At 38.8% G+C, this 72,089-nt stretch overlaps 3 protein-coding genes across 5 annotated transcripts; all 3 read left to right on the forward strand.

The window, feature by feature from the left end:
- The first annotated feature begins 32,826 nt into the window (after window positions 1–32,826).
- Window positions 32,827–34,324, forward strand: LOC132601579 (uncharacterized). The gene is made up of 3 exons (XM_060314662.1): window positions 32,827–33,059; window positions 33,703–33,840; window positions 33,937–34,324. Exons 1-3 carry the CDS (start codon window positions 32,827–32,829, stop codon window positions 34,322–34,324), a joined length of 759 nt encoding a protein of 252 aa, XP_060170645.1.
- Window positions 34,325–38,269: 3,945 nt separating this feature from the next.
- On the forward strand, window positions 38,270–43,005 carry LOC132603533 (rhamnogalacturonan I rhamnosyltransferase 1-like). Of its 3 annotated transcripts, none has more exons than XM_060316639.1 (8): window positions 38,270–39,145; window positions 40,583–40,650; window positions 40,754–40,842; window positions 40,954–41,119; window positions 41,294–41,493; window positions 41,568–41,772; window positions 41,867–42,024; window positions 42,245–43,005. In XM_060316639.1, exons 1-8 carry the CDS (start codon window positions 38,842–38,844, stop codon window positions 42,513–42,515), a joined length of 1,461 nt encoding a protein of 486 aa, XP_060172622.1. In that variant the 5' UTR covers window positions 38,270–38,841; the 3' UTR covers window positions 42,516–43,005. The 3 variants fall into 3 exon arrangements, with proteins under 3 accessions (XP_060172622.1, XP_060172620.1, XP_060172621.1); XM_060316637.1 differs by having other exon boundaries at window positions 38,271–39,145; window positions 41,204–41,493; XM_060316638.1 differs by having other exon boundaries at window positions 38,274–39,145; window positions 41,204–41,493; window positions 42,263–43,005.
- A 10,383-nt stretch (window positions 43,006–53,388) lies between these two features.
- LOC132601580 (flavonol 3-O-glucosyltransferase UGT89B1-like) lies at window positions 53,389–54,524 on the forward strand. Its single transcript, XM_060314663.1, has 2 exons — window positions 53,389–53,399; window positions 53,497–54,524. The coding sequence occupies exons 1-2, from the start codon at window positions 53,389–53,391 to the stop codon at window positions 54,338–54,340; spliced, it is 855 nt and encodes a 284-aa protein (XP_060170646.1). The 3' UTR covers window positions 54,341–54,524.
- Window positions 54,525–72,089: the final 17,565 nt, after the last annotated feature.

Here is a 72,089-nt window from a genome sequence, read left to right on the forward strand (position 1 = left end):
GATTGGGCTCGGATGGTTGCTATTCATGTGGTCAACCAGTCCATATCATGCGTGATTGCCCCTCAGTACAGGGTAGAGGTAGGACCCAGCCAGCAGGGTCGGCAGCTAGATCATCAGCATCTGTACGCCCTACGGGGCCAGGTTCACATGCGCCAGTCGGCCATGGTAGAGGTAGAGGCAGAGCTCCCAGTACTAGAGGTCCTCAGCACCGTATTTATGCATTGGCTGGACGCCAAGGTCTTGAGTCTTCTCCTGACGTAGTCACAGGTATATTATCGGTATTCTCTCATGATGTATATGCTTTGATTGATATGGGCTCCACATTCTCTTATGTTACTCCATATATTGCGGGTCGATTTATAGTCGAGCCGGAGCCGATCAAACCTTTTGAGGTGTCTACGCCCGTTGGCGAATCGGTGACAACTAGCCGAGTGTATAGGGATTGTGTAGTCGTGATATGTGACCGCCGTACTATAGCTGACTTGCATGAACTAAATATGGTAGATTTTTATGTCATTATGGGCATGGATTGGTTGGCTTCTTGCTACGCCAATGTCGATTGTAGAATGAAAATGGTTCGCTTCCAGTTTCCGGGAGAACCAGTTTTAGAGTGGAAAGGAAATACGGCGTCACCAAAAGGTAGGTTTATTTCCTATCTGAAGGCAAGTAAGATGATCACAAAAGGGTGTATCTATCACTTAGTGCGAGTTCAAGATGTTGAAGCTGAGTCGCCGACTCTTCAGTCAGTTCCAGTAGTGAGTGAATTTCCGGATGTGTTCCCGGAAGAGCTTCCAGGCCTTCCTCCCGAGCGGGAGATTGATTTTGCGATTGATGTGTTGCCAGACACTAAACCCATATCTATTCCTCCCTATAGAATGGCGCCCGCAAAACTGAAAGATTTGAAGGAGCAATTGAAAGACTTGCTTGATAAAGGCTTCATTAGGCCCAGTTCATCCCCGTGGGGAGCCCCTGTATTGTTTGTCCGAAAGAAGGATGGCTCCTTGAGAATGTGCATTGATTATCGACAATTAAATAAGGTGACGATTAAGAACAAATATCCTCTTCCGAGGATTGATGATCTATTTGATCAATTGCAAGGTGCCAAGTGGTTTTCAAAGATCGATTTTAGGTCCGGGTATCACCAAGTAAGAGTTAGGGAGAAAGATATCCCTAAGACAGCTTTCAGAACAAGATACGGTCATTTTGAGTTCCGAGTGATGTCGTTTGGGTTAACTAATGCACCGGCAGTGTTTATGGACTTAATGAACAATGTATTCAGGCCTTTTCTGGATCTATTTGTGATTGTATTCATCAATGATATCCTAGTGTATTCTAGATCCGAGGCAGAACATGCGGATCACTTGCGTATTGTCCTTGGAGTTCTTCGAACTCGAGAGTTATTCGCGAAGTTTTCCAAATGCGAGTTTTGGTTTAACTCAGTGGCATTTCTAAGCCACATAGTTGCAGATGACGGTATTCGAGTGGATAGCCAAAAGATTGAGGCAGTGAAGACTTGGCCAAGGCCCACGACCCCTACGGAGGTTCGTAGCTTTTTGGGCTTAGCAGGTTATTACAGAAGATTTGTTGAGGGTTTCTCTTCTATTTCTGCACCGCTTACAAAGTTGACTCAGAAGTCAGCCAAGTTTTAATGGACAGACGCTTGCGAACGTAGTTTCCAAGAGTTAAAGGGTCGATTGAATTCTGCCCCAGTTCTGACACTTCCAGAGGGATTGGAAGGATCCGTTGTTTATTGCGATGCTTCAGGTGTTGGGATAGGCTGTGTATTGATGCAACATGGCAAGGTGGTTGCGTATGCTTCCAGGCAGTTACGGAAACATGAGCAGAATTATCCTACCCATGACTTAGAATTGGCCGCGGTGGTCCATGCATTAAAGATATGGAGGCATTACTTATATGGTGTCCACGTGGATATTTATACAGATCATAAGAGTCTCCAGTACATCTTCAAGCAGAAAGAGTTGAATTTGCGGCAACGACGATGGCTAGAGTTGCTAAAAGACTATGATGTTGAAATCCTGTACCACCCCGGAAAGGCAAATGTTATGGCTGATGCTCTTAGCCGTAGGTCGATGGGAAGTCTAAGTGATGTACGACCAGAAAAGAAAGAGATGGCCCGTGATCTTCAGCAGTTAGCTAGCCTAGGAGTCCGAGTGGTGGACTCAGGTAGCAACGGAGCTGCTATTCATAATTCAGCAGTTTCATCGCTAGTAGCGGAAGTAAAAGAGCGACAGTATGAGGATCCCATGCTAATGCAGTACAGAGATGCACTCCCTCAGAAAGAGGAGTCATCGTTTGATATTTCAGGAGATGGAGTTCTCCGATGCCGGGGCAGATTATGTGTTCCCAATGTGGCAGGTCTACGCCACCAGATTTTGAGGGAAGCTCATTGTTCCCATTACTCCATTCACCCTGGAGCGACGAAAATGTATCATGATCTTAAGTCCGTATATTGATGGAATGGTATGAAGAAAGATATAGCGGAATTCGTGGCTCAATGTCCTAATTGTCAACAGGTGAAAATCGAGCACCAAAAGCCGAGTGGATTATTGCAAGCTATAGAAATCCCGACGTGGAAGTGGGAAGTGATTAATATGGATTTCATTTCAGGTTTACCCCGTTCTCGACGTAAATATGATTCCATATGGGTGATCGTGGATAGACTCACTAAATCAGCTCATTTCTTACCGGTCAGGACGACCTATGTGGCTGAAGATTACGCAAAGCTTTATCTTAAAGAGATAGTGAGACTCCACGGTGTTCCAGTATCTATTATCTCCGATAGGGGAACTCATTTTACAGCCAAGTTTTGGAGGTCTTTCCAAGAGGGTTTAGGGACCCAAGTGCGCCTTAGCACGGCATTTCACCCCCAGACCGATGGGCAAGCTGAACGTACTATTTAGACTCTTCAAGATATGTTACGGGCATGTATGATAGATTTTGGAGGAAATTGGGATGACCATTTGCCACTCATTGAGTTTGCTTACAATAACAATTATCATTCTAGCATTCAAATGGCACCGTATGAGGCTTTATATGGGCGAAAGTGTAGATCCCCGATTGGGTGGTTTGAAACTGGAGAGGCCAAGTTGATAGGGCCAGATTTGGTCCAGCAAGCTATAGAGAAAGTCAAGCTCATACAAGATCGGTTGTTAGCGGCTCAAAGTCGCCAAAAGTCCTATGCGGATAATCGCCGAAGAGACTTGGAGTTTGAAGTGAAAGATCGAGTATTCTTGAAAGTGTCGCCAATGAAAGGCGTTATGAGATTTGAAAAAAAGGGGAAGCTTAGTCCCCGGTATATAGGGCCTTACGAGATTGTGCGCAAAGTAGGCAAAGTGTCCTATGAGCTAGATCTACCTCCAGATTTGGAGTCAGTTCATCCAGTATTCCATGTCTCGATGCTTCGGAAGTGTGTTGGAGATCCTACGAAGGTCGTCCCAGTGAATGATATTCAAGTGACAGAAAAGTTAACTTATGATGAAATACCCATTGCCATATTAGATAGGCAAGTACGAAGGCTTAGAAACAAAGAAGTGGCCTCAATTAAAGTTCTGTGGAGAAATAACAATCGAGAGGAAATGACATGGGAAGCGGAAGAGAATATGCGATCCAAATACCCACATTTATTTCAGCCATTGGGAGAAGTCCAAGATGAGACGTCGAGATCATGAGGTATGTATGATTCCCTTTTATACATTCAGGTCGTGTGTGGCCAAATTTCTAGTGTTGTTGTATTATTGCCCTGTGAGGCATTGTTATTGTGGGTTGCTGCGACAGGGTGGTAGTGCCACATTACAGAGGAAACTCTGGCGAAATTTTTATAGAATTCCCCAAGCCTTTAACATTCAAGGACGAATGTTCCTAAGGGGGGTAGAATGTTACACCTCGGAAAATTTCCCGTTAATACGCAAGTGACCGAACTAGTGATGTGTGCGAGGGGTGCGAGAGTATAATGTTTCATGAGCAATGTGCGTAAATGGACGAGAATGATTAGAATGAAAAGTCGAGAAATTTGAAAAGTTGAAAGTTGGCAAAACTGCCCAGTTGTCGTAAAGTGCAAAATATGGACCGTAAACTGGTATACGGTCCGTAAACTGGAAGGTCGTAAACTGCCATGCAAGGCTTCGACTTTCTGCCTAGTGGAGAAATGGTAAAATACGACCAGGAGGACGGACCGTAAAGTGATTTACGACCCGTAAACCATGGTCGTAAATCACCATGCATGCAGCCTAAAGTTTCTAGCGCTGCTTAAGGTTAAAGACGACCACGAGGGACGGTCCGTAAACTGAAATACGGACCGTAAACCTCCATAGACGACCACTGTTCACCCCAGTACAGATTTTCAGTTCATTAAATATAAGGACCAAGACTTGTTTTATTTCATTTCTACACTACACCACTTCTCTCTAGAATCATATCTCTACATTTATTTCATAGGTTTTCAAGGACTATAAGCCACCAACAACATAAACAAGTGAATCAAGTGTAAGCAAGCCATTAAATACCATTCAAGTCAAGAAATGTAAATGGAGAAAAACTAGGGTTTTGCTCAAAGTGGAGTATTATTAACCGAAGCTTGTTCCTACAACTTCTAAGGTAGGATTCATGATTTTTACATGATGTTTAAGGTATTGAAGAGTTGAAATACATGGATTGTAGAAAATATGGTCAAGTAGGTCATGAATGATGAATAGTGGCATTTTGAGGAATAGTTTGAATTGAATCATGAATGTTGTTGTGTTGTGATATGAATGCATTATAAATGTTACTGTTATAACCCGTGTTTTCACACGTTTGGAAAGACTTGAATTATATTGGATCCTTGAGATATAAGGTCAAATTTGATATTTTGTTGAACATAGGAGTTATGCATGAAAGAATAGAGTCATGAAAGTGTGATACAAGGCTAAGGGCAATTTTGGAATTTTGGAAATTAGTTTCGGGAATTACAAAACGTGGACTATAAGTCATTGGGCCAAAAATAATGGAATAGAATTTAAGGCCCAATGCACTTGGAGTGGCCGGCCATGGTATGGCCCAAGCCCAAAATGTGTATTAAATTTTCATGGGATTAATTAACTTGAGGCCTTGATCCAAGCCCAATTAATTAGTCATGTGCATGGTCATGTGACAATTAATATAAGATGCCTAAAGTCTTCATTATATGCATTAGAACATTCAAGAAAACTAAGTAAGAAAGAAGTCAAGAACAAGAGCAAAAACCAAGAGGGTTTCGGGTTTGGCTAGGGAAAATAGGTACCAAAAATCTTGTTCCAAAAATTCATGTCTTGTGGTTTTCCTACTAAGATAAGGTTCCTTTGTAACTTGGTATAGTTGGATTGGAGTGGGGAGAATTAGAATCATCAAAGTGACTACATCTCCAAGTGAAGTAGACTTGAAGAAAAGGTAAGAATTTCTACCTTTTTATTGTGTTATGAAGTTTTGATTGTGCTGTAGTATATAGAAATGTGTTGATTGTATGGAAAAATGGAAGTTTGCAATGTGGGTTTGGTATATGGCTTGTAGCCGTGTGTATATACATGTTGTATAGCCAAAAATGTATAGAATTCATGTTGTATTCTAGTTGTGAATGTGATGGAATTTATGTTGAGAATGAAAGTGGAATAAATTTGATTGAATGGATAAAAATAGCATATGGCCGTGTGGTGTATTTGGCTTGGGAATGAAATGGATTAAGTTTGTTTAGAGTATTGGAGTGTTGTTGTAATGCTTGATATGTAAATGAAGTTAGAATGATATAAGTTTGTATTGAATTGGAATGTAGAAACTTATGTCGTTTTAGTATGATTTTCCGACATTAAGGAAATGAAGTCGTTTGGTTGTGAATTATGATGATCATTGATGAATTTGGAAGTTGGAAACTTGTTATGAAATTGTATGCCAAAGATTTGATGTTTTGCATAAGTTAAGACTTTGGCGGAAAGTGGTATATTATGTATATCGAGTGTATATCTTAAGGAAAATGAAATGAAATGTCCCTAAATCTATATTGTGATGATCTTGAGTGATAATGGATGTGAAATTATTGATATTAGTTGAAAGTTTGGGTTGAATTGAAGATTATGTCAACTTGTGAGAAAAATGACTAGTTGAAGGATATTTGTGTTTTTAATGTTTATTGTTGATATTGATGTTGTCGTTTGGGTTGTTGTTGATGAATTATAGCCGAGTTGAATTCTCGGGGTGCTATATGTATAGGAGAAGTGCTGCCGAAATTTCGGTAGCCAAATATGCATTAAGTTGGAACTTTGGTATCCATAGCTTACAATTGGTAAACTTGACCAATTGCAGTTTTTCGATGAAACGGGAAGTGAGTTTGGAAAGGCTTAAGGAGCGTGAAAGGTATGTAAAGCAACCCCAATTCTTCCCTTGGCATGCCCATAGTGTGTTAGGGTCGGATCCGGGCCTCGAAGGACCTCTTGGCCCTCGGAATCCGTAAAACAAAATTTCAGTTTTTCCTTCAGTAGAATTGAACCATTTTGATACGTTTTTTTATGAAATTATGCAATTTTGCTCTAAATTATTCAGAAAGTCATACAATGTCTGTATAACCTTTTTAGGTGATACTATATGCTTAGAGGGCACAATTTGAGCCCGCCGCCTTGTTTGTCCCAAGGCGGGCCCGCTATTTACGGTTTTGCCCCTAATATGCTAAAGCTTCCTTTTTAAGCGATTTTTGAAAGAAATGTTTTAATTACCCTACTAATCGCTTAACGAATATTATTTTAAATATTCTGTTAAATATTATAAATTATTTTGACACTCGGAATGACTTCGGGAAAGTTATACTTCTGTAATTTATTACGATATCCGAAATACATTTATTATGATTCCGTCCGACTCCATTTGATTTGTTTGTCTTTGCTACGCTTCATCGAGTCTTTGAAAACACTTATGATATTTTTAAATTGCATTAGTCTCTCACTACTCCATTCGTGGATGTCCCAATGTTTCCCACACTGAGCCCGGGCCAGGATATGTTGTCAAGCGTAATTCTCTGCATTGTTCGCCGCGTCCCGATGTGAGGGGGCAGGTATACGCGTACATGGGTTTGTGGAGTATGATGTGCCATGTCCGCCTATTCTGATCTGATCTGTTATGGCCATTTTGATATGACATATTATGATACGGGGCCACGCCCCTTTTTCTGATTCCTCTGTATAGTGGCACCAGCGTCGGGAGGGTGGCCACATTCTGTCTGCCGAGTCCCGTGGCAGGGACCGGATATGATATGATATGACATATGTTTCTGTACACATTCTGTCGGTTTTGGAAATATGCATTTGACACTCTGGATTTTGTACTCATTTTTCTGTAATCATTATGATTGCCTTCTGTGATTCCGCTTTGCATATTCAGTACATATTTCGTACTGACCCCTCTTCCTTCGGGGGCTGCGTTTTCATGCCGCGCAGGTACAGACGACAGGTTCGCTGATCCATCTGTTTAGGATCCTACTTCTGCTATTTTGGGGCGCCCTCTTCTACAGAGCCCATCTTTTGGTACAGTCTGTCACTGCTATCTGGATATGTACTTTGTTCAGGGTATGACGGGGCCCTGTCCCGTCTTATGATTATGATATGTTCTGTAGAGGTCTGTGGATACATCTGTGTGGGTTCTGTACATATGTTTGGGATGTTTTGTTTTATGATAGCCTTATCGGCTTCTGTGTGCCAAGTCTGCTCTTCTGCTAAATTCTGTAGCATCCACTAATGTTATTATTATATTATTATTCTGATAATATGCTAATTTGGGTATCGGGTACGTATAGGTGCCCAGCTAGGGTACTGGTCGCGGCCCACGAGGTTGGGTCGTGACAGTTACTAAGATCATGAACTAGACACTTTAGACGAATGGACGAAGTTGGATGTTATGACCATGAATATGGGTGAATTAGAGGCAAATTAAGGAGTCTAAATAATGTGGATAACGTGAATGACTAATGGCCAGTGTTATGATACTAATGAAGGTATAGACGCTAGCATTGGAAGGAAGCGTGCAAGTGTAGAATAGTCCGACGAAAAGGTATGTAAGGATAACCTTTCTTTCATAAGGCATGGCTCCTTGGCCAAACTCTTAAATCCTCTATATGAGTATGTTGTATTCAAGTGATTGACACTCCGAACTCATAAGCTCACGACCCTCGATACGTGCTACGAATGTACTACGCACCCCATTGACGAGTAAGCATAAGATAGAGATGTAGCGAAAACGATGATGATAGTGATGAAGATGATAATAATAATGATGCTAAAGGTGCCTACGGGCTATTATATTCACATGTGCCTATGAAGGGCTATAATGACACCCCGAGCTTATAATGCCGGGTAGAATATATGTATATGGATGTATATATATATATATATGTATGTATATGATTATGTAACGCGCGCATACATCTGCAGATGGTACGGATAACCCTGAAGCCTTGGTAGGGCCAGGTAGAAATAACATTGAGCCTTGGTTGGCCAAGTACGTACGAAACACCGAACCTTATGGTCGGGTACTCTATGTATGTATATAAGTGTATGGCTATGTACATAATATGAATATGAATGTGAAAAGACTATGTATACGAATACGAGCCCTATTATGAAATACGCATGAGAAATGGAAAGTTCCTATGAAAGGCAGGTAAGTGCCATGATGATGATATTATTGTCTTCCCTCCTATGCCACTTCATATATTGTCTATGATGCTTCTACATTGATGTTGATCATGTTTTACATACTCAGTACATTCTTCGTACTGACGTCCTTTTGTTTGTGGACGCTGCGTCATGCCCGCAGGTGCACAGGGAGACAGACTTGATCCATAGCTGCTTATTCAGAGATTACATAGCGGAGCTCCATTTCCTTCGGAGCCATAGCTTTTGGGTACTTATTCTTTTGTGTATATAATTATGGGCATAGCGGGGTCCTGTCCCGCTCATGTGATGTGTTATACTCTTCCTAGAGGCTCGTAGTCATGTGTATATGGCTAGACAGGTCCGGCCTTGTCGGCCTATGTTTTATATATCATTTTGTCGGCCACGTTGGCCTACGTACATTGATGTGGCATAGATGCCTAAGGTGATATAAATGTATTGTTGTCCAATTGGGACTAGTTGACGAATGAATGGAAATGTATGTATAATTATGTGGCTCACCTAGATGTAAGTATAAGAGGGTGCTCGGGTGGGCTAGCACCGGGTGCTCGTCGCGGCCCCGAGTCGGGTCGTGACAACAACATGATAAGGAAATAAAGGAGCATAAGATAAAGAGCAAACCTGTAACTGATTGCCTCTTAAGGCAGAGTCATGCATGCTAACTTTTATAATAAAAATAATATCAGATCATATATATATAAGTTGCCCGACCATATAGGTATATACATATATAAGCTTCCCGACCATATAGGTACAGTGTGATCATCATTAGCCCGCGTCCGGGCCTCCCGCTTCTGGGGCGTAAACTGCCCACTGCAGTGGTGTGTCTGCCCAACCATGTAGGCACGGTGTGATCATACATGAAAATAACATAAAGCATGCACGAGAGCCCAAATGAAAGCTATGACTCTATCAGAGTGACATAAGGTCGGTAACCTCCGATTACATTATGAAATAATCATCGTTGCTACGTCTCACCTTGAAGGAACTAGTGTCATGAGGTAAGGCAGCAATAAGAAACAACATCAATGAAATCATAAAGATAGGATTATCAAGTTCATATTAGCATCATCATCATCATGGAACATATCTCATCTTTATTTCATAAGAAATTCTTGAGAATCATGAACTTTCCACTCTTAGGACGTAATAAGATCATGGAATATATGAAAGAAATCATAGCATAGAAGTCATGCCTTTGAAAGAAGGAGACTAGTCTTACATACCTTTATGTCTCTTTAACTTTATCGGCTAAATGGTTTCCTTCCAAGCTCGTGATTCTACATTCAAGAGAAATCATACCATGGTTAAGCCATTGGAAACACGCCTAAGTTAAAGCTAAAGCGACTAACAAGCTAACGAAAATTGGGCGGTATTTTCTTTGTTTCTACAACTTTCCCCAGATAATAAAACATCTCCCAAACATCATAGCAATAACACCCACAGTATCATAATCAATAAACCTCTTCAAGTTAAGCATCATTCAATTTTCACAATTCCCCTTCAAGGGTATCCATAACCATAATTAAACCACAACGTCATATTCATTCATATATAATGCTTCTTCAACATCTTTAATGTCATTCATAATAATATTATACTCATCTTATGCTAAGAATCACGATTCAAGTGAATTTACTACTCACAATACCTTTACTTTCATATTTTGGGCTTATATCCTACTTTCTTCTCTAATCTAAGTCTTTCAACCACTCAATACCTTTAATAACATGGAATAAGCAAAAAACTCACCTTTGATTATGTAGGAATGGGCTTGGGATGAAAATACTTCACTTGGAGAAAACCCCAACTTCAATTCCAAAGGAATTCATAGCTTTCCTCAACCCTAGTTAGCATCCTTGCACTTGATTCCACTAATTTATGGTATTTGATCTTTGATCTCCCTTGAATTTGTGTTAATAAGATGTATAGAGTGTTCTAAAGGCTTCAAGAGGTGTGGAGGAAATGAGAAATGAAAATAAGAACTTTGGGGTCTTATATTTATAAAATGGACAAAGCTGCCCGCTATGAATTATACTGACACTTATACGGTCCGTATTTTTTATACGGTCCGTATAAGTCTTCCAGTGATGACCCCTCACTGTAACTATTATACGGACCATTATACGGACCGTCTAAATGGTCATATAACCCACATTTTTCCAAAGTTGTTCTCGTCGATTCGTTTGATCTCCAATCTTTATAGAACATTCTTAGCACTTGTCTAACACCTCATCAACAATCTAAAGAACCTTATAACTCAGCCTCAAGATCTTACTAACCAACCGTTAGCTCGAAAATTTCAAAACCTTTTCCCAAACATGACTTATACCTCACTTTCCTTTGATGAACTCTCTTCCCTTGCCTCAAATGTCTTTGGAATCTTAATTATAATTATTAAATATCCCTTCTCGCTTATAGGGACTTCATGCACACCTTAACTTGTGCTAGTTTAATCACCGCACGACAACGCGAAATGCCGAGGTGTAACAATGAATTTGTTGATGCCTTCATTGACGACTTCATGCCAATTGAGGTCAAGGAAGCAAAAGCTATGGAGTTTGAGAGGCTAAGGCAGAGTAACATGACTATTCAGTAATATTATCTCAAATTTGTGTCATTGTCCAGACATGCTCCCCACATGGTACTCGATATGAGAGTCGTGGTTAGAAGGTTTGTGCTCGGGCTTAAACCCAAATTGTACAGGAAAGCTGATACAGCTACTCAAAATGACTATTTCTAAGTTAGTGGCAATTGTGCAAGGTAATGAGGAGAAACTAAAGGAAAAGGAGGCACTGCAAAAGCAGAAGGATAGGGAATTCACCAAGAGGGCTAAGTCTTTAGGTAACTTTAACCAGAGTGGAGGTCAACGGTTCTTTAAGAACAGGTCAGCAGGACCCGCTCCATCCGCAGCAAGTGCCCCAGTACAAAAGTTCAGGAATGATCAGAAGAGACAGAATTTCAGACCAGCAGGTTCCTACTCTCAGGCTAGTGTGGGTCAGCAGACTTATGATAATCTGATTTACGGCAAGTGTGGTAGAAGGCACCCAGGGGAGTGTCGTATGGGTATGGATATATGCTATGGGTGTGGCTAGCTGGCCCATTTCAAAAATATTGCCCATCAGCCTGGTAGGGTACCGGTGGTAAGGTGGCCCAGTCCACAAATTTAGCAGCTCCTCGTAATTCTCAAGCCTAGTCATGGCATGGTACAGTGTTACACCTCGAAAAATTTCCCGTTGATGCTCAGTGAATAGACTAGCGGAGGACACGAAGTATACGATGTTTCAATAAGTAAGAAATAGCATTTGATGACCCTAATCGAGATTTCAAAGACATTCGAGGTAAGACAAGAAAGTTGCCAAGGAAGGCAAGGTATACATTATGTATCGGGAGAGATTTGCGAGTAACAAGTTAATGATGACTTAATGATGTTTTGGAGAAGAGTTATAACGTCCCTTATATTGTTAGTGAGGTGATAAACAAGTGTCAAGAAGGTTCCATAAGGATTGGAGATCGAACGAAATGACGAAAACCATTTCAGGGAAGTGGAGTTATACGACCACTTATACGGTCCGTATAACTTTATGTGGTCCATATAAGGGGTCCGTATAAGTCCCAACAGGGAGATGATTTTTAGGGTGGTTAACTACGACAACTTATACGGACCGTACAATACTATACGGACCGTATAAGTGTCCGCATAGTACCGGACTGGCTGATTTTTTAGTTTTTGTATAAATAGATGCCTTGGGTTCTTTTACTTCATTTTTCATCTTCTACAAGTATTGAGAGCTCAAAACCCTTCTCTAAGCACATTCCACTCAATTCCAAGAATAACACAAAGATCAAAAGACTAGAATCAAGTGTTCATGTGTTATAAACCTTCCTAGGGTTAGAGGACTACAAGAAATACATGTGCATTGTAGCTAGGGTTTTACACAAAGTTGATAGCCTCTCCAAAGCTTGTTTTTATGGAATGAAAAGGTTAGTTTCCATGCTTATTTCATGTTGTTGAGAATGTTTGGTTGTAGCAAAACTTGGGTGGAAGGAGAAAGTATAAAATGAAGTCCAAATATGGTTTTCATGATGTTTATAAGTAGTAATCTATAGTGAATCATCGTTCTTAGTATGATATGGATATAATCATATTATGGAAGGTAATAATGGTGATGAAGAAGTGTTATATGAAAAATGTGCTAAATGGGTATGGAGTTGTTGGCATAAGTTGAACATAATGATGAGTGTTGGAAGCCTAATGTAATGTGATTACGTCATTATGCTGCCATGAGTGTATTGTAGATGTTATTGTGGTTGTTGGGAGTTGTTTGGTTATATGATGGAAGTTGACGAAATAGGGGAGATGCTACCCAATTTTCATTAGACTATGAATTATTCTAGTTTGAATTTAAGAGAATCATTAAGGCTTAACCATGGTACGAATCCTTCTAAATGTAGATTATTCAAGCTTCAACGGTGAACGTTGGGTAACTGAGGAGATGAAGAGGTATGTAAGGCTAACACTTCTTTCAATAAGGCATGGTTTCTTGACCATATATCTATTCCTTCATGAGCCTATGATGTCCTCCAAATTATTCTATCTTTCAAGCTACTAAAGCTCATGATTCTCGCTGTGTTTATGATTCTACTAAATTCCTTATACGATGAGTGATCCTCTAAGGATAGATGCAATAAAACGACGATAGTAATGATGTCAAAGATGCTTATGAGCTCCTATGTATATGTGTCTATGTATGATTATTATGTAACCCCGAGCTTATATGGCCGGGTATGATATGTATTACGCGCGCACCACTGAAGTTGGGTACCGATAACCCTGAGCCTTAGTGGGGCCAGGTATGTATAATCACCGAGCCTTGTCATGGCCGGGTATGTGAAACACCAATCCTTCATGGTCGGGTATGCTATGAATATGAATATGATTATGAATATAAATATGGGTATGAAAATGTAAATGAGTACAAATACGAATACGGATACGGATATGGTTGTATGTACACAATCACGCATTAGAAATGGAATGTCCCTATGAAAAGCAAGTAAGTGTTTATGACGATGGTTCTTCTACCTCCCATCTTATGCTATTTCTTATGTTGTTTATTATGCTTCTATAATGATGTTTATCATGTTTTACATACTCAGTACATTCTTCGTACTGACGTCCTTTTATTTGTGGACGCTGCGTCATGCCCGCAGGTGGCTAGGGAGACAGGCTTGATCCATAGCTTTATTACTCAGGGACTACGTAGCGGAGCTCCATTTCATTCGAAGCTACAGCTTTTGGTATCTATTCTTTTGTGTACATACTTATAGGCATGGCGGGGTCCTGTCCCGCCTATATGATGTGACATACTCTCCTTAGAGGCTCGTAGACATGTATATATATAGTTATATGTATTTGGCCTTGTCGGCCTATATTTTGGATATCATTTTGTTAGCCTCATCAGCTTATGTACATTGTTTTAGGCACATTTGTTGATGATGATATAAATGTATTGTTGCCCAATGGAAATAGTATGAATGAGGGATAAAAGTATAATTTAGCTATGTGGCTCACCTAGATGTAAATGTGTATGCACGTTAAGAGGTACCTGGGTGGGTTAGCACCGGGTACCCATCATGGCCCTGCGGTTGGGTCGTGACATACAGCTAAGCCTGGAAATGCAAGCGGAGATCGAAACCACTTGTATGCTTTAGCAGGGCGTCGGGATATAGAGGCAGGTGCAAATGTTGTCACCGGTACACTAACGGTCTTCACTTTCGACGTTTATGCCCTTACTTACCCAGGATGCACCTTATCTTATGTAATCCCATTTGTTGCAAAGAAATTTAAGTTTGAACCAAAAAAGTTGCATGAACCCTTTGAGGTGTCCACACCACTTGGGGAATCAGTTATAGCTAGACATATTTATAGGGCTTGCTCAATTTTAGGCTATCACCACAGAACCATAGCTGATTTAGCAGAATTAGAAATGATAGACTTTGATGTAATCATGAGCATGGATTAGTTATCTTCACGCTATGCTACAGTGGGTTGTTGAACCAAAATTGTAAGATTTGAATTTCCTAACGAACCAGTCATAGAGTGGAAATGTAATTCTGTAGTACCTAAGGGTAGATTTATTTCATATCTTAAGGTCAGAAAGATGATTTCCAAGGGATATATCTATCACTTAGTTCGAGTCAGGGATTCAGATACCTAAACCCCAACTCTCCAGTCCTTACCAGTAGTTAATGAATTTCCAGAAGATCTTCCCGGAGTTCCTTCTGATAAGGAGATAGACTTTGGAACTTCCCAGCACTGAGCCAATATCTATTCCGCCATATTGAATGGCTCCAGCAGAGTTGAAAGAATTAAAAGTTCAGTTGAAAGATATTCTTAATAAGGGATTTATTATATCAACTGTCTCGCCTTGGGGCGCACCAGTCTTATTCGTCCGAAAGAAAAATGGTTCTCTATGCATGTGTATTGACTACCGCCAGTTCAATAAAGTCACCATTAAGAACAAGTATCCTCTCCCCATAATCGATGATTTATTTGACCAAATTCAGGGTGCTCAGTGTTATTTCAAAATTTACCTTAGATCAGGCTACCATCAGTTAAAGGTTAAGGAAGTTGATATTCCGAAGACCGCTTTCAGAACCCGTTATGGTCACTTTGAATTTCTTGTTATGTCTTTTGGGTTGACAAACACACCAACTGCTTTCATGGATCTTATGAATAGGGTCTTTAAGCCTTATCCTGATATATTCTTTATTATCTTCATTGATGATATTTTACTGTATTCCTGTAATGCGGCTGAACATGCAGAACATCTTAGAATAGTGCTGCAGACACTTTAGGATCGTGAGCTTTATGCTAAATTCTCAAAGTGTGAATTTTGGTTCAAGTCAGTAGCGTTTGTAGGCCACGTAATTTTAGGTGAAGGTGTGAAGGTTGACTCTCAAAAGATAGATGCTGTAAAGAATAGGCCCAAACCCACTTTAGTTTCTGATATAAGAAGTTTCTTGGGTCTGACAGGTTATTATAGATGCCGTAAATAAGTGGCCCAAACCCACTTCATTTGTTTTGGATGCCGAACTATTTGGCTTCTTCGTTTTTTGTAATGGTAGTTGGTTTCGTAGTAGTGACCTGAGTGGTTCTTGCCCTTGTCGGGCTGTTTTTATGTGACTGTTATTGGTAGACCTTTGTTGTGTTTCTGTTTTTGGTTAAATTCAAGGCGGGGAGCAAAATGGAAATAGGGGAAGGATCAGGCCTCTGATCCCAGGCATGATGTAACGGCGGCCTCTGAGACAACTATAGCGGTCCCGCTTCGACGGAGTAGGGACCGCAACAACGGTCATGAGGGCATTTATCCGCTACAACGGTGGATAATCCGCCATAGCGGTGCCGACACAGTGGCTTAAGGACCGTTGTGGCAGTACCACTGAACAGAAATGTCCGACATTTTCAACAACTGCACATACGTAACAATACAGATCGGCCTACAACATAACACCTTCTTCTGCGTAGATACCAATTCGGACCGTTTAGGTACCAATTGGATCCACCGAGATACCAATTTGACCGAAGTAGCACGATTGGAAAGAAAGAAGAAGAGTTTCCTAAATGCCCTATAGCCTTCCGTGGACGGGTACGGACGTCTACATACCATTCCACGAGACTCTACTAGACATTGTTCTAGTACTCGTGAGACTGGTAACCTAGGCTCTGATACCAACTTGTCACGACCCAATTCGGGACCGCGCTGACACCTACCTTTCCCACCTCGGTAGGCGAACCCTCTCATTTAATAATACATTAATTAAACAACGATTCATTCAAACCATTAGATATTTAGAAGTACAGCGGAACTCCATAATATATTCAATAAACTCAAGTGTTTATATGATTACATCAGTACATGATTGCAGACTCGATACAATTTCCCATGACCTGGTCTAGACTAGTACAAGAGCGACTAATGACTTCAGATTTCTACTACATTCTAAGATTCAACCTCCGACTCGGAATAAAGTGGGTGGAGGCCTTCCAGATAGGCTCCGCACAATTACGCTTCGTGTCAAATCAAATACCTGAAACAATCTACACCCAAAAAGGGTGTAGCAAGTGCAGTATCAGTACAAGCCACGCGTACTGAGTAAGTATCATAGGCCGACAATGGTTAGTAACACATATTGGTAAAATAATTCACAAAAAACCATGATAATCACTAAATCAAGTCATATATTTAACCACGGCACATCATAACATCAATACCTTTAGATCACAACTGCTCCCTAATAACTACAAGTTAAATATCACCAGTGCCAACTCTCAATACATAAATCCTCAAATCGTTCATTTTAGTCTAGGAGACAACTCATCATTATCACGCCTTGTATCCTACGTCACTCAGAAACAATCAAATAACTAATTATATGGAGGGTAATTCAGGATAATCTAGCAGGCAAAAATCAACAAGTATAATCAATTATAATCGAATCTAGATACCCGTCATCGCTTAAGTAAAGCCTCTAATCCCAAAGGAGCCCAATCTGAATATGTCCAATCCAATCCAGCATCATAATACAACACCAAACATCTCAATCAAGTCATAATGCAATGCAATGCAATAATGGTATGAATGCAATGCCATGCCATGAAATGCGGTGTACACATGTACTCCAGATGGAAATATTGACGTCTCGGTAGCACAGCCCAGCTTAACTCGCGAAGTTTAAGTGCCACCCGTCCCTGATAGTTACCCAATAGACATACAGGACCCCAGATCTTTACCCATGGGGGGATCTCACGGGCACCACCCTAGGGGACCCGCGGAGTCCATGCACTAACAATGATTCCGAAACTAACATCGCATATCGAACATGCAATTCCGAAATTGATCATCGGCTATCTCACGTCGCTCAAGTAAAAAAGTTTTACCAAGTATCAGTTTCACTCAATCAACGATTCCGGGATAAGCATCGGACATCAGCCATCTCACGTCACTCAAGTAAAAGAGTTTTATCAAGTAAAACTGAGCCCTGTTCATCAAGTGTTTCATCAAATACCATTAATATCTCAATAGTGTATCATGAAAATGAGAGTGCGTGCAATGCATGAATCACATCAATAATCATGCTCAATATCACAAGTACCAACAATGGGTACGCCAACAATATATCTAAGTACAATGACCAACAATGGGTATGCCAATTATATCACAATCAAGATGATAAAACAGAATCCAATATCTACCAACAACTCATGACATCAAGCCGGCATAATAGAAAAATCAAATCACACATAACGGGGTGGCTAGCCCCAACACATAACAAGTTAAGCAAGTCGGTACACACTATTACCTCTTCCCTTAACTCAGCCTAATAGCTTAGAACAAGTATTTTCACCACCTGCTAACAGTCATTCCTCGCACTTAGTCTAGAACTTGGTCACAATCTTTGGTACTTTTATCCTTCTATTTATCAACTAGGTTCGTTACTAATTGGTATAACCCAATTTACCACATATTACGTAATTACCTATCGTAAGGCATAAATAAACTATGTACCATCCACCACTCCCAAGTCACATAAATCCACCAATATACAAGAAACCAAACCAAACAACCTAAGGAGTCTACAGGCCACAAGCCCGAACGCACAAATCGCATATCAATACCATCCAAAAGTTCCATCCCAAGTCTCCAACTCCTATACATGCATTCTCCGTTCCTTCTAATACACGAACATACGCAACTAACCGGAGTCTACCGAAAAGGGAAGCCATGACGTACCTCATAGTCGAGCGGGTGCCGCAAACATCCATTGATTCTTTCAATCGATCACCACATCACAATTCACACGAAATAGTTTGGAGACAACCATAATACCCAAGATTAACAATTTCCCTTTAAACCCTTCATAAGAGATTTGGATTAACAGGAAGGTTGGGGATCTCAACCCACTTCTAGCTTCCATCTAGAACATTGCTAAGTGATTTACCCATATTCAAGCTTCTATGGGGAAGAACCCATTTCCAAGGCCCATGGAAGAATTTATTATAAAGCAAAAGGAGTGTAAGGCTCTAGGTTATTTAACTCATTTCAGGTGAAGAACATGGGAGATGGCTTAAAGGGAATTATGTGGAAACGTTGCAAACCCATCATTCCTCAAACCCTAAATTACTTGAAACACCCACTTGATAATTTTCTAGGTGAATATGTTTAGGAGTAAGTTACTAGGTGGAAGGAGAGTTGGAGGGTGTTAGGAAGGATTACTAAGACTAAGAATCTCATTTTTAGGCTTTCCCACCGAACTGGGCAGCTAGAAATTAGGGTTATCAAAAATGGGACAATTCCCAAAATGATTCTTTAAATAGGGAACTTCACTGTACGATACCGCCCCAGCAGTCAGTTCAGCGCTACAGCGGTGCTGATAGGGCAGCTAAGAGGCCGCTATGGCGGCTATGTGGCCATGTGCTCTTACAGCTATGGCGGTTGGTAGACCATTGTAGCGACAATACAACCGCTATTGCGGTTTAATTGGGCCTGGTGGCCCATGCTTCTATTCCTTAAGCGATGCGTACAACGATTTTGGTTGACTTAACTTGTTTCCAGGATATAACTAGGCGGAGACACTATTAAGGAGCCATAGTTGTCGTCTTCCTTTGAAATTCACAGTAAAGATGAAACGGGTCATTACAGCGGCCATTATTGGTCGTTATAGTCTTTTCGGCATTTCTACATTTTTCAAGCATTGACTAGCGCATTTTGACCAGAAGTTGACTTCTGGGTAAACGGACCTTTTTTGAAAATCTGTCGATTCCGAGAGGTTCGAATGGTTGTTTGTGACTTGTGTGTATATTTGGTTCAATTACCAATGCATTTAGATGCATTTTGGGACTTGGGTTGGAAATTAGAACTAAGGCGTTGGGCGTTGACACGGTCAACGAAGCCTCCATTGGAAATTTCGAGGCCACGAGCGCGTTCGTAGCATATTTTTGTGTGGGACTGTGTGTAGGGTTTGTGAGCAGATGGCCTCGGGAGTGGCCCAGGATTTTGATTGAAGACTTAGAAAAATCGAAGGGATTCTGGTACCTGGTGCCCGCTATGGCGGCACCAGTGCTGTCCCAGCGGCACCGCTGTTGTGGTGTGTTAGCCGCTACGGCGGCCATGTGTATTATTGGCCAGATCGCGATGGCGGCCTTATGGGCGCTATAGTGGCGCCGCTATGGCGGCCCCGTTACTGTCGTGGCGGTGATAAGTGTGATTTAAATAAGCCTTTAGACCCTCATTATTTCCCATTTTGAAATTAGAGCTTTGGGGAACAGTTCTTGAAGATAATTTGGAGACATTCTTGGAGGTAAATCTTGCCTATTCCTTTACTATTCCTTAATCACAATCATCCTAGATTTCCCGCTTCCCTTTAATAATCCCTTAGTGATGGAAGTTCAAAGAGGGTTTTGATGAACTTTTCCTTATGCTCATGTATGAGGAAATTGATGATGTTTTTGTTAGATTTTGACTAATCTTTGCTTATTAATCATATATCTTCCACTTCTAGTGTTGAATTTCGGAATCAAAGACTTAGGGTTTATGCCCAATTTAGGGGTTTTTCTTGAAATCAGGAATTAGGCCAATCTTTGAGTTGAATCTGCAATTAGTGATTGGGTTATGATCACCTAGTGCTTAATTTGATATTTTGCTTATGAATTTCACGTTTTGCCCTTGTGGGCCCGTTTTCCCAATTTGTAGGGTTGGAATTGACCTAATTGAAATAGTATCAATATTAGTATCATTATTCATGATTTCTAATCAAGAATTTGATTATGCTTAGACTACTTTGGTTCTGAGGTTCAGCGGAAAGGCAAGGCAAAGAAGTGAGTTGTTGGTGTTGCAATTCGGCTATCCAGGTAGGTTATGGCTTACCTTTGGTGAGACTTCGTATAGCAAATGTCACGACCCGTCTAGGGGCCATGACGGGTACCCGGGGCTAACCACCGAGCACCGATCATTCTGCTACTCATTATACTCAATAGGCCTTATATTATCAAATACATACTCAAATCATGAGAAAATCATTTTTCCATTTGAGAACATAAATACTTTTATATACATAAGCCTCTCGGCTATCCAAATGATAATATACACATATATACATATATACAGTAGTGACCTTGTGAGACCATATAACCCACACTGCGTATCTACGAGGCTCTACTGGAGTGCAAGACATAAGGACGGGCCAGGACCCCGTCGTGCCCAAAATATGCATATATATACACAAAAGAATAATCACATGCACCTCCGGAACAATGGAGTGCTCTCAAATCAGCTGCTAGCTCCTACAAGTCTGGATCAAGATCACCTCCCTGTCTACCTGTGGGCATGAGCACAGCGTCCAAAGAAAACAGACGTCAGTACGAACATTGTACTGAGTATGAGAGGCATAAGTAATGAAAATACGTTAATGAGATAAAGAAAGCATCAATAAGGAGCAACTGTATATGACTGTCACTAATAAAAGAAATGACATATGCTGACTTACTCATAATCATCATCATATTATATATGCAATAATGTATAAGCTGCCCGTCCATATAGGTACGATGTGATAATGTATAAGTTGCCCGTCTATATAGGTACGGTGTGATAATAATTAACCTGCGTCCAGGCCTCTCGCGTCCAGGGTATAAGCTGCCCACTATAGTGGTGTGTGTCTGCCCGTCCATATAGGTATAGTATAATATCATCAACATATACTCATCATAATGCATGTATAATAACTCAAAGATAGCTATACTTTATCGAGGTGACATAAGGTCGTGAACCCCCGATTCCATTATGGACATCTATAAGTATTCTGCCCCACCTTGAAAGAAATAGTATATAAGGTGAGTCTATACAATAATGAGATCATTAGCTCAATAGTATTCTGCCTCACCTTGAAGGAAATAGTACATAAGGTGAGTGTGTACAACAAACAACATCATTAACTTTATAGGAACATCATATCACGAGCTCTAGCATCTATATACTTAACTCATCATCATCATTATTGGACACATAATGTATCTCTTATCTCATATAGCTATTCATGAACATAGGCTATTAGTTTTCTTGAAGATAGGAAATTCTTGAAGAAGAAGGAAATTCATACCATAAGATTCATGCCTTAGAAAGAAAGGACTAGCCTCACATACCTTTGTCGTTTAACTACTCTATTGCTTGCTCAGTCTCCTTTAATGTTCACATCTTTACCTTCAAAAGAATTCACATTAACATTAGCTAAGCGATTATAAGAACGTGCTTACTAAAGCTAGAGAAAATTGGGCAGCATTTCCTTTGTTTATATGACTTCCTCCATATTCCATATCAACTCCCAAACATCCGTAACATCATTCATAATATCATAAATAACAAACATCATCTATCTGCATTATCCACATTTCACAATTTCACTTCAGTTTCCCCATAATCATGGTCGTAATTCATTATTACGTTCTTTCACATATCATACTCATTCCATGTTCTAAATCTCATTCATAACCTACTTACAATCACAACATATCCATATTCATGATTCATTCCAAACTACTACTCAACAATAGCACTATTCCCACATTTATGACCCATTCTCTATATTCTTCTACAATCCAAGTGTTTCAACTTCTCAATATCTTAAACTTCATGAAAATATCATAAAACTTACCTTAGATATTGTAGGAACAAGCCTTGAGTGGTATTACTCTTCTTGCACCAAAACCCTAGTTCACTTCTCTTGAAATTTCTTGGCTTAGATGACTTTAATGTGCTTCACACTCTTGATATTTGTTGGTTTGATGAAGTTGATCATCAATTTCCTTTGGTTTCTAGTGGATGAAGAGTGGAGAATATTCTATAGAGTTCTTGACTTGTGTAGGAGAGAAATGAAATAAAATGAACTTGGGTCTCCTTTTAATAACTTAAAATCTGATCCCGTCGGACAATTATACGGACACTTATACAATCAGTATAACTGACCGTGAAATGGACCCTTTAGTTTCTCTTCTCTGTGACCATTATACGGTCTGTTTAAATTTATACGGTCTGTATAAGTGACCGTACAATCCCACCAGTGAGGGACCTTCACTGTGATGGTTTTGTGGTCTACTACACGGATTGTATAACATTATACAGACCGTACAATCGACCGTATAACCCATCAGTTCGCTGAATCTTATTTTTTGCCACTTCGTTTGATCTCTGATCCTTATGGAACCTTCTTAACACTTGTTTAGAACTTCATTAAAAATCTAAGGGTCATTATAAATCTTCTCCAAAATGTCTTTAAACTCTCATTAATTCGATACTCGGAATTCTTGCCTGACGCACAATATATAACCTGCTTTCCGTAACAACTTTCTTCCCTTACCTTAAATGTCTTTCAAATATCGATTAGGGTTATCAAATGCCATTCCTTACTTGTCAAAAAATCGTATATGTCATACCCTTCGTTGGCCTATTCACTGTACGCTGATGGGAAATTTTCCGAGGTGTAACATTCTTCCCCCCTTTTGGAACATTCGTCCTCGAATGTTAAACACTCGTGAATTCTACAAAAAAAATTCCAGAGTTTTCCCTATAATATGGCACTACCATCCTGTCACAACAACCCATAATAACATTGCCTCACAGGACCACAACACAATAGCAATATAAATTGGGCACACACGACCCATATGCATAAAAAGGAAATGTACATACCTCATAATCTCGATGTCTCATCATGGATCTCTTCCGGGGACTGAAATAAGTGCGGATATATGGACTTCATCTTCTCTTCCGCCTCCCAAGTCATCTCTTCCCGGTTGTTATTTCGCCATAAGACCTTAACTGAGGCCACTTCCTTGTTTCGAAGTCTCCGTACTTGCTTGTCTAAGATGGCAATAGGCACTTTTTCGTATGTTAGATTTTCTGTCACCTGAACATCATCAATCAGAACGATTCTCGTAGGATCTCCAACACACTTGCGGAGCATTGAGACATGAAAGACTGGATGATTCAGGCTCTGAAGGCAAGTCCAATTCGTACGCTACTTGACCCACCTTGCGGATAATTTTATAAGGTCCAATGTATCGTGGACTTAACTTCCCTTTCTTACCAAATCTCATCACCCCTTTCATTGGCGACACTTTCAAAAATACCCAATCATCAACCTGAAATTCCAAGTCTCACCGACGGTTGTCCGCATAAGATTTTTGGCGACTTTGGGCTGTCAACAATCGATCTCGGATCACCTTGACTTTTTCCACCGCTTGTTGGATCAATTAAGGACCTATTAATTGTACTTCTCCAATTTCAAACCATCCAATTAGAGACCTGCACTTTCTTCCATATAAAGCTTCATATAGAGCCATTTGGATACTGGAATGGTAGCTATTGTTATATGCGAACTCAATCAGAGATAAGTGATCATCCCAACTACCACCAAATTCCAGTACACAAGGTCGTAGCATATCTTCCAAAGTCTAAATAGTACGTTCGGCTTGGCCATCTGTCTGCGGATGAAATGCCGTGCTAAGCTTCACTTGAGTACCTAGACCCTCTTGAAAAGACTTCCAGAACTTGGCTGTAAATAGGGCTCCTCTATCTGTGATAATGGATATCGATATACCGTGGAGTCGCACAATTTCATTGAGATATAACCTTGCATAGTCTTCCGCTAAGTATGTGGTTCTGACTGGAAGAAAATGAGCTGCTTTTGTTAATCTATCCACAATTACCCATATAGAATCATACTTTCCTCGGGAACGAGGTAACCCCACAATAAAATCCATGTTGATCACTTCCCATTTCCACGTAGGGATTTCCATTGCTTGCAATAATCCCCCTGGCTTTTGATGTTCGATCTTTACTTGCTGGCAGTTTGGGCATTGAGCTACAAATTCCGCTATGTCTCTCTTCATGCCATCCCACCAATATATCAACTTGATATCATGATACATCTTTTTCGTTCCTAGATGGATAGAATATCGAGAATAATGGGCTTCCTATAGGATTCGACGACGCAATTCTGCAACATTAGGAACACATAGCCTGCCTCGATATCAAAAAATTCCATCTATAGAGGTTTCAAATGGAGACTTTTCTTTTTCATGAGATGCGTCTCTATAATGGCTCAACTGAGGATCTTCATATTGCCGCTCTTTCACTTCCATATCCAAGGACGAAACTGTGGGATTATTAACACTGACTCCTGCATTACCTGAATCAACCAAACGTAGTCCAAGATTAGCTAGTTGGTGGAGCTCATGAATCAATTCTTTCTTCTCCGAAGGAACTTCACATAGACTGCCCATTGACCGGCGGCTAAGCGTATCAGCTACTACGTTTGCCTTTCCGGGGTAGTATAAAATATTCACATCATAATCTTTCAATAATTCTAAGCACCGCCTTTGCCGTAGATTCAACTCCTTCTGTTTGAAAATGTATTGGAGACTCTTGTGATCTGTATAGATATCAACATGCACACCATACAGGTAATGTCTCCACATTTTTAATGCATGAATAACTGCAGCCAATTCGAGATCATGAGTTGGGTAGTTCTTTTCATGTTTTCATAGCTGTCTCGAAGCATAAGCAATAACTCTATTATGTTGCATCAATACACAGCCTAACCTAACGCCAGAAGCATCACAATACACGACATAACCATCTGGCCCTTCTGGGAGTGTCAAGACTGGAGCTGAGGTTAATCTGTCCTTCAACTCCTGGAAACTACACTCACAAGCATCATTCCACTGAAATTTAGCTGACTTCTGGGTTAGCTTTGTCAATGGGGCGGAAATAGATGAGAAGCCCTCTACGAATCTTGTATAATAACCTGCCAATCCCAGAAAACTATGAACTTTTGTAGGCATCGTAGGCCTTGGCCAAGTCTTAACAGCTTCAATTTTCTGAGTGTTGACTCGAATGCCATCATCCGAAATAACATAGCCCAGAAATTTTACAAAATTCAGCCAAAACTCGCACTTTGAAAATTTTGCATATAATTCTCGGGTTCGAAGAATTCCAAGAACGATTCGTAAATGATCTGCATGTTCTGATTCTGTACGAAAGTACACCAAAATATCATCAATAAATACTATCACAAATAAATCCACAAGTGGCCTGAATACATTATTCATCAAATCCATAAACACTGCCGGGGCATTAGTCAACCCAAACGACATCACCCGGAATTCATAATGGTCATATCTCGTTCTGAAGGTTGTTTTGGGAATATCTTCTTCTCTAACTCTCACTTGATGGTAACCCGACCTCAAATCTATTTTTGAGAACCACTTGGCACCTTGCAATTGATCAAACAAATCATCAATCCTTGGGAGAGGATATTTGTTCTTTATCGTCACCTTATTCAACTGCCTATAATCGATGCACATTCGTAGGGAACCGTCTTTCGTTCTTCCAAATAAGACAGGTGCTCCCCACAGTGATGAACTGGGTCTAATAAACCCCTTCTCAAGCAAATCTTTCAGCTGTGCCTTTAACTCCTTCAATTCTGCCGGAGCCATTCGATAAGGAGGGATAGAAATAGGATTGGTATCCGGCAACACATCAATGGCGAAATCAAATTTTCTCTCTGGAGGAAGGCCTGGAAATTCATTCACTACCGGAACAAACTGGAAAGTTGGTGACTTTGCTTCGGTATCATGAACTCGGACTAGGTGATAAATATAGCCCTTAGCGATCATCTTTCTTGCCTTAAGGTAGGAAATAAACCTATCTCTTGGAGTTGTCGTATTACCTTTCCATTCAAGCACGGGCTCTCCCAGAAATTAAAATCGAACTACTTTGAATCGGCAATCAACATTAGCATAGCACGAGGCCAACCAATCCATACCCATTATTACATCGAAATCTAACATTTCTAGCTCAACTAAATCAGCTTTAGTTTGGCGGTCACATATCACAATTACACAATCTTTGTGCACTTGTCTTGCTATCACGGGATCACCAACCGGAGTAGATACCTCAAAAGGTTTAATTGGCTCGGGTTTCACCCCAGTACGACCAGCAACATATGGAGTAATATAAGATAGGGTAGAACCCGGATCTATTAATGCATACACATCATGAGAAAACACGGACAATGTACCTGTAACCACATCTGGGGAGGACTCAACATCCTGTCGTCCGGATAAAGCATAAATGCGGGGCTGAGTGGCACCTGAAGTAGATGCTCCCCCTCAGCCTCTACCTCAGCCTGCTGGAATCTGAGAAGTCTGCCCTACCGGGCGCACTGAAGAAGAACCAGCCGCTGATCTTGTAGGCTGAATCCCAACTTTACCACTCATCGACGGGCAATCTCTCATCATGTGCCCAACCTGGCCACAGGCATAGCAAGCTTCTGAACCCTCGCGACACTGTCCGGAATGTAATCTACCGCACTGACTGCATCGCGGTGCTGGAGGTCTTCTCTGGCTATAATCTCCCCCAAACTGTGAACCTGAGGCCCTCGAACTCTGACCCTGTCCTGAGCGGAAGGAGCGATCAAATCTCGTACATACAAATCGGGGAGGTGCACTAGTCACCGACTGGCCTGAATCTGGCCCTCTTGCTTTGCCCTCTATCAATATCACAATCACCCCTTTCCGGATGTTGTTGTCCTTCTAGATTCTGGGCATGGGCATGGATGCGGGAAATATCCATCCCATCTTGCAACGAAGCCGTCAAACAATCTTTGAACAAATGTGGCCCTAAGCCACTCACAAATCTATGTACCCGATCTCCCATGTCGGCCACCATAGTCGGGGCATGTCTAGCCAAAGAATTAAATTGCAGGATATACTCTCGGGCACTCATATTTCCTTGCTTCAAATTTAGAAATCTATCCACTCTAGCTCGGCGGACCTCGGGTGGCAAATAGTAACGGATGAAAGCATCTACAAATTCTTGCCACACGGGAGGAGGCGCATTTTCTTGTCTTGATGCTAGCCAATTATTGTACCACAATACCGCCACATCTCGGAGTCTATACGATGCCAACTCCACAGATTCAGTCTCGGAGGCATGAATAATCTTCAATGTCCTCAACATCTCATCAATGAAACCTTACGGGTCTTCATTCGGCTTTGACCCGAAAAACTCCGGAGGGTTCAAACTCACAAAATCACGGGCTCGGGTACTAGCTGACCGATCACTTGGGCTCGCATTCTGCCGCTGTGCCTGGGCAGCAACCAACTGTGTCAATAAGTGAATAGCTTCGGTCATTTGCTGACCCGAAGTAGCCGGTGGAGGAATTGGAGGCATGGGAGCTGGAGCTGAAGCCCCTTCTTGTTCTTCGGTAATAGGTGGAGTAGAAGAAGCATTAGATGGAGCCTCATTATGTGATTCACCCTCATCTACATTCATTGGCGGCTCTCTTTCTGCCCACCTTTTCATCGTAATCTTGCCCTTCTGGGCGGCTTTAGCCTTTCCCTTTGGCGGCATTTTGAAATCATAACACACTATTAAGAAGGGAAAATCTTATAACACAGCTCTATCGCATGATTTATTAAGATGAAAGATGGTCATTTTTCCTAAATGCCCTGTAGCCTCTTATTTGTTAGCGTGGCGCGCAACTCACCATAAACAAGACTCTACTAGACACGGCTCGTAGACACTTCCTAGGATAGAACTGCTCTGATACCACTTTTGTCACGACCCGTCTATGGGCCATGACGGGTACCCGGGGCTAACCACCGAGCACCGCTCGTTCTGCTACTCATTATAGTTAATAGGCCTTCTATTATCAAATTCAGACTCAAATCATGAGAAAATCATTTTTCCATTTGAGAACATAAATACTTTTATATACATAAGCCTCTCGGCTATCAAAATGATAATATACACATATATACATATATACAGTAGTGACCTTGTGAGACCATATAACCCACACTGCGTATCTACGAGCCTCTACTGGAGTGCTAGACATAAGGACGGGACAGGACCCCGTCGTGCCCAAAATATGCATATATATACACAAAAGAATAATCACAGGGACCTCCGGAATAATGGAGTGCTCTCAAATTAGCTACTAGCTCCTACAAGTCTAGATCAAGATCACCTCCCTGTCTACCTATGGGCATGAACATAGCGTCCAAAGAAAACGGACGTCAATACGAACATTGTACTGAGTATGAGAGGCATAAGTAATGAAAATACGTCGATGAGATAAAGAAAGCATCAATAATAAGCAACTGTATATGACTGTCACTTATAAAAGAAATGGTATATGCTGACTTACTCATAATCATCATCATATTATATATGCAATAATGTATAAGCTGCCTGTCCATATAGGTACGGTGTGATAATGTATAAGTTGCCCGTCCATATAGGTACGGTGTGATAATAATTAACCTGAGTCCAGGCCTCTCGCGTCCAGGGTATAAGCTGCCCACTATAGTGGTGTGTGTCTGCCCGTCCATATAGGTACAGTATAATATCATCAACATATACTCATCATAATGCATGTATAATAACTCAAAGATAGCTATACTTTATCGAGGTGACATAAGGTCGTGAACCCCCGATTCCATTATGGACATCTATAAGTATTCTGCCCCACCTTGAAAGAAATAGTATATCAGGTGCGTGTATACAATAATGAGATCATTAGCTCAATAGTATTCTGCCTCACCTTGAACGAAATAGTACATAAGGTGAGTGTGTACAACAAACAACATCATTAACTTTATAGGAACATCATATCATGAGCTCTAGAATCTATATACTTAACTCATCATCATCATTATTTGACTCATAATGTATCTCTCATCTCATATAGCTATTCATGAACATAGGCTATTAGTTTTCTTGAAGATAGGAAATTCTTGAAGAAGAAGGAAATTCATACCATAAGATTCATGCCTTAGAAAGAAAGGACTAGCCTCACATACCTTTGTCGTTTAACTACTCTATTGCTTGCTCAGTCTCCTTTAATGTTCACGTCTTTACCTTCAAAAGAATTCACATTAACATTAGCTAAGCGATTATAAGAACGTGCTTACTAAAGCTAGAGAAAATTGGGCAACATTTCCTCTGTTTATATGACTTCCTCCATATTCCATATCAACTCCCAAACATCCGTAACATCATTCATAATATCATAAATAACAATCATCATCTATCTGCATTATCCACATTTCACAATTTCACTTCAGTTTCCCCATAATCATGGTCGTAATTCACTATTACGTTCTTTCACATATCATACTCATTCCATGTTCTAAATCTCATTCATAACCTACTTACAATCACAACATATCCATATTCATGATTCATTCCAAACTACTACTCAACAATAGCACTATTCCCACATTTATGACCCATTCTCTATATTCTTCTACAATCCAAGTGTTTCAACTTCTCAATATCTTAAACTTCATGAAAATATCATAAAACTTACCTTAGATATTGTAGGAACAAGCCTTGAGTGGTATTACTCTTCTTGCACCAAAACCCTAGTTCACTTCTCTTGAAATTTCTTGGCTTAGATGACTTTAATGTGCTTCACACTCTTGATTTTTGTTGGTTTGATGAAGTGGATCATCAATTTCCTTTGGTTTCTAGTGGATGAAGAGTGGATAATATTCTATAGAGTTCTTGACTTGTGTAGGAGAGAAATGAAATAAAATGAACTTGGGTCTCCTTTTAATAACTTAAAATCTGATCCCGTCGGACAATTATACGGACACTTATACGGTCCGTATAAACTTATACGGTCCATATAAGTGACCGTGAAATGGACCCTTCAGTTTCTCTTCTCTGTGACCATTATACGGCACATTATAAAGTCCGCATAAATGTATACGGTCTGTATAAATTTATACGGTCCGTATAAGTGACCGTATAATCCTACTAGTGAGGGACCTTCACTGTGATGGTTCTGCGGTCTATTATACGGACCGTATAACATTATACGGACCGTATAATCAACCGTATAACCCATCAGTTCACTGAATCTTATTTTCGCCACTTCGTTTGATCTCCGATCCTTATGGAACCTTCTTAACACTTGTTTAGCACTTCATTAACAATCTAAGGGTCGTTATAACTATCTCCAAAACGTCTTTAAACTCTCATTAATTCGATACTCAGAATTCTTGCCCAACGCACAACATATAACCTGCTTTCCTTAACAACTTTCTTCCCTTACCTTAAATGTCTTTCAAATCTTGATTAGGGTCATCAAATGCTATTCCTTACTTGTCAAAACATCGTATACGTCATACCCTTCGTTTTCCTATTCACTATACGCTGATGGGAAATTTTCTGAGGTGTAACAGCGAAGCACATATTTAGATTATATTGTTAGAGACAGCATGTGAACCTTCGGATATGAAGTCGGGTTGGATATTGCCTTAGGTTGGGCCCTGTTGCGTGTTGGGGCTAGTCACCCTGTTATGTGTGATTTGATTATTCTATTGTGCCGGCTTGATGCCATGAGTCGTTGGTAGATATTGGATTCTGTTTTATCATCTTGATTATGATATAGTTGGCATACCCATTATTGGTATTTGTACTTGGATACATTGTTAGCGTACCCACTGTTGGTACTTGTGATTTTGTTATATTATTGGCATACCCATTCGTTGGTACTGGTGATTCGGTTATATTATTGGCATACCCACTGTTGGTATTTGTGATTCGAATGTATTGTGGCTTACCCATTGTTGGTACTTGTGATATTGAGCATGATTATCGATGTTGATCTATGCATTGCATGCACTCTTATTTTCATGATACACTACTGCATGGCCGATATCCGAGGTTCATCCCGGAATCGTTGTCTAAGTGAAATTGATACTTGATAAAACTCTTTTACTTGAGTGACGTGAGGTGTCCGATATCCGATGTTCATCCCTGAATCATTGATTGTGTGAAATGGATACTTGATGAAACTCTTTTACTTGAGTGATGATAGAGGCCGATGTCCGATGATCAATTCCAGAATTGTTGTTGCATGGCCAATATCCGATGTTAGTTCCGGAATCATTATTAGTGCATGGACTCTGCGGGTCTCCCAGGGTGGTGCTGGTGAGAACCCCCTGTGGGCAAAGATCCGGGGTCCCGTCTGTCTGTTGGGCAAAGATACAGGACGGGTGGCACTTAGACTTCGCTAGTCACGCTGGGTTGTGCTATCGAGACGTCGATATTTCTGTCCGGAGTACATGTGTACACCGCATCTGCATGACATTGCATTGCATTCATCCCATCATTGCATTGCATTGCATTATGACTTGATTGAGATGCTTGATGTTGTATTGTGATGACGGATTGGATTGGATACATTTAGATTTGAAACATTTGGGATTAGATGCTTTATATAGGTGATGACGGATATTTGGAATTGATTGTATTGTCTTATAATTGTTGGTTTAATTGCATACGTGCCTTATTATCTGAAGTGTGTTACCTATGCTTAGTCAGCCGATGATGCCTACCAAGTATTGCTGTTTGTACTGACCTGCACTTGCTGCATTCTTTTATGAATACAGAGTATCAGGTCGGATCCACTTCCGTGACGCGTGGCTGATCGTCGCTTCAGCCTTCTGTTGGGTTTTCAGGGTGAGGATGACCGTCCGCTGCCTTGAAGACTTTCTATCTTTATGTCATATTCTATTCGGAGACATAGACAATTAATGTATTAGTATCCCAGATTGTATTATTTCCCTTTAGATGCTCTTGTATTATTCAGACTAGACCCTGGAGGTGTTGTTATTATTCAGCACTATTCTACTACTTCTATATATATATATCGTGAGACTTACACATTTATTCTATTCCGTTGCGTAAATTCATTCTGTTGTGTATTTATTCATGTGTTGGGTTGAGGGTTCGCTTACCGCGGAGGGAAGGTAAGTGCTCGCACAACTTAGGCAAAATAGGTCGTGAGAAGTTATTTGTATGGGGTGCATGTTGATAAAAGCATGCAGTATGTCTTTAAGCAAAGGTAGTTGAATCTTAGGCAGAGAAGATGACTCGAATTGCTTAAGGACTATAATGTGCATATTCTCTATCATCCAGGGAAATCTAATGTTGTAGCCGATGCCCTTAGTCGGCGTTCCATGGGAAGTTTAGCCCACGTTGAGGCACATAAGAGAACTATGATAAAAGAAGTTCGGTGTTTGGCCAGTCTTAGAGTTCGACTTTTGGACTCGGAGGATGGTGTTGTTGTTGTTCAGAACAGAGCTCATTCCTCTTTAGTGGTTAAAGTCAAAGAGAAGCAGTTTAGTGATCCCTACTTGTTACAGCTGAAAGAGGGGATCCACAGGCATAAGACAATGGCTTTTGAACAAGGCAGAGATGATGGTACCGAGGTCGATTACGTATTCCGGATGTAGATGGGCTCAGAGAGAGAATCATGTCACAAGCTCACAATTCCAGGTATTCCAGCCATCCAAGTTCCACTAAGATGTATCATGATCTTAAGGAGATTTATTAGTGGAACGACATGAAAAAGAATGTAGCAGATTTTGTAGCTAAGTGTCCGAATTGCAAGCAAGTGAAAGCCGAATACCAGAGATCTGGTACTTGGCACAAAATATTGATATTCTTGTCTGGAAATGGGAGATGATAATTATGGACTTTATAACAGGTCTACCTAGTTCATCCCGCAGACATGATTCGATTTGAGTGATTGTAGACCGACTTACTAAGTCAGCACACTTTTTTTCAGTTAAGACCACAGATTCAACAGAAGATTATGCTAAGTTGTATATTCGGGAGGTTGTCAGATTGCATGGGACCCCAGTGTCTATCATTTCAGATCGTGGTGCTCAGTTCACAGTGAACTTTTGGAGATCCTTTGAGAAAGGATTGGGTACTAAGGTAAACCTCAGCATAGTTTTCCATCCTCAGACAGATGGCCAGGCAGAGCGCACTATTCAAACTCTTGAGGACATGCTGAGAGCATGTGTCCTAGACTTCAAAGGTAATTGGGATGACCACATGCCTCTAATTTAATTTGCTTATAATAACAGTTATCATGCTAGTATTAAGATGGCCCCGTTTGAAGCCTTGTATGGGCGAAGGTGTAGATCACCTATTGGTTGGTTTAAAGTGGGTGAAGCAGAATTGCTAGGACCAGATTTGATCTACCAGGCTATGAAGAAAGTCAAGTCAATTCAGGAGCATTTGAAAACGACTCAGAGTCGCCGGAAGTCTTAGAGTTTCAAGTTGATGATTGGGTGCTTCTTAAAGTTTCACCTATGAAGGGTGTTATCAGGTTTAAAGAAGGGAAAGCTCAGTCCCAGATATATTGAACCTTATAGGATCCTGCGAAGGGTTGGTCAAGTAGCTTATGAGCTTGAATTGCCACAAAAGTTGGCTGCTATGTTAAGGAAGTATGTGGGAGACCCGTCGTTGGTTGTTCCTACTGATACTATAACAATTAAGGATGTTTTGACTTACGAAGAGATCCCTATAGCCATCCTTGATCGTCAGGTTCACAAGTTGAGAACTAAAGTGGTTGCCTCAGTAAAAGTGCTATGGAGGAGTCAGAGAGTCGAAGAGGCTAAATGGGAAGCCAAAGAGGACATGAAATCCAGGTATCCCCATTTGTTTGAAGAGCAAGCAAAGAACGCTCAAGGTAACCTTCCATAGTCCATGTCATGTATCATGTTTCACGCTCATGTCATGTATCCAGTGCCCATGTTCCATGTCTCAATATTCATGTTTCTATGTAACAATGTCATGTTAATTCAATATCCATGTTTCATGTCGTGTTTCCTTCACGTTCATGCACTCAAGCCATGTCCAGTTCCATTCTTAACCATGACCTATCATTTAAGGACGAATGATCCCAAGGGGGAGATATTGTAACACCTCTTACCATTAAACTAGGCTATGATTCAGGATTTGGGACTTAGAATATCAGACAAAAGTGTTGAAACTTGAAATTTGAATTTCGACGGTCAATATGAGGGTCGTACTTCCAAGTACAGTCCGTACTTTTAAGCCGCACTTGGCATGGAGAAAAATGGAGTTTCTGGAAATTGCTATCAAAGTACGGGCACAATGTGCGGGCTGCACTTTGAAGTTCAGGACACACTTTCCTCTCATACTTCACAGTGATTTTAACCCAGCTACTGGAATTTGCATTCCAGGTATGGGCCACAAGGTACAGGACGTACTTTGCGCTTGTACATCTCCCGCTTCAGTGAACAGTATAAATTCGAGACTTCGGTTTTATTTCTCACTTTTCACATTCCCAAGCCCTAGCACGAAGTTCTTTTCTCCCAACCTTCAAGGTACTCTAAGGTAAGCCTATTCCAATCATTCCAGGTCAAATTCTATCATGTATTCATATATCTAAACAAGAAAACCGTTGTTCTTAACCTAGGGTTTCAAGAAAACCCAATTAGAGGGATTTAAGATTTAAGCTTTGGGATTCTTATTCAAAGTTCAGATTTTTATTGAAAGTTTGGAGCATACCTGGTATGTAGGGTTTCTATCTACATGTAGAAACATCATTGTCTTCCCCACGCCTTGTTCCTCTATGATTATATAAAAGTTCGCCAAAACTAGGGTTTTCTCCATGTTCATGATAACCCTAAGTTCATGTACCATGATATACCATGTTTGTATGATTACTTCGTTATTGTGTTCTTACTAGTCCCTTTTAGTTATTGAGAATCTACCTGTAATTAATGAAAACCCATACTTTGCATTCCACGGATCCTTACTTGCAAGATATGAACTATTATGCTTATTTTCATGAAACTCCTACATGTCTCTATGTTTTCATACAAGTCATATAATATATTATTTTCATGTTGTAATACAAGCAAGAATCATGTTTACAAGCAAGTTATATCATTCATGGGCTACTAAGCCAACTATATCCATGTTCATATTTTGGGAGTAGTACAGATTACCGAGAAGGCTCAAACAACCTGAAACTACGTATGCCAGTGTAGGATAAGGATCACTCCACCCAGTTAGGATGATACCTTCATGTTTACCTATTTGTGGTTATTGGATCCATTCATGTTTATGTTCATGTCTTATACCCCCGCAAGGTACGAGGTGGCTTAGCTGATCGGGCAGAGAACAGATGCCATGTGCTTATGTGGTGGTTACATGTCGGTTATAATAATGCTCTCACACAGATTTCTTTACAGACTTAGAATATTTTACTCATGTCATACTTACATATTCATGTCAGGTGATATTCATGTTCATGGTTCAGCTTACAGTTTCTGTTTCTGTTTCAGTTCTATTACTTCATGTGCCATGCTTTACTTCATTCAGTTGCTTTACATACCAGTGCAATTCAAGTGTACTGACGTCCCCTTTATTTGCCTGGGGGCCTGCATTTCACGATGCAGATTTACAGGACGACAGATCAGCACCTTAGGACTCAACACGTATTAGCTTTTGGTCCCTATTCTATTCAGGGTTTTAGCTTCATTTATGTTATTTCAGTTATGCAATTAAGTTATGCCAGGGGCCTTGTCCCGATAAACAGTTTAGTAGTCAGATTCATGTCAGAGGTTTCATAGACTAGTCAGTTATGTTATGTCAGATATTTCAGAGTCGTCTAGTCATTTTAGCTCATTATTATTATGTTCATTCAGACTATTCCACATTATGATATTTTCAGATTTATGATTTATGGTCCTACGCTTTACTTAATTATGCATGATTAGGGTTTATTCCGCATCAGTTCATGTCTAGGTTGAGTCAGCAAGCCATGTGGTTCACTCGGTCACATGTAGTTAGGCATCGAGAGTCGTGTTACGCCCAGGCCATGGTTTGGGGTGTGACAACAAGTCTCTGTAGATTCGACACTTGATTCTCAATCACTTTATTATTTGTACGTACGACTGCGTATACTTGCGTGTGTGTTTGGGAGCTACATTATTGTTGTTGTTTTGATAATAAATATGAAAATTCCTATACACGTATTGAAAACATTATGCGAAATATCTAATGGAAGTATAACATCATGGCCAAGCCTAAATCTCCCAAGTTGATGTCATCTATGTATATATTTGTTTTTATTGTTTTCTACTCCCTCCGTTTCAGTTTAAGTGTCTTACTTTGACTGAGCACAAAGTTTAAGGAGTAAAAAGAGACTTCTGAATCTTGTGGTCCTAAATTAAAGATGTGTGCAATGTACTAAAATGTCTTTTGAATCTTGTGGTTTTAAACTTGTCATGTAGGATGTTTGAACTGTTAACTTACTAAATATAAAAAGAGACACTTTTTTTTAAAACAAATGAAAAAGCAAAGTAATACACTTAAATTGGGACGAAGGGAGTATATACATATATTTAAATCTGCATGAAATTCGACAGATGATAGATTATTAGTGATAACCTACTTCATGTGCGTGTAGTTGTTCCTCATTCCTTTAAAAAAAAAAAAAAAAAAAATAGACACAACAACAATAGTATACCCCTTCGTCCCAATTAATGTAACAACTTTTAGATTTTGAGAATCAAACTTCTTTATTTTGATCGTTAATACAAATATAATTTTTTCAGGTTTTTGATTTTTTTTATGAAACTATATAAAAGTACTATAAGTCATAATAATTAATAATTTAAAATATTTAATGGTCATACGAACAAATCATAGAAGAATTTTTTATTTATTTGACTTTCAAAGAGTGAAAAATAGCACATAAATTAGGACACAGACAGTATTTGATTTGCTCCATCGGTTGTTAAAACAAAAGACTGTCATATGTAGTTCATATGTTGTTTTGAATGTTAATATTGTGTACTAGCAAGTACCAACAAATAGAGATAATTTAGTTCTATCTTATTCTCGCCTAATATATATATATATATATATATATATATATATATATATATATATATATATATATATATATATATATATATATATATATATATATATATATATATATGCGCACAAATAGATTCAATCCGAATTTTTGAACTGATTCGAAATCATTCGGATAATTCAATTTGGATAATACAATTTGATTTCGATTACAAATGCAATTGTAAAATATTATGGTTTAACCGTTTGGATACGGTTGACTTTAATTATCAACCGAACCGATCCGAACAAACCGAATTTATATGCCACTAGTGACTAATATGACTAATTTGGTATATGTAATGTGGTGTTGGCGGATTTGTATGCTTGCACAAGTTGTCAAGCTCTTGTTTTGCTATTTATATGCTATTATGCTTACAAGTTTATGGTTTTTTCTTGGTTATAAGGCTGCAAGTTTAGGATATCATTATTTTTTGTTATGTTTACTCTAAAACTGAAATGAAATAGTTACTTGTTTAAATTTCGAATAAACCGAACAAATCGATTTGTGTAACTGAACCGAAATAATAAAAAACCAATCAAATTGAACCTAGAATGGATCGAGTTTGGTTAAGAATTTTAGAAAGTCGAAATTCAAAATTTCAACTCGATGATGGCCAAAACCAAACCGAACCGATTTGTGAACGGTCCTAATATATATCCCCATAGCTTTGCTCACCGAACCGAACCGATTTGTGAACCTTCCTAATATATATATCCTCATAGCTTTGCACCGTCCTAATATATATCCCCATAGCTTTGCTCACCAAATCCATGTAGTTGCAGCACAAGAGAGTGAGAAGCAAGTAGCAAGAACATGAAAGAAATGTGAAGTTGTCCACATGAGATAATTACCACTCATCCAACCAATGACCCCATATGCTTAAGAAATAATCAAGCACAATTAGCCACACCATTCTCTATCCTACTCTCATCCTCATCTACCTTTTTGTCCTACCGGTGAAGCAAGTAGCAAGAACATGAAAGAAATGTGAAGTTGTCCACATGAGATAATTACCACTCATCCAACCAATGACCCCATATGCTTAAGAAATAATCAAGCACAATTAGCCACACCATTCTCTATCCTACTCTCATCCTCATCCACCTTTTTGTCCTACCGGTGTTTCAAGATTCCGGCCAGAAAAGAAAAAAAAAAACCCTTTAGATCTCACACACTTATCCTCATTCATTCTCTTCTATCTTTGTGTTTGTTCAGTTTATCAAGAAACTTGACTTGGGAATAATCTTCTTTTATTTCTCATTGATTTTGGATCCTACATTATCCAAAATAGGAGTTGCAATTATAGTAGTTGAGTGTATATATGGAAGAGAGGGAAAGGAGGAGAAGGAGATGGGGTGTATTGGGGCTAAAAGGGACAGATAGTCATGTTGAGAAACTGAAGAGTTGTATAGTATTTCCACATAGGTCAAGAATGAAGCTATGGATGATAAGGGCTACAACAATGGTGTTATTGTGGACTTGTTTTGTCCAATTCACCACATTGGGTGAGCTTTGGGGTCCTAGTGTTTTGAAAGGGTGGCCTTCTTGCTTTTCCCATGAGTACTCTTCTGTTACATCATCATTGGTTGTTAAATCTGTCCCTGCTAGAGCTCTTCCACCAAAGAGTGAGTAGCTTTATTTCTTTCCTTTTTTTTTTAAACTACAGATAATGGTAAAATATACACCTAAACTAATCACTTTTTCGCGAGTTTCTCACCATATCGGCTGTTTCCTTATCTTACTTGAAGTATCAGCAATTGTATTAAAACACATCTAGTTGAGTAGATGGTGATAGTTCAGGTGGGAAAAGGAAACAATTGATAGTTGGCCTAATCAACTTTGAGGTGTGTTTTAATATATAGATGGTGATAGTGCAAGTGAGAAAAAAGAACAACTAATAGTTGGCCTAGTTAGCTTCCAAGTGTGTTTTAATACATAGATGGTGATAGCCCAAGTTAGAAAAAGGAACAACTGATAGTTGGCCTAGTCATCTTCGAGATGTGTTTTAATACATATACGGTGATAGTTTAGGAAGGAAAAGGGAACAACCAATAGTTAGGGTGTGAAACTTGCAATACAGTGATAGTGCAAATGTGTTTTTGACCATTAACTCTTTTAACTAATGTAATGTTATTCATATGTGTGTATATATTTTCTGTCCTAGAGCCTGTTTGGATGGGCTTATGCCTATAAGCTGTTTGCAAACAGCTTATAAGCTAAAAAAAATAAGTTGGGGTAGTCTAACTTATTTTTTTTTTGGCTTATAAGCTGTTTTCAGCTTATAAGCTGCTTTAGATAAGCTAAGTCAAATGGGCCCAATTATTTTTTTGAGCTTATTTTAAGCACAAAATGACTTTAAGCTGACCAGCCAAACACTCAAAAAAGCTGAAAACAGCTTATAAGCAATTTATAAGCCAATCTAAACGGGCTCCTAGTGCTGTTTGTTTAATTCTTCTCAATATGTTTTTCTCTAATACCCTGTCCCAAGCCCAAATGCATGAGGAGGGTAGCATTAGGTAAAATCTTCCTGAAAGCAGTCTATGATGAATGACAACCACAATTTACAAATTTGTGATTAAAATATAGTTTATACATTGTATGCTTTTCCTACTATTGTACTAGTAGTATGTCATGATGATGAGCAAAAGGGAACAACCGTGCAACTTGCATTACGGAAAAGAGGATAATGGTTTTTCCTAAGTGAAAATATGAAACTATTGATGCATATAGCTTAATGGTATGCATGCACATTGTTGAAGGAGGACTTATTAATGAAGGGATCTTTCTCCAATCACAGGGTTTTTGTGGCATGATGCTGATTATAGTATGGAATTTTAAAACATGAGTTGAGATGTTTGAGTATATTGCTACGATATTAGCTGAATAACTAATTGTGGCACATACTAAAGTAGCTGTCAGCAGTTATTTTATACAAAAAAAGTGAAATGTTGGGAAATTTCCTGCTCTGCATGTATGTTTCATTTTTGCTCTGTCGCAGATCTCCCCATGGATTTACAGTTATGACGAGACTGACCGTTCTGATGATTATTTCTGAATTTCAGGGGTTTACCAGAATAATGGTTATCTCATGGTTTCATGTAACGGAGGTCTTAATCAAATGCGAGCAGCAGTGAGTTACTTTAGATTATATCAGTTCACTAAATGTAATAAGACAAGATTACACCATTCTGTATTTGACTTCTTCCTTTTTTCTTTGCCTTGTGTTGTTCCAGATATGTGATATGGTTGCTATCGCAAGATATTTGAATGTGACTCTTATAGTACCCGAGCTGGATAAAACCTCCTTTTGGGCTGATCCAAGGTGTGTCCTCAAGTTTCTTGTATTTTTTTGGTGGTCTTATGAATCACTAGCTTCTTTAGAAAGAAAGTTTGATGATCTGTGTTGGAAATTAAAATGAATTTTGAGTTGCAGTGAATTTGAAGACATATTTGACATTGATCATTTTATAACGTCCTTGAGGGATGAAGTTCGAATATTGAAAGAGCTACCCCGAAGACTGAAGAGGAGAGTAGTGCTAGGAATGATTTATACCATGCCTCCTATTAGTTGGTCTGATATTTCTTACTACCAACATCAGGTTTGTGCTTTCATGCCACGATGCTTTGTATTTATTACTTGCATCGTCTTTCCGAGTAATGATGGTCACATTTACTGAGTACAGGTCCTTCCTTTGATACGGAAATATAAAGTTGTTCACTTAAACAGAACTGATGCTCGGCTTGCCAATAATGGTCTGCCTTTTGAAATTCAGAAGCTGCGGTGCCGAGTCAATTTTGGTGCCTTAAAATTTACCCCTCAGATAGAAGAGTTGGGTAAAAAGGTTATTCGACTTCTCAGACAAAAGGGTCCTTTTATGGTGCTGCACCTGAGGTATGAAATGGATATGTTAGCTTTCTCTGGCTGTAATCAGGGCTGCAACAAGGATGAGGTTGAAGAGTTGACAAGAATGAGGTAAAGTAATATCTTGTATTCAGCGGCGGCCTTAAGTTATCTCTCTTTCTTTGTCTGATGCAATCCTTTTACAGATACGCTTATCCGTGGTGGAAAGAAAAAATCATAAACTCTGAATTGAAAAGAAGAGATGGTCTCTGTCCTTTGACACCCGAGGAGACTGCCCTTACTTTAAGGGCATTGGACATTGATTCTAGCATCCAAGTTTATATTGCTGCTGGGGAGATATATGGTGGGACAAGGAGAATGGCGAGTCTTGCGGCAGCTTATCCAAATCTGGTAGTCAAGAAAGTGCCAAGTTTTTCTTTAAGCTTTGGAATATGTTTTCCTGAATTGGCTGACTCACCTTTTGTGCTTGGTTTGTTATGAGCAGGTGAGGAAGGAGACACTACTAGAGCCTTCTGAGCTTAGGTTCTTTCAAAATCACTCTTCACAGATGGCTGCATTGGATTATCTTGTTTCGCTGGAGAGTGATATCTTTGTTCCGACATATGATGGAAACATGGCTAAAGTTGTTGACGGACATCGCAGGTATTTTCTGCTGATAAAATTCTCTATTTATGCAAACTATTAGGAGCAATGCAAGAAACTAATAGGGTGTTGTTATGCCATGCGTGGTTTATAAGTAGCCTTTCATTAAATATCGATGCACATTATTGTAAAATAAGTTACTGGTCTCAATTCAATTTTTGCTTCTGTTGTAGAGAATGTACTTTATTAGTAGCTTTTGATTAAGGACTTTTATGTAAAGGTCTCCCATTCTATGCAGACATCTTGGATTCAGGAAAACGATTTTGCTGGACAGAAACCTCCTCGTAGATTTGATAGACCAGTATAATGATGGATCGTTTACGTGGAATGAGTTTTCTACTGCTGTTAAGGAAGCTCACGCTGAACACATGGGAAACCCTACGAAGAGGTTGGTGATTCCTGACCGACCTAAAGAAGAGGATTATTTCTACTCCAACCCGTGGGAATGCTTTGAACCATCTAATGAAGGTGAAACATCAAGTAGCATATAAATCATGGTGGTGGTAAGATTTGGCTATTAGAAGAAAAGACTGCGATGCAGTTCTGTGACATGCTTAGAGAATACTTCTCAACACTGCCTGACAATTGAGAATCTGATATCGTGTGGAGGCAGCTGTTGAAGTTCAGGGGGAGATGCATTTCAGAGCCCCAGAAGACCTTGGTAGCACTCGGGGGCAGGTACATTAGAATGTTGTACGTAAATTAAATAATCGATTCATGTATAGAAGTTGCCTTGCCATTGCAGTGTACACAAGAGGGGTGAAATGTAGTTTATTTGTATTACTGGAACTATGGATTCACCAATTTTAAGGCTTCATCTCATACCTTAGTTGGTGGTTCCATTCTTTTCCTGGTAGCCCCTTTAAACACTTCATGTTACTCTTAACATGACAAACGTTTGAGCAGTTCACGGAAATTTATTTGCTCAGATGTGAGTGTATCTGCTTTTGTTGGTAAATGCTGATAGAGTTTTGATCATTATTTAGGTTTAATTTGCTATGTTCTACATCCATTTAGCTTTTCAAGTTCATAGGTGGGATGTATAAATGAATTCAGCATTCAAAGAAGAAAAAAACTATCGTAATAAATTACATTATTTTTACATCAGTAAAACCATTATGAAGAGATACAATTTCTAGGATAAATGCAGACCTAGCTAAAGAGGGTAAAATTGAAGGAAAAAGATTCATATGAGTGATACTATTTATTAGTGGGAAATATGCTTTAGACCATATTGGTAATATTTACTAGTGGGAAATATATCTAACTTATTTCTCATTTTATTTTAATATATTGGTATGACGATTACATGAGTTGCTTTATTGAAGTGAGAATTCATATATAATTGTTAGCGGACGTTCTTGTCGGATTGTCTGGACATTAGATCTTACAATATTTGTATATGCTCTAATCTGAAATAACTTGAGTAGATTATATGAATTCGTCATATTTATTCCGCTCTATTCAGATTCAAAGGTAGCTCTTTCCAAAGAGTTTACTATCACAGAATATACTATAGTTAGATTATTTTATGTTGTCATAAAACGTTTGAAATCCTCTTATTTTATCCATACTTGAGACCAATTATAACTAAATCTTATAAATCCAACAACCAAACAAAAAAAGGAGTGGTTAAGACATGCTTTGTGAAAGATTATGGCCACGAGGATCATCTGAATAAATTATTTCATAGGGGATAAAGCACATATTAATGGTGGTTGTATAATTGGTTGGTAAGAAGCGATAGTAATGCGGATTATTCTAGTCAATTTTGGGTTAAACACCCTCGTCACGATATTCCTTCATTCATCCGTTCTTGGAGGATGTATGATTAAGCATATGAAAATGATTTGCTTAATTATACCCAATTTCGTTTATAATATTCCAACATGTCTATTAACGGCTAATGCATTATGATCTAAAATCAATTACTCCCTCCGTTCACTTTTACTTGTCTATTATTTTAAAAATAGATTTTCATTTTTACTTGTCCACTTTCGCGTATCAAGCAAAATAAAATTTATTAGTGTTGTAGAATATTCAAAATAACACAATGAAGTAACTTTGTGCAAGACAAATTTAATAAACAAAGCGAGAAATCAATAAAAGATAATTCAATGAAACACAGAACGAATAGGCAAGGCGCTTTCAGGAAACTATCTTTAGAATAGTAATTTTTCCATACTATGCAAGTGGTTGACTGGAAAGTCCATCCCCAGAATACAATGCCTACTCTAAAAATCATGCGACTTTGGTTTCTTCTACCACTAGAACTCAACCCAAAAGAATGAAGGTTTGGAAGAAGGAAACAAGAAGAAATGATTGAATTTGTTTAAGTTGGAATATGGCACGTTGTTGAAACAGAGATGTGTCCGTTCTCATAATCTGCCTTCTGCCAAAATACATGCCAAGTTAACTTTCTAACATGAACGTTATTCTCAATTTAAAATGGTAAGGCCCCTGTTAGATGAAAATTGAAGCAACATAACTGTTGGTTTTGTAACCAACTTAAGGCAACAGTAGAATCTAATTCAAACTAATATTCCTTCTCTTTTATTTATTTAATAATATTATTATTAAATAATACTTATATATTACCTATATATAACAAATAGCCATCGCTATTAGAAATAGAAGTTTTTGCCACCAACATTTGGAGGGAAATTTGTACAATAAAATATGAATTTTTCCACCTCATTTTCAACGAACCAGATTTCTGGGAAAAGGCATGATGGGAAATAAGTTCCCATTGAGATGTTGGAAAACTTCCCAAGTTTTCCGTGTGAACACACCTATTTAGATTTTTCGCACCGACATTCAGTGGGAAATACCCACTGAACATTTTTCGATGAGAAATTCAATGAGAAAATAGAGATTTTTAGTAGTGTACAATGTACATTTTCTTTTCATATGATAAGAAGAGGCGGAGTCAAGATTTGAGGTTTATGGGTTCAAGATTCTAACTCTTTTAAGTTACTGAGTTCTGAATTAATGATTTATATATATTGAATAGATTTCCTAAAACAAATTCAGGATTTAGACCAAAATTATTGAATTCGACCAAATCCGTACCTTTGCCTCCGGCTCCGCCCCTGATGATAAGTGGAGATAACCATAGCGCCAAAAGGCTAAAGCTAAGTCACTTTCAGTGATCTCCAATAAACAATCTATTAGCACTCTTGCATTCAATTTTTTTGGCTTAATACAGCGACAACTCCTTAAATTTGTTAATATATTTCATTTAGACACTTGGACTACGGTCTGTTCAATTGAGCACTTGAATACAGAATAGTGTTCCTATTAGACACTTTTCTTCAAATTTTGGCAAAAAAAATTGTGTGTTCTCAAGCGTTTATCAAGTAGTTAAGTTAACCGTAATAGAATATGTCATCTCCTTTAATTATACACACCAACCTCAATTGGAACAGACTTGAGATTTTACGATTTACTAAGGCTTAACGAGTATTATTAAAAAAGATAACATATTTTAAGTGGTTAACATATATGCATAATGATCACTTGAGAATATGCGTGAAAGATTTTCCAAAATTTGAACAGAAAATGCCTAATAGAATACTTTATTATACGTTCAGTGCTCAATCGAATAATCATAATTCGAGTGTCTAAATAAAATTTATTGACAAATTTAAAGAGTTGTTTATGTATTAAGCCATACTTTTTAGGATAAAAACGCAGCATGTATGATCGAGAGAGGGAAGATAAATAAATTAATTAGTTTCAGCTGGCGACAGCATCTTAATTCTTTATCCTTTGAAGTTTACATTGCATGACTAGTTTGAAGGAGGACACGGAGATTGCTAAATCTTAGGGGTCGAAAGTTTTGGTACTACGAGCTTAGATTGTGCTGAACTGCGCATCACAAGTTATTGCTCCCTCGTTTTTGTATTAGTTTGAATTGATTCGGAGTTTAAAAAAAAAAGAATTTTTAAATTTTATGATATTAAATTAAAGATATATGTAATGTACCATAATATTTTTTGAATTTTATGGTGTTAAATATGTCATGTAAGATGTTGCGTGTAAAGAGTTACTAATATAAAACGTGACATTCTTTTTTAAACGGATTTAAAAAAATAAGATAAACAAATTAAAATTGAAGAGTAATGGAATACTTGAAAAGGGAATTAACTCCAAATTATATTGTACTTATGAACATACTTTCACAATTTCCTTTTATGTAACATTATTATTTTATTAATTCGTTCACAGTAATGCTCCCTCCATTTTAAGTTGCTGATCTTAGTCAAACTAAGAACAATTTAAGAAAATAAAGCTGATTTTCAAATCTTGTGGTCTTAATATAAAAATATATAATGTATCAAAATGCTTTTTAATTTTGTGTATTAAGTATGTCATATGAATGGGATGTTGAAACTACAATTACTGCATTAGGGAAAAAATATTATTTTTAAAGTACTGTACTAAAAAGCAAAGCAATTAAGACAAACAAACTTAAATAGATGAAGCTTTTATTATATTTAAAATAATTTACCAATTTTTTAAATTCATTTTGTAAAGACCCCTTTTAACTAATTTTCTCTAAAATTTTGTGGACATGATCGCCTTCGGCAGTTCACGTTTTTCAACAAAGATATAGGGATAAAAGCGGAATTATTAAAATAGAAAAGATCTACATATAAAATGTCGAAATTAAAATTCATCTACTTTCAACGTTCCAATTTATATTGGACACTTTTCTTTTTGTCCGTCTTAAAAAGAATATTATTTTTCTATAATTAGAAGTAAATTAAATTTTAAATTTTCTTTTATCTTTAACTGAATGATTTATAGTCGGACAAATATTTTAAAATTTATTTTAAATTATAGATTTTAAAAGTTTTTTTTTATATCTAATCAAACTGTGTCACATAAATTAAGGATGGAATATTAATTTCCCAAAGAAAAAAAAAAGGAAAGGGTAGACTCAAATAAAATTGTCGGCATATTTCGTGTCGTCGGTCTCCTGTTGTATCATTCGTTCATCAATTTATAATACTTGTACTTCTCCCGTTTCAAATTATCGTGATTTAAAAAAAAAATTGTCACAAATAACTTATCATTTTTAAAATTCAAGGCATAATTCTTTTTCTTTCTATTTTTCGTATAATGTTGTTGTTACGAAGATGACATATAAATAGAGTAAATGTTTAATTAAGAGAGATTGTAACTTAGGCATATAATTCCTCCGTTCACTTTTATTTATCCATTATATTAAAAATAAATTTCACTTTTACTTATCCACTTTAGCATATCAAGGAAGGACAAACTTTTTTTTTTCTTGTTTTACCCTTAACATTAATTACTCATTTTTCATTATTCTCCAAGTCAAATGAGACTATACACTAAGGGGTCGTTTGGTTGGAAACAAATTCTAACCTTTCACAGGAATAAAATAACACGACAAATACAATTCTGAGATTATTTATCCTTATTCGTCATACCAAACGAGCCCTAATTAATATGTGTATTATAGTAAAATACATATTTTATTTATTAAATCTTAAGAACATGTAAAATTAAAAGTGAACAAGTAAAAATGAACGGAGAGAGTATAAGCGTAAAATAGTCAAATATCACTCCCATTTAATATTTTCTTAAAAGGGTCTCAACAAAAACAGCTAAGACGGAGGAAGCACAATTTATAGTGAGACTTCACTTCTCCTCCCAAAGCCCCTGTTGACAACCCAGAGCTGCGTACTCCACCGTATCCCTATACACAAACAAAGAAAGATCCATGGCTGAAAGCCATAACCGCACACATATCTTAATCTTCCCTTTTCCTGCACAAGGTCATATGCTACCCCTTCTTGACTTCACTCATCAACTAATCATCCATAACATAGCCAATATTACCATAATAATCACCCTAAAAAACCTCCATTCCTTAAACCCTCTCCTCTCAAACCACCCATCTATTTCTACTCTAGTCTTGCCTTTCCCTTCACACCCTTCAATTCCTTCTGGCATTGAAAATGTCAAGGACCTTCCTAAAGGTGACTTCCGCTCTATGATGTGTGCTTTAGGTAAACTTTATGATCCCATACTAGAATGGTTTCATAACCATCCTTCCCCTCCAACGGCTATTATTTCCGATATGTTCTTAGGGTTCACTCACAATCTTGCTTGCCAGCTTGGCATTCACCGGTACGTGTTCTCCCCCTCTGGAGCCTTTGCTTTGTCTATTATTGACGACGACTGTTGGGAAGAAATAAGCAATAACCAAATTGCACGACGAGGTAACAGCGGAAGAAATACCCAAGTCGAAACTTTCCACACTATTTGAACTAAGAAAAGACAATAAACACTAGCACAAATGAAAATCCATACAGCAGCTATACCAACAATAAAATAGCAAAGTAAGCAAAAATAAATCGAATGGAAGAGACACCAAATTTACGTGGTAAAACCCCTTCAATGTGAAGAGGAAACATCCACGGGACCTCCAGCCCACAATAGCTCCACTATAAACAACAAGAGTTACAACAATGTTCTCCAAATGGCTACAACAACAAAACCAAGCACGGAGCAACAATACATAAAAGATAGCACCAAAATTAGCGAAGAAAAGAGAGAAATCACCCCCAAAAACCGAGCTACTGTTCGTACTCGAAAACTGGAGCTACGGACCACAAGATTCGATCTCCACCGTTGAAATCGAAGAAACTGATGTTGAGAACCCCCAGTTCAAATTTCAGCATGATCCAACGGTTAACGAATCGGAAAACACAATTTAAAGCGAACTGCTGTAGCAGACAATTTCTGAAGAAAATTTCTGGACGAAAATCTACTTTCTCTCTTACGTTTTTCTCTCTATATGGCTGCTATAAATTCACTCTTGTGTTCTGAAAATAAGACCTAAATTGATCTTATATATAAAGAAAATTTTGGGCAAAATTGGCCTGGTCCAAATTGAATTGGGTTTTATTAATCCAATTCCACATAGGAAGGGAAAACCCAAAAACCTAATTGGATTGGGTTTTATTAATCCAATTCCACATAGGAAGGGAAAACCCAAAAACCTAACAATTTTTTCCCTCCCGACTATGTGGAGGAAACCGCCATCCGGGCGATCAAGCAACACTCTAAATCTAGACTCGCAGCCAAGCCTAGGACAACCTGAATGAATGACATCTTCACAACTGGAGAAAAGATTTCATCAAAATCAACTCTTTTTTTGATTGAAGCCCTTGACAACCAGTCTAGCCTTGTACCGTGGAACTGGGTTACCATCTTCATGTTTCACCCTAAAAACCCACCTGTTTTTCAAAACTTTTCTATCTCTAGGAAGCTTAACCAGATCAAATGTATGATTATCATGCAAGGATTTAATCTCATCTTGCATAGCATCAAACCACCTTTCTTTTTCTTCACTATCCATGGCCTCATCAAAACTTTCAGGTTCTCCCCCATCAGTCAAGAGTACAAACTCATTGGGAGAATAACGAGATGACGGTACTTTCTCTCTAATAGATCTTCTGAGAGAATTCTCTGGAACATCAATAGCAACTGGTTGCTGGCCAACCACATCATCTTCCACTGGAGCATCAACAAAACCATGCCGGTCATTATAAACATGATCACTATCTTCATTATCAACTTGATCTTCATTATTTTGAAGATTTTCTGCAGGTGCAATAGTCACAGGAACTGGATCAACATCAACTAAGCTCTCATTGCTCTGAGAATCAACATTTTCAGCTTTGTCAAAATCTTCAATTGTTTGGTCTTCAAAGAACACAACATCACGGCTTCTAACAAGTTTCTTCTCAACTGGATCATAGAAACGATAGCCAAATTCGTCTTGACCATAACCAATGAAGATACACTACCTAGTTTTAACTTCCAGCTTTGACCTCACATCCTTAGGAACATGCACAAAGGCTTTACACCCGAAGACTCTCAGATCAGCATAAGAGACATCCTTACCAAACCAAACTCTGTCAGGGACATCACCATCCAAAGCAACAGTAGGAGATAAATTGATAGCATAAGCAGCAGTATTAAGTGCTTCTGCCCAAAATGAATCTGGCAACTTAGCATCTGAAAGAAAACATCTAACCCTCTCAACTAGAGGTCTGTTCATCCTCTCTGCTAAACCATTTAACTGAGGAGTCTTTGGAGGAGTTTTCTGATGCCGAATACCCTGCTGTCTACAATAATTATCAAAGGGACCAATGTATTCACCACCATTGTCTGAGCGGATGCATTTTAGTTTCTTCCCTGTCTGTCTCTCAACCAAGGCCTGAAAAGTCTTGAACACATCAAGTACTTGATTCTTGGACTTCAAAGGAAATACCCAGAGTTTGCAAGAGTGATCATCAATAAAAGTCACAAATTAAAGTGCACCACCACGAGAGCTTACTTTAAAAGGACCACACAAATCGGCATGTACCAACTCCAGCAAATCATGCTTTCTTGAAGGTGAACGACTCTGAAAAGAAACTCTTTTCTGTTTCCCGGCTAAGCAATGAACACATCTCTTTAACTTTGCTTGTTTCGCTCCAGAAAGCAAATTCTTCTTAGCCAAGTTATCAATCCCCTTCTCGCTCATATGACTCAGCCTTCTATGTCATAATTCTGATGAAGTATCATTCTCCACCAAATTTACTGAGTCACCACAAATGGAGCCCTGAAATAAGTACAAGTCAGACATCTTGTAACCTCGAGCCACAACCATTGAACCTCTAATTAGCTTCCACTGGCCACCACTAACGGTTTGATCATAACCCTCATCATCAAGTTTTCCTACAGAAATTAAATTCAGACGAACATCTGGAGCATGCTTGACATTGTTAAGAACCAACCTAGAACCGTTCTTACTTTTCAAGCAAACTGTGCCAATGCCAAGTACCTCAACCTCACTATCATTGCCAATTCGTAAATTTTCAAAATTACCCGAAGTATAAGAAGAAAATAATTCCTTCTTTGGCGTGACATGAGAAGTGGCACCTGAATCCACAAACCAGGTAGACTCATCACAAACAATATTGATATCATTTTTACCACAAGCAACAAGAAGATTATTTTCAGCAACAACAACAACACGATTTTCATTATCGCCTTTTTTCTTTTGCCTTTTCTAGTCTCTCTTAAACTTGTAGCAATGTTTCTTGATGTGCCCTTTCAAGTGACAATAGTCACATGTAAGAGTCTTGTACCTGGAGGATCTTGACTTGCTTCTACTTTTGCCTCTGTCATTCTGACCTCTGAAGTTACTTCTCCCCCTGCCTTCAGTAACCAAAACATCGGAGTGTGAAGTTGAAGAAGACGAAGCTTGAGATCTTCTTCTCATCTCTTCATTCAAAACACCACTCTTAGCATATTCCATAGTTACACTATCACTGGGAGCAGAATTAGTCAAAGAAACTCGAAGAGTTTTCCAAGAGTCTGGCAAAGTATTAAGAAGCCAAAGTCCTTGTATTTCTTCATCAAACTTGACACCCATTCCAGACAACTGATCAAGGACACCATGAAAATCATTGATATGATCAGAAATAGGGCTGCCCTCTTTGTATCTAATATTCATCAATTGTTTCAGTAGGAACAACTTATTATTGCTAGTCTTTGAAGCATAAAGTGTCTCGACCTTTTCCCACAAGCTTTTAGCATTTGTCTCATTCACAATATAATTTCGAACATTATCTTCAACCCATTGCCTAATATAGCCACAAACCTGTAAGTGCTCAAACTCCCAATCCTCATCTTTAATAGACTCGGGTTTCTTAGAAGCAAACACAAGTAAATGCAATTTCTTGACAAATAGAAGATATTTCATCTTACTTTTCCAAATATGGTAATTACTACCATTTAAACAAACCATCTTGCTCATATTTGCCTCCATCATTCAAATAGATAATCAACACAACCAAATACAATCACAAGCTCTGATACCACTTTGTTGGGAAGAAACAAGCAATAACCAAATTGCACGACGAGGTAACAGCGGAAGAAATACCCAAGTCGAAACTTCCCACACTATTTGAACCAAGAGAAGACAATAAACACTAGCACAAATGAAAATTCAGGCAGCAGCTATACCAACAATAAAATAGCAAAGCAAACAAAAATAAATCGAATGGAAAAGACACCAAATTTACGTGGTAAAACCCCTTCAATGTGAAGAGGAAACATCCACGGGACCTCCGGCCCACAAAAGCTCCACTATAAACAACAAGAGTTAAAACAATGTTCTCCAAATGGCTACAACAACAAAGACAAGCACGGAGCAACAATACATAAAAGATAGCACCAAAACTAGCGAAGAAAAGAGAGAAATCACCCCCAAAAACTGAGCTACTGTTCGTACTCGAAACCTGGAGCTACAGACCACAAAATCCGATCTTCACCGTTGAAATCGAAGAAACAGATGTTGAGAACCCCCAGTTCAAATTTCAGCACGCTCCAACGGTTAACGAATCGGAAAACGCAATTTAAAGAGAACTGCTGTAGCAGAAAATTTCTGGATGAAAATCTGCTTTCTCTCTCACGTTTTTCTCTCTATATGGCTGCTATGAATTCACTCTTGTGTTCTGAAAATAAGACCTAAATTGATCCTATATATAGAGGAAATTTTGGGCAAAATGGCCTGGTCCAAATTGGATTGGGTTTTATTAATCCAATTCCACATAGGAAGGGAAAACCCAAAAACCTAATTGGATTGGGTTTTATTAATCCAATTTCACATAGGAAGGGAAAACCCAAAAACCTAACAACGACGACGATTAGATTTTTCACTTCCCTAATATTCCGAATCATCCGAAATATCCTTGGTGGCAGATCAGAAGCGGATTTGTGTGGATGGATGGGAATGTCACGGCACCCGGACCGTTCGGCTGAAACTTGGTATATATATGCGGATATGTATAAGAAATGAAATATATATAAGTCTTGCCACCCCCAAGAACAAAAGAGTGAAAAGTGCCACTGTCAAAGGGCATAACCTGCCACTCTTGCGACTGAAGATTGAACCTATGTGCAGTACCATTTTGCATTTTTTTTTCTTTGTGCATGCTTCAGCTCTATACTTTTTCAGTTTTTGTATCTTTAATTCTTTTAACTTGCTATTCTTTATTAATCCAAATTAACTCTTCTATGCTTTAATTAATTCTTGGCTCTTTTTACTTCCTCTTTATTTAAGTATTAATCTCTTTATGCGTGCATTGAGTGCGAATCCTATATCAAGGAGTACTAAATTTTAAAATGTCACATAAATATTGAAAAATATATATAGATCGTAAATTTTAAAATTTTAAAACAAATTCAAGTTTTAAAATGATGAATATTATTATGTTAAGAGTTTTCAAATTTAAAGGTTGCTTTGATCTTTCCGCAACGTTTGCGCTTATGGAAGATGAGTGGGTTGAAGCTACAATTTTGATTCTTTCTACACTATATATCTGCAAGAATACACCAAGAAAATAGAATATGAATCTATTGAAATAACAATATTAGATGGTTTATAGAGGTTCACATTTTTAACGTACAAAATCTTTCTCTTGCTACCATATCGAGTTATGGACTAGTAATCAACACGTTCACCGAGTTGGAAAGTGTGTACTTAGATCATCTTATGAAAGATTTGGGTCATGGGAGGGTTTGGTCAGTGGGTCCAGTATTGCTTCAAGATGATGAGGAGGATAATTCTTCTGTCCCATCGCAAAGAGGCGGTGAAATATTGTCATGGCTTGACACTTGTGACGATAATTCAGTGGTATACGTATGCTTTGAAAGCCAAGCAGTGCTGACAAATAGACAGATGGAAGAGCTAGCTAAGGGCTTGAAGAGAAGTGGGCTCAAGTTCATTTGGTCTACAAAAGGACACGTGTCAACTGATCATGGCAAGATCCCATATGGGCTTGAAGATCAAGTGGCTGGAAGAGGTATGGTGATTAGGGAGTGGGCCCCACAAGTGTTGATACTAAGGCATCAAGCTGTGAGTGTATTCTTGACTCATTGTGGTTGGAACTCGATTCTTGAAGGCCTGGTAGCAGGAGTGACAATGTTAGCATGGCCAATGGGAGCTGACCAATTTGTGAATGCTAACCTTATAGTGGATGAGCTTAAGGTTGCTGTTAGAGTTTGTGAAGGTGCTAAAACAGTTCCAAACTCGGAGGAATTGGTTGGTTTTTTAGCTGAAGTTGTGGGATTGGAAGGAAAAGGAGCAGAATTGAAGGCACGGGTGTCAGAGTTGCGTAAAGCAGCATTGAATGGTATTAAAGGAGGTGGAAGCTCATTCGAGAATTTGGAAGAGTTCATTAAGCATTTAGGAGAAGAGGCTGCAAAAATCAAAAGGTAAAGCATACTTTAATTTTCCATTTTATGGTGTTTATGCGCAAATTAAAGGGAACACCAGAAAGTCCGGTGCTCATCTCTAACTTGCCATTGTAAGCTCATCTCTAACTTGCCATTGTAATTCTGTGTAAGAGATCGAGATGTATCAAATTTAGAAGTTTTATAGAATAATATAATGGTTGATGTTACCTATTGTCCATCATTTCAATTGACACTGATATATAGAATTTGAGGTTGCAAAACTCTTTAGAAGGGTATTTTTTTGGGCAATAAGAGAAGTTTTTTATAAATTACCAAGTGGCAATTACAATTACAAAGCATAGGGGGAATCCATCCAGATTCAAACCCTTCTCAGTTAAAAATTCCACAACCTCCTAACCAGACGAACAACCAACACCTCTAAATCGAACGAGTAAAATTAAACAGTCTCCTATTGTTCCTAATTCGAATGCACAGGCCAGTCTTCACCGTGTGGAGAATATCAGGCTTGGTCCGGCATTTGTTCTGAAATACCTTTGTGTTTCTCTTGATCCACATGTTGTACACCACAATTGCAAGCCCTGTCTTCGTAATAGCTCCCCGAGCAGTCTTCCATTTTGCTTGTTGATCCACCCACTTCCACTCCTCCTCCAAGACCTGAATAATGTGTTGCCATGCATGTATCTAAGTGAGAAGACCCTTCCAGATAGCCCTTGTACAAGAACGTACGATGTAAAGATGGCTGGCAGTTTCATCATCTGGTTTACAGGAGGGTGCATCTTGCAGCTATATTAAAGAAGTGAAGGACAATTTCTGTACTTTTGAGTGTCACTACATTGCCAAGATTTCTCGGAAAATACATCATTGAAGCCATCACCACCTGGGGCCTTTTGGTCATTAATACTTGTGAGTGCATTATAAATTCCCTCCTTTATGACTGACTGATGAGTTGTATACCAGTCTCTGGTAAGAGTAGGTGCAAACTTCATAATATCAGGAGCAATACAAGGAAGTTGAGGTGCAGCAGATCCCAAGAGATTACCATAAAATTGAAGTATTTCACCGTTTATTGCGTTTTCTCCAATTCCTCTGGCTCCATTATTGTCAATCAAGGTCCTGATATGATTCTGAGGTTGTTTATTCTTCAAACATGCATAAAAACTTGGGAGTTAGAATCTCCAAGTTTGAGCCACGATCTATTCTAGACTTCTACTGCACGACACTCTCGTCTACCTTATGCCACTTCTCTAACTCTTTACTAAGGCTTCTCCTCTTGAAAGGTTTAGCCTTAGAGAAAGGCCTGTTCTCAAACTTGATGGAAATAGATGAATGATTAGAGAAGGATGGGTCCTAGAGTTCGGCATCCAAATGAGGTCATTGTTGCACCCAAGTAACATTTGCTAAGGCTCTATAAGTTATGCTATAGACATGGCCATTGGTCCAGGTGAAGTTTCTTCCATATATTTTAATTTCATCATAGCAGCACTTAGGAGAAAGTCATTAAATCCTTGGTTTCAACATCATGAACATGAAAGCCACACCATCTATCATCCACGCTTCTGACAACATTAAAGGGTCATACATAGAACCAAAAGTATTGAGTTAATTAGTCCACGCGTATTTTCTATCTTGGACTCTATGCATTCCATATTCTACTATAAAGTAGAATTATATGTTATTGGAATGGCTTGCACTAAACCATGAATATTTTTTCTGTGAGTGGTCAAAACAGTAAATTCAAACTAAGAAGGATCCTAAAGTATCCATATTCCCCCTTTCCTATTTGGTCAGGCTAATTTCAATAAAAAATAAAAAATAAAAGCTTGAAATAAAGTACTTGAGTTATTAATTAAGGGATTACCATTTTGAGTTTCCTTTCAATTCCAATTTCCCAAGTTATAATTTGGTTATCCGGCATATGCCTTTATAACCACTTGAAAACTTTTATATGTGTCAAAAAATATGCTTAATATTTTAAAAATTAGTATTTGTCTCGTATTCGTTATTTGACATTTTCAACTAATAAAAAAACTTTATTACTTCCTTGGAAAATAATATATGAATGCAGTACATTTCCTTTCCAAGTTTTAACATTAAAACTTTATCTAACATTTAGGATTTTGAATTTAACTATTCCAATCTTTATATTAGTAAATAAAAGCTTTTGACAGTAAAATCTAAAGTAGCATATTGCACATACAGGGCTAACATTTGTTAAGTTGAATAACACTTAACAAGATATATAAATATCACCACCATGATATAAGACAAGAACAATTAAAATTAGTAAGAGTTACATAAATACATGAAGCAAAAAGTTTTACTTTGTATACTAACAAGTGTAAAAGGGGTGCTGATGAAAGATTTAGATTCAAATCAGACTGTTGAATCTTGGTATACAAAAGTTTTAAATATTGGTATGTCACTTTCGACAAATAAAAAATAATACCTATAGTTACTCCTTATCTCTGGTTGGATAGTTATATTCGGTGATTTACAAGGATTGGATAGAACTTCAAAACTACTTGAAATACAATGTGAGAGCATCGATGATAGAGTCGATTCATGACCTATAAAAATGTGATCCAATCTTCCAAAATCATTAATTAAAAGCAACAATTTCTAAGAATATCAATCTCTGTTCTTGAACAGACATATTTTTTTATTTAATGCAACAATCTGTTACTTGTAAGAGCATTACATCGTTCATAAAATAAATGCTTGTTGATTTTTATCTGAGCTATGCAATGAACGTTACTTTCATTCAAATACTATTCATGTAAAATTCTCTTTTTGGTCTTTATTAGTATAAGATTCTCTAGGAATGCTATTTTGATTTTCGTAGGCCAACCCCGACAGTCAAAACAAATGTGCTTGCATCTCCAACTATTGTGTCATCTTCATCTTTGTTAGTCGAATCCATCTGTAGCTATTCAACTTCAGAACTTCTACTTATATGTGTGGTTGGTTCCCACCTGGAAGTTGACCTATGCTTTAGTATCCACTAGCTAGCCACCAAAACTAGAGGAAGGATCTCTAATTAAGCAATAAAAAGAAAGGAAAATATGAATACTTTCGTACTCAGTTTCATCGTGTTAAGCTTATGAGTAGATTCAAGGAAGAAGAGTGCAAGAAAAAGGAAAGCAAAGGGAAATTCTCATTCACGATAGTTCTGCTCCTTGAGCTGAATACACTTAATAAAGTGGAACAAACTTAACTACCTAGTGGTCCCATAACAGAAAAAGGGACTAAAGTACAATGACTAAAAATGAAATTAATAATAAAGAATGGCTAATCTGAACGTAACCAAAAATTGAATAACAATTCTAAATATCAGCTCCAATTCTCCTCATTCAAGCCAAATTCGTAACAGGTCTCCCTAGACAGCAACTTCCTTGTCCTCGAGGAAGGAAATCAGGAAATCTAAGCTTAAGGGCTCGTTTGGTATGATGGATAAGGATAAATAATCCCGGGATTATATTTGAGATGATTTTATCCCACGTTTGGTTGGGATAAAATTGCGGTATAACTAATCCCGAGATTAGTTATTCCGAGATTGTAGTGTTATTTTATCCCTGTGAGAGGGTGGAATAACTAATCCCGGGATAACTAATTCCAGGATAAGTTATCCTGAGATAACTTGTTTCCAACCAAATGACCCCTAAAAGTATTAGCATCCTCCCATGTAGTTTGATCATGTGGATACTGATCCCATTGAATAAGGAACTGAATAACTACTTTGTTCCCCCTTTTGAACCATTCTTCTGTCTAAGAGCTTCTTGGGCTGAGGGCAAAATGGACTAGCAATATCCATTATTGGAGGGTGAAAGATGTGATCCGGAACAACATGGCAAGGTTTCAACAAAGAAAAATGACATGTTGGGTGCAACATGAGACCAGCGGGAAGGGAAAGTTTATAAGGAAATGTGCCAATCTTCAGCTCAATCATGTAAGGTCCATAATATTTGGTTGACAACTTATTAAAATGGTGCTGAGACATATAGTCACTTGTCTATAAGGTTGAAGCTTCACATAAACCCAATCACCTACTTGGAATTGGGTATCAATCCTATGTTTATAAGTTTGGTCAAACATTCGTTGCTGAACTCTTTCCAAATGGTACTTAAGCAATTGGAATTTGAATTCTTTAGTCCACAAACTTCTGTCAACCTTTTCAATAGCAGAATCATTGGCCATGTAAGAGGGAAATGAAGTTGGGGGGGGGGGGGATATAAAGTTTTACAAAGAGTAATTTGGATAGAAGAATGAAAGGTGGTATTATACCAGCACTCAGCAAAGGTGAGAAATAAAGCCCAATCAGTAGGAGAGTCAGCACAAGAACACCTCAAATAAGTCTCCAAACACATGTTAACTACCTCAGTCAGACTGGGGATGATAAACAGTAGAAAGATTCAATATCACCCCTTGAATTTCAAATAACTCTTGCCAAAACTTGCTAGCAAAAATAGGGTCCCTATCACTGATGATTTCTTCAAGAATGCCTTGTACTTTAAATATGTTGTCCATAAACAGTCTAGCAATATCACAAGCAGAATAAGGATGAGAGATAGCAAAGAAATGAGCATACTTTGTAAGCCTATCTAATACCACCCAAATTGTAGTTTTGCCCTTGGACTTTGGATGTCCCTCAATGAAGTCCATACTCACACTGCTCCAAGCAACAAAGGGTGTATGAAATGATTGTAACAACCCAGGAGAAGCAATGGTCTCATAGTTGTTCCTCTGACAAGTTGCACACTCTTTAACATATTGAATCACATCATTTTTCATCTTGTTCCAATAAAACAAAGATGAAAACCTTCTATAAGTGCTTTCCATACCTGAATGCCCCCCCAACGTGAATTATGCCAAATCTGCAGCAACTCTTTCCTTAATGCCAGATCAGGGCCAACAACTAGCTTCTAATTCCTTCTTGGTTGTTGATGGATGAAGGTGTAACCTTTCACTTCCCCTCCATCTTTTTCCAACTCTTGAATCAAACTGCCGAGTTTAGTGTTAGCCTGCCAAGTGCTCATAATATCTTGTAATATCCCAACTCTCATAGTAGATTAAGATATTGCAAAAGACTCAACAGCAGGCAGTCTAGAAAGGGCATCGAATGCCTTATTCTCTTTCCCTTTTTTGTACTCAATCAGAAAATCATATTGCATCTACTTGATCACCTACCTAAGTTGAGAACTAGTGTGTAACTTCTGCTCTAGTAAGAACTTGATAGCCTTTTGATCAGTCTTTACTATAAAGGGCATGCAAACCAATACTGACCCTATTTTGTCACTCCACGACCAAAGCCAGTAATTCTTTGTCATAAACTCATAATGATTGGTGCCTAAGAGATAATCATTTACTCAGATAAGAAATGGGCCTCTTGTGTTGCATAAGAACTGCTCCATCGTCCACATCGCATGCATCTGTCTCTACCAGGAAGGAAATTGTGAAATCGGGCATAGCAAGGACAGGAGCTGAAGTGACAGCATCCTTCAGTGCCATAAAAGCCTGAGTAGCTTGTTCATCACACTTAAAAGTTTCTTTCTTCAATAATTTAGTCATGGCCTTACTAATAATCCCATACCTCTTGATGAATCTACTATAATAACCAGCCAAACCTAAATAAAAACCTTAATGCTTGATGTTTTTAGGAACTGGCCAATTCCTTATAGCCTGAATTTCCTGAACAATCTTCTCAATTACGTCTCTCTAAACTGGTGAATACCTATAGGGTCTGTTGTTTACTGTGTTAGCTTCTTTCATCAGGGGAATGTGATGATCAAACATTTCTCTGAATAGTGGTAGTTCCTTAGATTCACCAAAGATATCCATGTGATCCGATCATATAGCACCTGTTATATTTCTCTTGGGGTCTGATCCTGCTCATCTCCATTCTACTTTTGCTCCTGCACTTCATAAGCTTTGATCATGAACAAATGAGCCTGGACACCATCAATTTTACACAAAGATTCATAGTCCACCATTTTCAAATCAGGAACCTCTCCTTGCAGTTAAAACAACTTTCCCTTATGCTCAAACTCCATAGTCAACCTTCTAAAGTTGAACTTGATATCCCCCAACTCATTCATCCATTGAATACCAAGTACCATATCACAAGTACCTAAAGGAACATCAAGATGTCAACTTTGAAAGTGGTGCCTACACCAACCATTCCAGACCCTTGCACCATTCCAGAATTTTCAGCCTCCACCTCCCCTATGACTGAAATTTCCTGCAGACTTAGCTCTTTTACTGATTTCCCTCTCTTTCTATTTCTGAAGTACTTCTTCCTTCATTCGGTCCTCATTACCTTGCAAAAAAGCAACCATCTTGGCAACAGTCATGTTGTTATTCTGAGCCACCGTATTTGCATCACCGTGCAAATCAAATTTGAGTCCAAGCATAAATCTCCTAACTACGACCCTCATATCGGGAACCATATGAGGAGCATGCTTGGCCAACGAAACGAACTTGTGATAATATTATTGGACTGTCATGTTATTCTGCCTTAGTCTTTTGAACTCAATAGCCTTTTCTTCCCTGACCTCAATTGACATGAAGTGGTCAAGAAAAACATCTACAAACTCATCCCAAGTAGCAGGAAGTGCATCTTCCCCTAGGGATTGTTCCCATGATTCATACCAGATGTGGGCCACATCCTGTAACTGAAAGGCACCAAACTCTGCTGCTTCTATCTCAGTAGCATGCACAATGCGTAACATCTTCTACAACCCATCAATATAGTTCTGCGGATCCTCCTCTGCCTTTGTCCCTGTGAACACTGGAGGTTTCATCCGTAAGAATTCCTGAGTCCTGGAACTAGTAGTTCCGCCACTAGCACTAACGCTAGAATTCGTTTCCAGACGTTGACCCTGATTAGCAATAATTTGGGTGAGCAACTGGATAGCTCCCCTGACATCCATATTTGAAGCACTAGGAGGTGTAGTTGTTGGGGCTGCCGGGTCTGAAGTAGTTGTCTGAGTCTGAACATCTTCTTCCTGAGCTGCATTAGCGGCAACCCTTTGGCTGGTAGCTGAAGTCCTCTTTGTGTACTTTCTTTTCGGAGCCATTTTTTGAAATACGTAATTCGCACGAGTTACAAGAATTCCTGAAAGTACTGCTCTGTCACACCCCACCCTTGGTAAGGCGTGATTGGCACCCGACACCTTACAGGAACCGAGCGAACCAACTTATAACTTACATCCTTCGTGTCTCAAATGGAAACAATAAGATCAAGAGGCTAAATATGAACATAATATCATGCATAAGTAAATGTACAATAGACCCATGATGCCGACATTACTACTGTCACACTACGACTAAGCTGTACACAGGAACTGTCTGCAAAGCCTCTATGAACACGACTGAAGTATATAAGTCGGGACAGGGCCCCCGACATACCCTCTTGTCACAAAAAAACATATGCAACTCAGACTCGGCAATGCTCCAGGAAGAAGTGGAGCTCACCAATCAACACTGGTACCTGAAGGCAGCCTACGATGAAAGATCCTCATCTCGTCGTCTATCTACACCTGCGGGCATGAACGCAGTGTCCACAAGAAGGGACGTTAGTACGAACAATGTACTGAGTATGTAAGGCATGAATAGTAGTATGATATCGGAATGAAGATAACATAAGATAAAGTAAGTAATTATACCTCGTACTCTTCTTAAGATCTCTATCATGTAAACTACTCGTCTACAAGAAAAACATTTCATACACATACATACATAATATACACACACTTGCATTCACATACATTTACTATACATACTTCTATCATATCCGTACACGGCCCTTTCGGGACTCGATGTTATCTTGCCCGGCCATATAGGCGCGGTATTATCTTGCTCGGCCATATATGTCACGACCTGACTAGGGGCCGTGACGGGTACCCGGGGCTAACCACCGAGCACCGCTCGTTCTACTACTCATCATACTCATTAAGCGTACTTTCATCAAATTCATACTCAAATTATAAAAAAAAAATCATTTTTCATTTGAGAACGTAAATACTTATATATACGCAAGCCTTTCGGCTATCAAAATAATATATACATAATAGCAATCTCGCGAGACCATATAACCCACACTGCGTATCTACGAGCCTCTACTGGAGTGCTAGACACAGGGACGGGACAGGACCCCGTCGTGCCCAAAATATACATATTTACGCAAAAGAATAATCACAGGCACCTCCGGAATAATGGAGTGCTCACGAATCAGGTAACAGCTCCTACGAGTCAGGATCAAGCTCACCTCCTTGCCTACCTATGGGCATGAACACAGCGTCCAATGAAAACAGACGTCAGTACGAACATTGTACTGAGTATGAGAGGCATAAGAAATGAAAATATGTTAATGAGATAAAGGAAGCATCAATAAGGAGCAACTGTACATAACTGTCACTTATAAAAGAAATAACATATGCTGGCTTACTCATAATCATCATCATATCATATATGCATAAATGTGTAAGCTGCCCGTCCGTATTGGATCGATGTGATAATCATTAGCATGCGTCCAGGCCTCTCGCGTCCGGGGTACCATCTCATGCCGCCCACTAGTGGTGTCTGCCCATGCTATCTGGATATAGTGTATACGCTGCCCGCCTTAGCGGTGTATTTCTGCCATATAGGCGCGGTGTGATAACATCATGTACATATCATAGCCATATCATACTCTCATCATACTATTACCATAATGCATGACTGGAAGCTTAAAATAATTATACTCTATCGGGGTGACATAAGGTCGTGAACCCCCGATTCCATTATGGAGCATTTATAAGCATTCTGCCTCACCTTGAAGGAATAGTAAATAAGGTGAGTGTGTACAATAACGACATCATTAACTCTATAGGAACATCATATCATGAACATCTAGAATCTTTAGACTTAAACTCACCATCGTCATTATTGAACTCATAATATGTCTCTTGTCTCACATGGCTACTCATGATCATAGACTCTTAACTTTCTGAGATATATAGAGGATTTATGAGAAAGAAGGAGAAATCACACTATAGGATTCATGCCATAGAAAGAAAGGACTAGCCTCACATACCTTTTCATTTAACTACTCTATCGCATGAACATTCTTCTTCGATATTCACGTTTCTACCTTCAAGAGAAGTCACATGAACATTAGCTATTCGATTACTTAAACGTGCGTACTAAAGCTAAAGAAAATAGGGCAGCATTTCCTTTGTTTATAAAACGTTTCCCATATTCTATATCAACTCTCAAACATTCATAACAACGTTCACAATATCATAAACAACAATCATCATTCATCTATATTATCCGCAATTCACAATCTCACTCCAATTTCTCCATAATTATGATTATGGTTCATCATCGCACTTTCTCACATATAATACTTATTCCATGTTGTAAATGTCGTTCATAACATATTTACTATCATATTTCAATCCAAACCTTCACCCAACAATGTCACTATTCACACTTTCATGACCTATTTCCTATATCTTTCTACAATCCAAGTGTTTTCAACTTTCAACACCTTAAACAACAAAGAATGATCATAAAACTCACTTTATATAAGGGATGAACAACCCTTGAGTGGGAATTCTCTTCTTGCACAGAAACCCTAGCTCACTTCCTTCGAGATTTCTTGGCTTAGATAGACCCTAGTGAGCTTTATGCACTTGAATTCTTGATATTGATCTTTGTTTTCCTTTGTATTCTTGTAGATGAAGTTTGTGGAACCTTCTAGAGGTCTTGAGAGATGAAGAAGTGTGTGGGAAATGAAATTAATGAAGTAGAATCACATTTATATAATTGAACTTACTCAGCCCGTCGGGAATTCCACTGACACTTGTACGGTCCGTGGAACATTGTACGGTTCGTACAACTAGTCGTGGTTCACCACAGGAAACCACAATTTCTGTTGGGCATTATACGGACCACTGTACGGTCCGTGGAATGTTTCACGGTCCGTGCAACATGGTCGTGGAACTCACAGCTTTTTCCGAAGTTCTCGTCGTTTCGTTTGATCTCCAATCCTTATACAACCTTCTTAACACTTGTTTAATACTTCATTAATGATCTAAACATCCCTATAACTCATCCTCAAGACCTAACCAAACAATTCTTAACGCAATAGTTTACGAAACCTTTCCTAAACCTCACTTATACTCCACTTATTCTTATCAATCCTTATTCCATCAATTCATATAGCTCCAAGATCTTAACGTCTGCATTCTAAGACCACTAAACATTCATCTTATAGTCTTAAGAACTTCATGTGACCCTTAAGCTTGCGTTGGTTCATTCACTATGCGACGACATGAAATTTCCAAGGTGTAACACTCTTCCCCCCTTTTGGAACATTCATTCTCGAATTTTAAACACTCGGGAATCGTACGAAAATTTCGCCAGAGTTTTCCCTGTAATATGATACTACCATCCTGTCACAACAACCCACAATAATAGTGCTTCACGGGGCCACAACACAATAGAAATGTAAATTGGCCACACACGACTAAAAGCATGATAAGGAAGCATACATACCTCATATTGTTAGTGTTTCATCTTGAATCTGGTGGAATAAGTGCGGGTATGTGGATTTCATTTTCTCTTCCGCTTCCCAGGTCATTTCCTCTCGGTTATTGTTCCGCCACAAGACTTTGACTGAAGCTACTTCCTTATTTCGAAGTCTTCGTACTTGCCTGTCTAAGATGGTAATAGCCACTTCTTCATATGCTAGCTTCTCTGTCACTTGCACATCATCTATTGGAATAATTTTTGTGGGATCTCCGACACACTTGCGGAGCATTGAGACATGGAGGACTGGATGGACTGATTCAAGCTCTGAAGGCAAGTCCAATTCGTAGGCTACATGACCCATCTTGCGGATAATTTTATAGGGTCCAATGTATCGAGGACTTAGCTTCCCTTTCTTGCCAAATCTCATCACCCCTTTCATTGGCGACACTTTCAAAAATACCTAATCATCAACCTGAAATTCCAAGTCTCGCCGACGATTGTCCGCATAAGATTTTTGGTGACTTTTGGCTGTCAACAATCGATCTCGGATCACCTTAACGTTTTCTACCGCTTGCTTAATCAATTCAGGGCCTATCAATTGTACTTCTCCTATTTCAAACCATCCAATTGGAGACCTACACTTCCTCCCGTATAACGCTTCATATGGAGCCATTTGAATACTGGAATGGTAACTATTGTTATATGCGAACTCAATCAGAGGTAAATGGTCCTCTCAGCGACCACCAAAGTCCAGAACACATGCTCGTAGCATATCTTTCAAGATCTGAATAGTACGCTCGGCTTGTCCATCAGTCTGCAGATGAAATGCTGTGCTAAGCTTCACTTGGCTACCTAGACCCTCTTGGAAGGACTTCCAGAACTTGGCTATAAATTGCGCTCCTCTATCAGTGATAATGGATAGTGGAATACCATGGAGTCACACAATTTCCTTGAGATACATCCTTGCATAATCTTCGGCCGAGTATGTGGTTCTGACTGGAAGAAAATGAGCTGCTTTCGTGAGTCTGTCCATGATCACCCATATAGAATCATACTTCCCTCGGGAACGAGGTAACCCCACAATAAAATCCATATTGATCACCTCTCATTTCCAAGTAGGGATTTCCATTGCTTGCAATAAGGCTCCTGGCTTTTGATGTTCGATCTTTTCTTGTTGGCAATTTGGACATTGGGCTACAAACTCTGCTATGTCTCTCTTCATGCCATCCCACCAATATATTAATTTAAGATCATGATACATCTTAGTTGCACCCGGGTGAATAGAATACCGAGAGTAATGGGCTTCTTCTAGAATTCGTCGGCGCAATTCTGCCACATTCGGCACACACACAGCCTGCCTCGGTATCTGAGAATTCCATCCATGAAAACATCAAATGGGGACTTCTCTTTTCCATGAGATGTGTCTCTGTAATGGCACAATTGAGGATCTTTATACTGGCGCTCTTTTACTTCCATATTCAAGGATGAAACTGTGGGATCATTAATACCAATCCCTGCACTGCCCGAATCAATTACACATACTCCAAGATTAGCTAATTGGTGGAGCTCATGAACCATCTCTTTCTTTTCCGGAGGAACTTCACATAGGCTGCCCATTGATCGGCGGCTAAGCGCATCGGCTACTACATTTGCTTTTCCGGGGTGGTATAAAATATTCACATCGTAATATTTCAGTAACTCTAACCACCGCCTCTGCCGCAGATTTAACTCCTTCTATTTGAAAATATACTGAAGACTCTTTTGATCTGTGTAGATATCAACATGTATACCATACAAGTAATGTCTCCACATCTTTAATGCATGAATAACTGCAGCTAATTCGAGGTCGTGTGTTGGATAGTTCTTTTCATGTTTCCGCAGCTGTCTCGAAGCATAAATGACTCTACCGTGCTGCATTAATACACATCCTAACCAACGCCAGAAGCATCACAGTACACCACATAACCATCTGACCCTTCTGGAAATGTTAAGACTGGAGCTGAGGTTAATGTGTCCTTCAACTGTTGGAAGCTGCGTTCACAAGCATCACTCCATTGAAATTTAACTGACTTCTGGGTTAGCTTCGTCAATGGGGCTGAAATAGACGAAAACCCTTCTACAAACCTTCTGTAGTATCCTGCCAATCCCAGGAAACTACGGACTTCAATAGGCGTCGTAGGCCTTGGCTAAGTCTTCACAGCTTCAATTTTCTGAGTGTCGACTCGAATGCCATCATCTGAAATAACATGGCCCAGAAATATTACAGAATTCAGCCAAAACACACACTTTGAAAATTTTGCATACAATTCTCGGGTTCAAAGAATTCCAAGAACGATACGTAAATGATCTGCATGTTCTGATTCCGTGCGAGAGTATACCAGAATATCATCAATGAATACTATCACGAATAAATCCAAGAGTGGCCTGAATACATTATTCATCAAATTCATGAACACTGCCGGAGCATTAGTCAACCTAAACGACATCACCCGGAATTCATAATGGCCATATCTCGTTCTGAAGGTTGTTTTGGGAATATTTTCTTCTCTAACTCTCACTTGATGATAACCTGACCTCAAGTCTATTTTAGAAAACCACTTGGCACCCTGTAGTTGATCAAATAAATCATTAATCCTTGGGAGAGGATATTTGTTCTTTATCGTCACCTTGTTCAACTGCCTATAATCGATTCACATTCGTAGGGAACCATCTTTCTTTCTCACGAAAGACTGGTGCTCCCCACGGTGATGAACTGGGTCTAATAAATCCTTTCTCAAGCAAATCTTTCAACTGTGCCTTTAGCTCTTTCAATTCTGTCGGAGCCATTCGATAAGGAGGAATATAAATAGGCTTGGTGTCCGGTAACACATCAATGGCAAAATCAATCTCTCTTTCTGGAGGAAGACCTGGAACCTCATCTGAAAATACATCCGGATATTCATTCACTACCGGAACAAACTGGAAAATTGGCGACTTCGCTTCTGTATCATGAACTCGGACCAAGTGATAAATATAGCCTTTAGCTATCATCTTTCTTGCCTTAAGGTAGGAAATAAACCTACCTTTTGGAGGTGCTGTATTACCCTTCCATTCAAGCACGGGCTCTCCCGGAAATTGAAATCGAACTATTTTCATCCGACAATCAACATTAGCATAACATGAGGCCAACCAATCCATACCCATAATCACATCGAAATCTAACATTTCCAGCTCAATTAAGTCAGCTTTTGTCTGGCGATTGCATATCATAAGTACATAATTTTTATATACTTGTCTAGCTATCACGGGATCACCAACCGGAGTAGATACCTCAAAAGGTTTAATTGGCTCAGGTTTCACCCCAATACGACCAACAACATATGTAGTAATATAGGAGAAAGTAGAACCCGGATTTATCAATGCATATACATCGTGGGAAAATATGGATAATGTACCTGTAACCACATCCGGAGAGGACTCAACAATGTCACTATTCACACTTTCATGACCCATTTCCTATATCTTTCTACAATCCAAGTGTTTTCAAATTTCAGCACCTTAAACAACAAAGAATGATCATAAAACTCACCTTAGATAATGGATGAACAACCCTTGAGTGGAATTCTCTTCTTGCACAGAAACCCTAGCTCACTTCCTTTGAGATTTCTTGGCTTAGATAGACCCTAGTGAGCTTTATGCACTTGATTCACTTGAATTCTTGATATTGATCTTTGTTTTCCTTTGTATTCTTGTAGATGAAGTTTGTGGAACCTTCTAGAGGTCTTGAGAGATGAAGAAGTGTGTGGGAAATGAAATTAATGAAGTAGAATCATATTTATATAATTGAACTTACTCAGCCCGTCGGGAATTCCACGGACACTTGTACGGTCCGCGGAACATTGTACGGTTCGTACAACTAGTCGTGGTTCACCACAGGAAACCATCATTTCTGCTGGGCATTATACGGACCAGTTTACGGTCCGTGGAAAGTTTCACGGTCCGTGCAACATGGTCGTGGAACTCACAACTTTTTCCTAAGTTGTTCTCGTCGTTTCGTTTGATCTCCAATCCTTATACAACCTTCTTAAAACTTGTTTAATATTTCATTAATGATCTAAACATCCCTATAACTCGTCGTCAAGGCCTAACCAAATAATTCTTAACGCAATAGTTTACGAAACCTTTCCTAAACCTCACTTATACTCCACATATTCTTATCAATCCTTATTCCATCAATTCATATAGCTCCAAGATCTTAACGTCCGCATTCTAAGACCACTAAACATTCGTCTTATAGTCTTAAGAACTTCATGTGACCCTTAAGCTCGCGTTGGTTCATTCACTATGCGACGACATGAAATTTCCATGGTGTAACAATATAGGTGCGGTGTTATCTTGCCCGGCCATATAGGCGCGGTGTTATCTTGCCCCGCCATGTAGGCACGGTATTATCTTGCCCGGCCAGATAGGCATGGTATCATCTTGCCCGACCATGTTGGCACGGTGTTAGGCCCCGCTAATCAGTGGGATGCAATGCGTACATACATATATACACATAACAATATATAAATGAAATCAACATCATCATTAGCATTACCATCTGTTACACCTCAAAAAAATTTCGTGAGCCAACAATGAATAGACCAACGAAGGGCATGAGTGTGCGATGTTTTACTAAGTAGGGGATGACTATTTATGAACTTTGGAAATAAGAAAGTTGCAGAATTTCATTTCAGCCCAGTGGTCGTAAAATGGAATACGGCCCGTAAAGTGATTTACGGACCGTAAAGTGCCATCGTCCTTCAACCTTCCAAAATTTCAACTTTCTGTCAAATGCATCAACTGGTTAAACACGACTTGGAATACAGACCGTAAATTGGAATACGGCCCGTAAACTGAGTCGTAAACTGCCATGATCTTCAGGCTACCTTTCTGGTTTTGATATGCTTAAATACGGTCGTGGAGGACGGACCGTAAACCAGTATACGGCCCGTAAAGTGGGGTTTATGACCACTGTACACCCCGACTGCTATTCATTAAAAATCAGATTTTGAGTTATTAAAAAGGGACCCTAAGCTCATTTTATTTCATTTCTCACCTACACGGTTCAAGAACTCTCTAGAGTAATCCAAACACTTCATCCACAAGAATTTAAGAGAATCAAAGGGAGATCAAGATCAACCACATTAAATCCCTGAAACAAAGTGTGTGAAACTCAAGTGAAGTTCATCCAAACCAAGAAATTCCAAAAGAGGTGAAGTAGAGTTTTAGGGCTAAAGGAAGAACTCCACTCTAGTCTTGTTCCACCATCATCTAAGGTAAGTTTCATGACTTTATCATATTGTTTAAGGTATTGGAAAGCTAAGATGTTTGAATTGTAGAAAGACATGGAAAATGGGTCTTAAATGGGAGAATAGTGTCATAATTGAATGGTAGTCGAATGAAACCATAAACGTTGATGTGCCATGATTATGAATATGTTGTAAATGATGTTTAGACCAGGAAATAAGCATTATATATGAGAAAACGCGATAACGAACTATAACCATAAATGTGGAGAAAATGGAGAAAAAAAATGATGGATTTTGCTCAACGTATATGAATGACGATTGTTGATACGATATTGTGAAGTATTGTTGTAAATGTTTAGGAGTTGAAATAGAACGTGGGAAAAGTAGTAAAAACAAAGGAAATGCTACCCAAATTTTCCTAGAAAGAACGATACGTTCTCATAATCGGTTAACTAACGTTAATGTGAACTCTCTCGTGAAGGTATCGACGTGATATTGCAGGAGAACACGTGAACGATAGCTTAGCTAAACGAAAAAGGTATGTGAGGCTAGTCCTTTCTTTCTGTGGCATGAATCCTATGACATGATTCTTCTTTCTTCTTCACGACTCTCCTATGCTCCTAAAATCTAAGAGTGTAAGATCATGAATAATGATACGAGATAAGAGCAATGTCATGAGTTCAGTAGTGATATGATGGAATTCCTTGTTTACACTCACCTTACATACTAATTCCTTCAAGGTGAGGCAGAATGTTTATAAATGTTCATAATGAAATCGAGGGTTCACGACCTTACGTCACCTCGATAAAGTATGGTTGTCTTAGAGTCTTTATGCATATGGTATGATGAGCATATTATAATGAGCATGTTATGGTGATATTACACCGCGCCTAGTTGGCCGGGCAGTCACCGCTAAGGCGGGCAGCTATACACCATGGCCAGTTGGCATGGGTAGACACCAGTAGTGGGCGGCATGAGATGGTACCCCGGACGCGGGAGGCCTGGACGCGGGCTAATGTTACTGATTATCACACCGCATCTATATGGTCGGGCAGTTTATATATATATATATATATATATATATATATATATATATATATATATATATATATATATATATATATATATATATATATATGATATGCATACATGAGATGATGATAAGCTTAAAAGTAAGTCAGCATGCATTACTTTTCATGTAATTCCCAGTCAGGTACAGTTGCTCCATACTTGATGCCTCCCTTATTTCCTTGATGTATTATTATTGTTCATGCCTCTCATACTCAGTACAATATTCGTACTGACGTCCGTTTTCTTTGGACGTTGTGTTCATGCCCACAGGTAGACAGGGAGGTGAGCTCGATCCAGATTCTTAGTAGCTGCCAGCTGATTGCGAGCGCTCCATTATCCGGAGGTGCTCATGATTATTCTCTTGGTATATGTATATTTTGGGCATGGTGGAGTCTTGTTCCACCTATATGTATAGTATATTAGTAGAGGCTCGTAGATGCGCAGTGTGGGTAGATGGTCTCACGAGAGGCTTTTATGTATATGTATATATTATTTTGGTGGCCGAGAGGCTTATGTATATAAAAGTATTTTTATGCTTTCAAATGAAAAGATGATTTTCTTATGTCCTAAGCATGAATTGATAAAAGAGCATTAAATGGGTAAGGTGAGTAGCAGAACGAGTGGTGCTTGGTGGCTAGCCCCGGGTACCCGTCACGGCCCCTAGCTGGGTCGTGACAAAAGTGGTATCAGAGCAGTTCAGTCCTAGGAATTGTCTACGAGCCGTGTCTAGTAGAGTCTTGTTTATGGTGTGTTACGCGCCACATCAATAAACAGGAGGCTACAGGGCATTTAGGAAAAATGACCATTCTTCTTCTATGAGATCGTGCGATAGAGCCATGTGTAAGATTTTATCCTCCCTAATAGCGCGTTATGATTTCAGAATGCCGCCAAAGGAGAAAGCTACAGCCGCCCGGA

Source organism: Lycium barbarum, chromosome 7 (genome assembly GCF_019175385.1).
Source record: "Lycium barbarum isolate Lr01 chromosome 7, ASM1917538v2, whole genome shotgun sequence".
In the NCBI taxonomy this organism is placed as follows: domain Eukaryota; kingdom Viridiplantae; phylum Streptophyta; class Magnoliopsida; order Solanales; family Solanaceae; genus Lycium; species Lycium barbarum.

Coding starts and splice junctions, on each gene's coding strand:
- LOC132601579 (XM_060314662.1), top strand. CDS start 32,827: ATGATAAAAGAAGTTCGGTGTTTGGCCAGTCTTAGAGTTCGACTTTTG. Junction 33,060..33,702: donor GTCGATTACGTATTCCGGAT/GTAGATGGGCTC, acceptor TTATAATAACAG/TTATCATGCTAGTATTAAGA. Junction 33,841..33,936: donor CAGGCTATGAAGAAAGTCAA/GTCAATTCAGGA, acceptor TCACCTATGAAG/GGTGTTATCAGGTTTAAAGA.
- LOC132603533 (XM_060316637.1), top strand. CDS start 38,842: ATGGAAGAGAGGGAAAGGAGGAGAAGGAGATGGGGTGTATTGGGGCTA. Junction 40,651..40,753: donor TTAATCAAATGCGAGCAGCA/GTGAGTTACTTT, acceptor GTGTTGTTCCAG/ATATGTGATATGGTTGCTAT. Junction 41,494..41,567: donor GAAGAGTTGACAAGAATGAG/GTAAAGTAATAT, acceptor ATCCTTTTACAG/ATACGCTTATCCGTGGTGGA.